Source organism: Pagrus pagrus (genome assembly GCF_965226575.1).
Source record: "Pagrus pagrus genome assembly, chromosome: 16".
Classification (NCBI taxonomy): domain Eukaryota; kingdom Metazoa; phylum Chordata; class Actinopteri; order Spariformes; family Sparidae; genus Pagrus; species Pagrus pagrus.
Window position 1 is genome coordinate 2,036,708 of NC_140200.1, and position 67,486 is coordinate 2,104,193.

At 43.1% G+C, this 67,486-nt stretch overlaps 3 protein-coding genes across 5 annotated transcripts; 2 read left to right on the forward strand and 1 right to left on the reverse strand.

The window, feature by feature from the left end:
- Nucleotides 1-1,417: 1,417 nt before the first annotated feature.
- snap25a (synaptosome associated protein 25a) lies at nt 1,418-36,710 on the forward strand. The gene is made up of 8 exons (XM_084378043.1): nt 1,418-1,561; nt 17,549-17,692; nt 19,510-19,551; nt 23,306-23,354; nt 26,805-26,922; nt 31,466-31,585; nt 33,186-33,330; nt 35,132-36,710. Exons 2-8 carry the CDS (start codon nt 17,621-17,623, stop codon nt 35,198-35,200), a joined length of 615 nt encoding a protein of 204 aa, XP_084234169.1. The 5' UTR covers nt 1,418-1,561; nt 17,549-17,620; the 3' UTR covers nt 35,201-36,710.
- A 2,197-nt stretch (nt 36,711-38,907) lies between these two features.
- On the forward strand, nt 38,908-41,732 carry LOC311272152 (uncharacterized protein). 3 transcript variants are annotated; one of them, XM_084378324.1, is made up of 3 exons: nt 38,908-39,118; nt 39,318-39,370; nt 40,260-41,732. In XM_084378324.1, the coding sequence occupies exon 3, from the start codon at nt 40,269-40,271 to the stop codon at nt 41,151-41,153; it is 885 nt and encodes a 294-aa protein (XP_084234450.1). In that variant the 5' UTR covers nt 38,908-39,118; nt 39,318-39,370; nt 40,260-40,268; the 3' UTR covers nt 41,154-41,732. The 3 variants fall into 3 exon arrangements, with proteins under 3 accessions (XP_084234450.1, XP_084234448.1, XP_084234449.1); XM_084378322.1 differs by lacking the exon at nt 39,318-39,370 and having other exon boundaries at nt 38,908-39,254; XM_084378323.1 differs by lacking the exon at nt 39,318-39,370.
- A 4,146-nt stretch (nt 41,733-45,878) lies between these two features.
- Nucleotides 45,879-55,440, reverse strand: LOC311271642 (saccharopine dehydrogenase-like oxidoreductase). Its single transcript, XM_084377412.1, has 12 exons — nt 55,244-55,440; nt 54,322-54,434; nt 54,083-54,163; nt 52,846-52,975; nt 52,488-52,537; nt 51,810-51,940; nt 51,088-51,205; nt 48,917-49,036; nt 48,503-48,559; nt 47,477-47,588; nt 46,705-46,786; nt 45,879-46,620 (listed from the first exon to the last, which is right to left on the reverse strand). Exons 1-12 carry the CDS (start codon nt 55,437-55,439, stop codon nt 46,521-46,523), a joined length of 1,290 nt encoding a protein of 429 aa, XP_084233538.1. The 5' UTR covers nt 55,440; the 3' UTR covers nt 45,879-46,520.
- Between the last annotated feature and the right edge of the window lie 12,046 nt (nt 55,441-67,486).

The following is a 67,486-nucleotide window of genomic DNA, read 5'->3' on the forward strand; positions in this document are numbered from 1 at the left end:
TTTGATCACACTACCTTGCTCATCATGACCCACCATACTCTGCCTCTGATTGGCTGCATCCTGCCTGTTAAGTAATACACATGTGCAGCTCTCACCAAAGATTGAACAGAGGCGAGATGTCTCACTCTGTAGCTAAAACGGAGCGTTCGAGACACGGTGTGTAAAGAGATGCTGCAGCGATGCACCATATGAGAAAAATAATGTGTTTTTTGAAAATGAAAGTATGTAAACCTGTTCTATGAGGACCCCCAAATAAAAGTATGAACCTCAGAGTTAGCTTACTGTAAAACTGAAAAAGGACAATGACGTCCTTTCTGTGTGGTTACAGAAGATACAGTGATGATGCAGCAAAGCAGCACACAGCTGGACACCCGCAAGCCTTAAAAATGTCCTCAGTGTCAGCAGGACCCGAATGCAATCGCTGCAAAATATGCACGCTGTCTACATTCCTTCAAGTTATGATCTTACCTGAGGAAGCAGGTAATCATTGCCCAGCTTCATGGTTACCCCACGGCAGATACGAGCTTCTGGACCCCTCTTCTCACCCCCAGTCTCTCCCAGCCTCAGTGCAGTGTGTAGTTTCTGTGTTGGACTATCAAACACCTCCATGTTTGCTGTGTGGTAATTAGATGAAACACAAAGGATTAACTGTAGGAAACTGCACAATATAAACAACATCAACTTAAATAACGAAGGCCTTGAAGCTGGTTTTTGACTGAGATCATCTTCAAGACCAGAATCAGGTTTTAAAACAGGACTGCTTCATTACATCAGTGTTTTTTAAATGTTTTGCTGGTGCATACCCTCACAATCCCAAACGAAAACAACACAATGAATCCAACAACCATAAATCAGCTGCCACGTGGGGACGTAACCCCAGACGCCACCACACCGACCAGTGAGATATGATTAGTCATGCTGGCTGTAAACAAGGACGAGTCAGAGCGCTGTGATTTAAACATCATAGTAAAATCCCAGTTCTACTTAATGTGAGACCGACCTTGTGAACCGTGACAGTGCAGGGCTGGTGTTACTGGAGCCTGGCCACAGTTTTGTTCTGCTACCAAAATGAATGAATTAACACTTTTTTCAGTTGCAGAAGCTCAAACAGGAATCCTGTGAAAGTGTCAGCGAGGATCAGGACAGTCCCTGTTAATATATGTAACACTGATACAATCATGGCTGTCACAGGCTGCTGGATCTGTAAGTGTCCTGCATGTGCTGACATACAATAAATCATTTACATTATCAACAGTGATATTTCAAAATATGCAGCTGCCTCTTACAACAAAGACTTTCTGAAGTCTCTCTCCCTCTCTGACAGATATCTATTAAAAGCTGCTGCTGACGTCAAAAGTGTCCGCCATCTTTGACTCGAGCTGCACTGCTTTACCCCCCTCCCTCCCTCCCATTGAAGAAGCAGCGAGGAGGACTCAGCCGACGCGCAGTGCCTTTGCAGCATCCCAGTCATATACAGAGAGAGAGGCTGGTATCGCTTAGCTGTTGGTATACGCAGACATTTCCTCCCATACTGACTGCGGGGCACCGACAACAGGCTCAGGTAAGACCGGAGACTCTCCCCACGACATTTTCTCACCGTTTATTATCCTTGAACAGCCTGAATTTGGTGCGTTTTGACGCGCAAACGTTTGTTTTTTATTCTTGTCGGGATGTTTTCTGCGCGCTTTTTGATTCTCTGCTTTGCTTTTTGGGGGGAATGAAGCGCAGGATTTGCAGCATTGATGGCGGGAGGAGAGAAATAGAGGGTGGGAAGAAGGAGGAAGGCGATGCGTGACCTCCCGGGTGATAAATCTCAAACACGCAGTGGATGGTTGCGGTGCGCTATAATGCGTATGTTCAATGTGGGCGTTTTTTCTTCTTCTTCTAATGTTTCAGTACCTTGGACAGCAGCGCAGGAGGAGAAAACACTGGAGAGGTGGAATGAATGTCTCATGTTGTGTCTTTGTCAGGGAGATGCGGGCTGTTTCATTGTGTTCACATCAGAGCAGGTAGACTGCTGATGTCGCAGCAAGATGGAACCGTGAATCAATGTGTCGCACTCATGTCAGACAGGGAGAGAGAAAACACAGCACCCCGCTGATGTGAGGAGAGGAGTCGGGGTGATGCGGGTGGATGGTGTCATGTGTAGTAAACTGCGCCATGGTGGAGACGCTGGGAGGAGGGTAGCCGATACAAGCGGGAGGGAGGGGATGGTCCAGCTCCATTTTATTTGCGTCTCTATACGCAGTGTCTTCGCCTCACGAGCGGCCAAAATAAATAAATAAATAAATAAAAATCCGTGCCACACTTGCGTGACTGAGGCGTGAAGGGGAGCTCGAAGATACCCCGGTGCTGCTGGAGGGGGGGAGGATGAGGGGGAGGAGGGGAGAGGAGCGCCGGGGAGGACCGTGGTGAAACCCGCACTATGACACCCAGCCTCCCCCCCTCACCCACCCATCCTCCCGTCTCCGAGGCGACGCACATCACTTGTCAATGAGCCTCGCGCACGCTGTCTGCTCGTCACGCGTGGCGCACAGCGCTGGATCGGTACCCGAGCGCTCCACATGCGCAACCAGTCCTGCTGAGCGTCAGGCTGCAGACACACGACGTGTAAAGCTTTTCAGGCTGATGTAAAGCAGTGGAGACTCGTTAGCTGTGTTACACGTGATGATCATGTACAGTGAAGTGTTGAAGTGTCGCTCCGGTGTGGACGTTGTCGTGAGAACATGTCTGGATGTTGCGGTGTATCGACGCCCCTGTGCTGCTCGTCACGCACGGCGCACACTGCTGTGAGAGGACCCCGAGCCTCGTGATGCACAAACACAGACACGGTGGTCGGTTGTCCTGAGCTCTGACGATGCGGCAGATTAGATACTGAAGTCTCATTGATCTCTGGCGCACCTGGAATTATTTTGCAGCGCCACATGGGGCGGTAGGCTGGCTGGCTCGTGTCCAGTGACAGATGCTGTCACATGAGGGGCTGATTGAGTGTTTGTCACATCAGTGGACACCATGCAGTGAGCACTGGGACATGAGGATTACATTCACCAAACACATGCCTTCAAATCAAATTCCTTTAGTGCATTCATGCTGATTTTAATGACCTTTACACTAACTGATCTCACTGTAAAGATGAGAGTTCAGTGGTAAAGCAGAGCAGCCTCCAGGGTTTGGACGCTGACAGCTGTGAATTCATGACAATGGCAGATTATAGCCGGCAGCGCATAGAGAGCCCAGTGAAGCCCCCGAGGATGCTCCAGTTGCCATGACCGCTACATCATATCGCCTTATGCGGCTTGCACTGTTTAGACTGCAGAGAGGGAGGAAGACAGAAGCAGGGAGGGGGTGATGGTGGTGGTGGTGGTGGTGGTGGTGGGAGGGGGTGTCAGGCCTTTACTGCACACACTGCGATGGGGGCTGCTGCTGCTGCTCGCTGGATAAATGGTGACTCACAACACCATCACCATCCGCTGATTGTTTTCTCAGAAACACCCTGGCCGTTGTTCATTTCACTCCCTGCCTGTGTTGTACTCCTGTGAAATGGAGCTAAAGCCTCTGTGATCGATGCTGGTGGATACTGAGCCGGCCCGGCCCGGCTGGCTGGCTGCGCAATGCGTGTTTTGGTGCAGGTACACCTCACATTTGTTCCTATCCAGCAGCTCCCCCCCTTTTTTTTAAGATCCATAACTTAAAGATTCAAGTGTTAATCAAGTTGGGTTATGCAAAGAAGCCAAAGGAATGAAAAGCAGCAGAACTGTTTTCTTGTAGTTTTTTGTGATTTGAAAGGTTCTGAACAGGCCCAAACAAACCACGCACCTGAAGTCCACCCACGCATGAATCCTCTGACAATAGTCACATCTGAGGGACTTAGTGAGACTCTGCCTCTAGATGAATGGTCATCATAGGACAAATCAGACACCTCAGCATTGTTTCATCTGGAAGAAAAGGTTTGATTTCATGTTGTGGAGTAAAAGCAGGAGCAGGACCACAGGAAGCAGTTTATACACGTGTGTGAATGAGACAGAGGACTGTAGAGAAAGCCGACACAGTTCTTTGCTCAAGGGCATTTTTTGAGTGCCCTTGAGCAAAGAACTAGATCACTGCTCCCTCTTTAATAAACTAGTCTGGATTGTGAACCGAACGCCGACTGCGGTAAAGTTCTGCTCCTTCAGTGCAGTTCAGCTTTTAGCTGCATGACAAACAAAATCATCCTCATGGATTCAGCAGAGCTTGTTCTGCTGCTGTCGCATTAGCAACTCCGTCCTGAATAATAACGCCATTGGTTGTCAAGTACGCTGTTACTTCTCTCTCCCTTTTCTTCTGGCCCGTCCTTGGTTCGTAGTCCAGGACCAGAGGAGACATGGCGGTTCTGTCTGAGTGTGGACTGCGTCTTCTTCCTGAAGACATCATTTCTTTTATTTTATCTGTGCAAAGTCACGATGCCCAAAGTCTTTTCTTTAGTCTTTTGAATGTGGTGAGCACAAATTACATCGCAATCGCAAAATAAGCAAAATGGCAATATGAGTAAGTGCAATATCGTTTTAATGAAGTGTTGTAGTGCTGCAGAGGTGTTTGACCTACAAAGCTTCTTCTCAAGATGTGATAAAACATGTTTGTTGGCAGAGACCAGGAGAAACACCACACCATGTTGAGTCTACTAGTTTTACATCGCAATGAAAATGTGATGTAGTAATAATAATAATAATAATAATAATAATAATAATAATAATAATAATCATGAATTATATCACAATCGTAATATCACTTTTTGACCATAACGTGCAGCACAGCACAAGTCTCTCTACATCACAAGGTCTCCGGCATAAAAAGATCTTTTTCAGCTTCAAATATTTTCTCTTCAGCGATGTGATACAATTATTTAACTGCAAAATAAAAGACAGAATCACACAGGGATGATATACATGTACACACACATATATATATATATATATATATATATATATATGTGTGTACTGACAAAGGACTGATGAAGTTAGGACTGCAACTCAAGAGTGCGATGAGACGACTGACCAAAGGAAAAGGCAACACAACCTTGTAACACAGCAGGTGCTGGTAGGTGGATTTTCTACACGTGGACAGACTCAGGCTAGCTGTTTGCCCCCGTTTCCAGTCTTTAAGCTAAGCTAAGCTAAATGGCTGCTGTTGGTTAGCTTCAGACGTGAAATGTTGAAGTATTCCAGTAAGTTAAACAGGAAAGAGGAGCACAAACAGCTTCTAGTCTCAAGTTCTTTGGAGGAAAAAGGCAAAGAGTATTTCTTTCTCCCGAATGACTGTGAGATGTATGAGAGCAGGGTTGAGCCTCTTTTTGTGCCCAGTCAGCCCTCGCGGGACGAACTCTCACTTTCTCATAGACACGAAACAAAACAGAGAAACAAAATGGCTGCTCGTCGAGGCCTCGAAGCTGTGGCGAAGATCACTCACCGAACCACATCGTAAAAATACGGTTCTGTACATCATCTCTCACTGTGACACGGACATAAAGAAACTTGTGTTCATCCTGGATATTTGGGACGTTGTCTTTTAAAAGTTGTCTCATGTGTAACTGTCTCGCTGCATTATGCAGGGCAGCTAAACGAGTATTAATGCAGATGGGTTGTGGATGTCAGCAGCACGGTTGTCAAGACGCCTCTCGCACAAAAGCACAACTTCTCTAAATTTAGCTTCATTCATCTTACCTCAGTTGTGCCCTCTCACAGACGGGATGTGACAACTCTTCTCTCCCTCATGTGTTGCTCCTCCGTTTGAAGCTTTCCTGGAGCTAAAAATAATAAAATAATAAAAACTCTCCAATGTTTTTTACCTTTTTTAAAGCCACATTTGTGAGACGTGTTGTCTGTGAGGCCGACACAGCTCTGTCAGGTGCTGTCATCGCTCTGCCATCTGTCCTCTCTCCCTGCTCTCACAGGGTTCGAATGTATTTCTTTTGATTAACGAAAGGGAATTTAGGCAGAGATACTGAAAGTGATTAGAAAGAGGAGAGAATGAGACGGAGAGTCAGAAAATGGAAGAGAGAAACTGCCAAAGTGAATCGACTGCCAGGTTAAATCACACGAAGAAATGCTGTGAATAATCTCTGAGAGGTTCATGTAACGGGATAAATGTTAAAAATAACTAGAATATATAGATTTTGAAGGTGAATATCAGTACATGTATTCCCCGTAATAATCTTCAGGTCTCAGGTTTTACTACGGCAAGCTGATACAGTCAGTTGTACGTGTGCGTGTGCAGGATACGATGCAGACTGCTGCTTCATCGATCTGCAGCTTCAAACGTATCGCTTTCATCGCAGCATTATCCGCGACTTAAGAGTTATTCTGCTGTAAATCATCCGTACACAACCTCCATTCCCAGAATAAAAGCATGTATAGACTTCTTATCCACGCGCCAGTGAAGCATAAAGTCACCAATTAATCTGCTCGGGTCAACATGAATACGCCCTCCGCCCGCTGCATTACATGGCACTGTGTGCTCAGGTGCAGGGACAATACGACTGTATCAGTCCTCTGCAAACATGTGTGGAGTGTGACGGTTTTTCCAGTGTTATTCAGTGTGTGTGTGGTTTTGGTGATGTTGTTGCTGTGGGTCTGTGTTGGGTTGTGTAATTTATGATGCTGCAGTGCAGCTGACTGAGGTCGTTGGTGCAGGTCGGCCTTAAACAGCAGGACGTGTGCGGGATGGAAGTTACACACAGGATGTCTGACTTATTATAACGTGATGTGAGGCTCGAATTCATTATACAGCACACGCTCACTGTTCGTGCATCACAGCATGAAGACTGCGGGCAGCATGGGACGTGATGACATGTCAGGCGGTGTGATGTGTGATGTATTTTGCATCTGGGTCGACTTTATAATGAATTTGTTTTGAACTTAAACGGCACAAAAAAAAATCTAAATTTGCAATAATCCAAATCAGAGAGGCTAAAATCTTCTGATGTTGTGTGAATGAATTATAATGGTGCTGCAGAGGAGCCCCGGCCTCAAACTCTTGTCCTTCAGATGTTTGTTTTGTACAGACAAACGTCGAATCATCATGATTTTTAGAGTATTTCAGTGAAAATGAAAATTGTGATCTTTCCAACTGGTTGTGAATCATTGTGTGTTTCTCTCACCACATCGTGCGGCCCTGACTCTATTTGTTTTTGTTCTTCTACAAACTGCTGCAAGAACTCATCTATAACAAAGCAGCATTAGCGTCCACACACAGTGTATATGTGTCTTACCGCGCCTCCTGAGCAGCACAGAGTGTCAGTATTATTGATTCTCCTCATCTCACCTCCACACCGGAGGTCAACATCGCCTGCTGCAGCATTCAAACATGACTCCATGCTCTCTCTGCTCCGACTCTCTCTTCTACTATTCAAGTCACTTTCTGGTTTAAATGTGAGTCTCTTCTTCTGTGACGGTGAACATTAAAGGTTCATGGCTTTTGGACCTCATTCCAAAGAAAACGTGACGTTGGACTCAGACGGACCAAACAATTGGAAATGCAGCCGTACAGACAAACAGCAGCTGTTCTTCCAGCACCGATATATTTTCACTGCAGTATTACATTTAAGTTAAATAAACATGTTTATTTATCAGTTTTTTCTCTTCACTTCAGTTCTTCAGTGGCTCAAACTGATATTTTTCTGATGAATGTTTCCTCTCAGAAGGTTTTTACGACGAATCCCTTTTTAATGTCTTTGTTTTTATGACTTCTCAAATATTTATCAGGCTTCTTGTGACACTGAAGTGGCCTGACTACTAAAACCTGGGGCTCATTTTAAAGCATTGGACCGGTCCTGTTGGACTGTGAGTGGACCTCTGGGAATCCCCACCTCACTTCTTCAGTTCTTTTGTCTTGTGTCATTATCCCCAACTGTACAAATACGCTCCGGGCCAACAAGCTGTGACCAAAGGACTAATGAAAGACAACAATATTGATTAGGGCGTAACAGTTGATGGTCTTTTCCTGCAGCGACGCTAAAACATCAGGAATGCTTGAACGTTTCCTGCCTGGGATTCCTTCTAACGTGCAGATATAAAAAGGACATCTGCTGTATTTTTCACCCTGAGAGCCTTCGCATCTCTCCGCCCTGACGTTTATTGCGTCGTAAAACATGAGAGCTTGTGCTTTTAATTCAAAACAGGCTGCAGAGGCCTGTACAGAAATTGCCTGGTTGATTGTCGGTCATATGTTCATCCACGCCGCCTTCCCCTCAAAAGCACCAACCCGTCTGAACCCAATCGCTCTTTTTATCCTTTCAGTTTTACTGCCGACACCAGCCCACGAGCACCCCCGCCCCCGTCATGTTTTTTATGTCAGATGTCCTATCTCCACGGACCTCCAGCGGCCTAAACATCATCTGTAATAAAACGTGGCTCTGGGTGCTTCTGTGGTCGGGCAGATGATGCGGCCTGGACCCACTTTCACCCACCGAGCGCAGGGCTGAAGGGCGTTGGTGGTGTGCTGCGCATACTGATGTGTGCCCTTCTATTATCTTCTGTTTCATCCTCGTGCACATGTACTCTCTGCTCTTGTTTTAAAATACACACCTCAGTCTGCACAGGTGAGATGTTCTCGTCTTGTCTCCTCATCTGTTGTCCCTTCTGCTGTGCTCTGCTTGTTGAAGGATGCTGGCTGATAAAGAGCCGTGCAGCTCAGCACCAGTAATAAGGAGAGGAACGAGGGACAGTCAGCCCTAAATCACCGGCCTCGCCCTTGTCTTCACCCCCCAGTCTGCCTGGCCTCTATTAGCAAATGCAACAGCAACGCCACCTTGGAGAGACAATAAATAGGACGATGACATTGCTTTCACGCCGGCGCTGTACGATAATGGATGAACTGTGGAGCAGTTTTTACATGAACATGCACACAGGTCAGCGTGTGGTTGCTCCTCGAGCTGTTTCGAGGGAGTGGTCACTGTGGAAGAACAGAGTTAATGAGAGGAGGCGTGTGACTGGAGTACCAAGCGAGTTACGACCCATCGGTGACGGCTTCTCTCTTTTGTCCTCAACGTTTCCAGGAGGCAGTAAACCGTCGAGCCGGACATCCCAGAACCATCGTGATGATAAGACTAATTAAACTGTGGACCGATCTGACCTGGACGTGTTTATCTACAGTGCTAACAGTCCTTCCCCACACTCACTGCCTCCTTCTGCTAAACCACAGCCCTGGTAAACTGCCCGAGGCGTGGACAGGACCCGTCTCGTATGATTTACTTCTGTGTTGTATGACACGCCTCGTAGGACACTGTGAGCAGACTGTATGGTCTATCCTCAACTACCCAGTGGTCATAGCGTTCATCATTCAGTTGGGAGTTAATCTGAAAACGCCTCTACATGTATTTTTCTAAAGCTCCACCAGAATCAACAAAACGTCACTTATTAAACATGTTTCAGGCAAATGTTCTTCTGCTTCAGCACCCAAACTGTCAGTACGACATGATGTTGTCACGCCGCAGGCGAGGACTGATGATAATTGCTCAGCCTGTGTGAGCAATAATCATCAGTCTAATACTGTATGTATGGCATCATTTCTAGACAGTATATTTTGAGAATGCATATCGCTGCGAGCGCACAGCGGCCAGTCTCATTTACAACAATTCAAATACGCAGACGGATTCAAGGCTTTTATGCAGATTTCTTTGTGATGTGTTTGTTTTGTCTTTTTTGTGGTTTTTCCAGCAGACTGTGTTTTAGAGATGTTACTGATAATTATTTTCATCATCAACTACTATTATATATATTATATACTATATACTATTTCCCAACAGCCCATAAGTATCGCTCCAATATAGTATAATAATAATAATATTTAGTTTAATGTCAGAAGACAAAGAAAATATGAATGAAGCTGGACGAATTAGCTTGAATTAAACACAGTATATTCAACTAAATGCTAACGTTAGCTTGCTAACATTCTCAGAGTGGCATTATGCTGCATTACATTTACCCTGGAAGTCGGAGGTGAGAGTGACATCACGCCCAGATTGACCTCTTTCCGGTACATTAAGTCAGAACACAGGATAGACGCCTTCAGGAGACCTTTGTTGTGCTTGCTACCAGTTGATAACGATGTATTATGCTGTGTTTTGTGCCTACAAACAGTGTAGCAACATGTACACAGGTAGAAGTTGGACAGTAATGTGTGAACGGGTGATTTAAGGAGACACACATGAGACAGATGTGCTGGTAAACAGTATATCAGCCACCCTGATACCGTGCATGAATTATGTGCACACCTTCTGACGCATCCTGTCACACAAACGTAACCGACCCGTTTCCATGGTAATATTTCCATCATCTAAACCAGCATTTTAGTGTAGCATTGCTAGCAGTGGTTAGCGCTGTTGCCTCACAACAAGGTCCTGGGTCCCGTGTTCTCCCCCGGTGCCTGCGTGGGTTTTCTCCGGGTACTCCAGCTTCCTCCCACAGTCCAAAGACGTGCAGGTTAGGTCAAGCCCAGTACGTCAGCCCTGTGATGAAGTGGTACCCCGCCGTTCGCCCAGTGTCAGCTGGGCTCGGCTCCAGGCCCGGTCATCACCCTCCCTGTCTCTGTGAGCAGCCTCTGAAGTGTTATCCAGTGTCTGAGGCAGGTCGCCTCCACTGTTGTGATCCCTCGCCTCCTGCTCTGTAGCCATGTGTCTCTGAGATGTGTACGTTACAGCGGGGCCGGATGAATAAGTGATGGGGTCTTGGACTTCTCAGGTCAATAATGCATGGCCTTCTCTGTAGAGCGGGCCACTGGGATGTCGCTGCAGCACTTACTGCCAGCTCCTCTGTGGAGAGAGGGCTCCAGCTGTAGTGACACTTGGACTTGTTGTGTAATGTTACGTCACTGTTGTTATTGCTCGGGCTCGCCCTGGTTCCTGGAACGGTAATGTCATCTCATCGTCATGGCTGTGATGTGTTCAAACCGGATGGAGAGAGGAAGCGTTTCAGGGTACAGAGCGATTGTTCCTTTGAACAGCATTACATATCAGTTTACATGACATTTAGTGTCTCATCTATCGCCAAATGACAATTCAGCTATGTTAATTTAAAAAAGGAACGCCCACTCGATCCGTTTCACTTGGCTGCCTTTGTCACTGCGGCCTTCTGTACGGAGCGATAACAGCCCTACCAAATGAAGAGCTGTAGTAACCTTCACCATTAAGGCGTTTTACGTAACAAGATTTATTTTCACAGGAGGAATTCACATCAATCTCTGATCTGTCACTGTGCCACTGATAAACGCCAAACTACCAGGCCGGAAGTTCACCTTTAGATCCAGTTATTGTGATGAAAGCAGTGTTGAAGCATCGTCTGTGTCTGAATCTGTGCACATCATCTCGTCTTGAGCTTCTGCAGCAGAGCAGAAAACGAGCCGCTGTTTCGTCTCCGTCGGCTCGACGGATGCTTTTAAAATCTGTGGCAAACTTTATTAATCACACTCGAGTGAGTGTTTCATGTGATGTGAAACATTCACCCGACTCTCCCGTCAAAGATCGTTCATTTATGAGAGATAAAGGGAGAAATGTTTGATGCAGGGACGGAGAAGGAGCTTCTGAAAGGGAAACTGGAAAGCAAACAAAATGGCAGCCGGCACGCACACACTTCAAGCTGGGGTAGAGAGAGACGCACACATCTATTGTCTGTCTTACCTTCGTGTTACTGTTTCTGTCACATGGTGGTTACAACCTTCAAATATTTACACAGAAAGGCCATAAAAGGACTATTACGTAGCAATAATGGCACAACATTTACAGAAGCAGCCTCGATTTACTCAGATTAGCTATAAAGGGGGAACATCTTCATCACTATATGATATATTTAACAGCCTGAACATGCCGGTGTTATATCGTCTCCTACGGGACAGTACCTGGTGATCTGAATGTGAGATTCAGCCAGGTACATATTGACGTACAGTGCGTGTGAAGTGTGTGTGATGCAGGTGTGGTCTCTCCTGGTCTTTTTTTAATCAAGTAAAAAAGGAAAGAGGAAGGAGGAGATGTAAAGAAGCAAAGACAGGGAGGAACTAAAGGGCAGAGGAGACGAGGGAGAGAAATGAGAGAGCGTCGAGGTGGAGCAGTCAGCGGGAGCTCGTAATCTTCCCCAGGTGGGATGTGATTGGACAGGAGATGAAATATGTGTGGGGAATGGAAATAAGGGCTTCATCTTCATATCTGCTCGTTATTGTTCCCGTGGTGATTACACCGAGCTGTCACTCCACATGATGGATGGATGGATGGAGTTATATCTTCCTACACAGAGTGCTGTTCTGTACATAAATGCAGTTTTTTGTTTTTTATTGCCCATTCAGTGATTTAAAATGCTGTTGATGAACGTCGTGTTCGGCCTCACTCCAATCACTGCCCTGAAGCCTGTGATAACTGCCATGCTCGTCATATTTCAGGTCTTACAGCTTCTTTTCTAGTGCCAAGAGTTGAATCATGCTGCTAATCAGAAAACCTCCCCCCCCCGCCACAGTCCACGGCAACATGGGTGTAATAAAGCGTGCATGTATATGTCGGCATACAGTCCGAGATGAGTTTATGCTTTCAGTGCTCGTGCTGCAGCCGCGCTGTGTAAATGTGATAACTGAGAGGGGATTTTCTTTTTTCTTTCCTGGTCCTGTTCTTTATTGCTTTGGTTCTGACTCGGGGTGAAAGGTCACGGTAGTAACCATTTCCTGTCATAAATGTCAGCAGCAGGCTAACACGTGATGACAAGGTAATAGAAACACAAGGGCAAAGGCTGCGTGGGTGTGTGTCAACACAAAGCGGCAGACACACAAAGATGGATCTGATCAAAGTTAATGACACAGATATGATGGTTGTTGATTCTGCTGCATGTTTACCCACAATCCTGTGTGTCACCACATGGAGAGGACATTTTGAGCCTCCTGTGAGGAAATACATATATTTATATATTTTTATATATATAAATAGAGATCCTGAACAAAGATTTTATTACATATTTTTATTATTTTCAGCAGAAACATCTGGTGGGTCGAATCAAACCTCACTGCTGGCCACCTTTGGCCCACAGGCCCCACTTTCAGGCAACCATTTCTGAAAAAAAGAAAGATTTTAGATATGTTGATTACTTGTTGGATGAGCATAGAGGCCCCAAAAGTCCATTGTAGGAACAGTAAGTCTGATGATGTGATTAATAATCGTAGATGCACTGATAAACAACCAGGTTCAATATTCCTGGTTTGTCTTGTCATTAATTTATCACTTTATCACCCAAACTGCCGACAATCTCTCAGTAATTAGTCAAAAATTAAACGTCTCTCATGCGGGCTGGCCAACATTTAATCAGACAGGAGGCTGCAGGTGATTGAGCGTCCTGTCCTTCGAGAGGGAGCGCGAGCAGCCGGCTGGTTAAAGATACTGTAACTCAAAGGTCATCAGTGTGATCCTTGTAATGCTGTCTCTGTCTCTCAAAGGCATTTAACTCAGTGTCTGAGTACATTGTTACTCATATTGTTGTATTGGACCGGAGACAAACAACATCAGTCAGTCTGGACAGAAAACATAAAACTGGCCTCTCATCTCTTACCTTTTGGGCCGATCAGCCTGAATGGATGAGCTCAGCTGCCATGTTGTTCCTGCACACAGAGCTCCCTGTCAGGACATCAGATGGTTAAACGAACCAATTTTCTACAAGAGAGCACAATTTTACATTTTTACATCCGTGTAGACGTCGCTGTCGGTATCTGGAGCTGACAGAATGGACTTATAGAATAACTTTTGTCTGTTCAGATATTAAAACAAAGACGTATTAGCCATAAAATATGCATATTTTGAAGAAGGCAAGATGGATTTGAAAGATCACATCATCACGTGAAACCAGCTGCCTTTCGAGGCGGAACGAGGCCTCACGTTTTCCAGGGCTTTTGACCGTATTCCCTGGTCTTCTTTTGTGAAGGGAAATTGCTTCGGTACCATCACATGATGAAGGTCATTCAGTGAGTAAGTCCACCAGTACTTTACATCCCTTCCTGAGAAAGCCTGATGATGCAGCGGGCAGTGCTGAGGGCAGCTAAGATGCAAAAAATGTGAAGCTTGTAATTGAGCCGTCATGTAAAAGGCCAGCGTGGCCTGTTAAAACTTAATTGCCTGAAATTTGGTTACGTAAGCGGGCAGAGAGGCGACGATGCCCTCGCTTCCTTCAGCGAGTCGTTCTGAAGATCTGACTCCATTCAGACATCAGGGACTGCGCAGCCCGGTCCGGTTGGAGGTTTATATAACCCAACATGGCCGCTGACGCTGTGAAACGATGCAGGACAGCTAGGGGAAGGGAGAGAGGGAGGCAAATCAGAGACATCAGAGCGAAGGAGAGATGGAATAAACATGATGCATGAATATAACTGGATCTGATTCAACATGCACATTTTTTATCTGCAAGTATGTCGGCAGCTCTCTCAGTTATGTAAACGGGCCTGTGAGTTAATGCCTTAATAAACAGGAGACTGTACACAGTGTCAGGACCTAATCACTACGATGCAGCCGTGGATCTGAGGATGTATTCATGACTGAATCCACCTGTGGAGATGAATGCAGATGAATCTATATATCGCCCCGGGTGGTTTTAATGATTCAGACCAAGACGTGCTGTGATATTATCCTGGCAGCAAAAAAACATGGCTTCATATCTGGTGAATGTGTTTGGGCGCAGGAGTCGGTGAAGCAAACACAGACGCAGATCCAACCAGGCCGCTCGTGTCGTCCAGGTGTCACACCTGATTCAGACGATGTTAATGATCAGCGAGGAAAAGTTCATCTGAAGTTTCATTCCAGTATCTTCTGCTGTTAAGATCAGTGGTCTCATAAATATACTTAATCACTTTAAAACATTGATTCGTTGAAGTAAATCTGCTGGATTCGATCTGTGTGTCATGTGACATGTCATTGAGACGGACGGTGTACAGTGCGTTATGGACAGAGTGGTTTGTTGAGGTGTGTTATTTTAATTTAATTCCTTTATCGTGTTTACCTTTCTACCAATGAGCTCAGTCAGCACACACAGGTGCATTAAGATCCTCGCACAGGTTGTTTAATTGTGAGTTGAGCCTCTTTTGTAACTGCTCCCTTATTTCAGGCTGAGGTGGAAAACACATATAAACTGATTTATCGTCGAAGTTTGATCCGGTAGCCTGAAGGGCTTTTAGAGCTTTTTCATTAAAATTGTAAACTACGTTAATTAAAGCAGTGGGGGGGTGAACCAAAACTGTAAAGATGCTAAAACACTTGAGAGGAACTGAACGCTCAAATGATGAGTTCAGTGAGTTTGTCACAACAAGTGACGCTTTTCACAAATGTATAGTGTTAATATGAAAATATTGATTACAGCCTCTTTAAACTCTCTGAACCCAGTAAAATAGAGAGGAGACATATTGAACAAATTCTTCATTTAAAAACGGTAAATGTAAAGATTCTCTCAGCAACATTAGAGCAATACAGACAAAATGTATCTACCTAATGAATTTTAATCGAGTATTGACCAGGGGTGTAACGATACATTCATCCGGATCGATATATCGCTTCAGTGATCAACGATCCAATAGCATCGATGCAAAGTGAAAACATCACTTCATATCGCCGCCATCGTTAAGATGCACCTTTATTTTGAAGTTCCTACGGCACGTCTGTGTTTCCATCGTCAAATCATATTTTAGTTGCTTTTTGTGAGTTGATATAAATGTAACTAATTAAAATGGACATATGATCATCTCATATCGATCGCAGGCTCCTGCATCAAATCCAATCAACATCATATCGTGGCAGACTTTGTGATATCTGCTATCGTTGTCCAAAGAATCGATATGATATCATATCGTGATGAAACTTGACATTTACACCCCTTGTGTTGACTCTGCACTGACTCCTACAAAAATAATACAACATAATCTGAGTGAAGGGTGCCCTGGCAGCCGCCTGGTAGAGCATGCAGCCCATGCAGAGACCTAAAGCCCCAAAAATTCATCTTAAAAGAATATCTGAGTTATATTATATCTGGGGATAAGAGCCACGACTCGAGCCTGACTGACGTATTGGTCAGCTGTTCCTGGCTTATCGCATATATATATCGGTATTGTCGAATATGTTGTCCAAAATGCACCAACATGTAGTCTGAATATTGGCCAATTAATTTGTATCAAAATGTTTTTGCTCCCCAATATTGTCAGGCTCTAATCCTGAATCCTTTGTGGAGCTGCAGTTTTATATTTCATTTAATTTTGTGTTAATATCAAAAATGTTGCTACACAAATCTTCTTCTGTTTACACGAAGCCTTTTTGTTTCCCTGATGTGCATAGAAATACGATGATTCATCATCACTCCCGTCTGGGCAGTAGAGGCCATTACTGCAGCAGGATGACCACTTAGCCAGATAATTATATTGGATTCTTATTGGTTTAAACAATTTAAATGCTAATTTGTGAGAAATGTCTTGCAGCCACATTCACTGAAAACCATTAACTCATCGGACACATTACAAGTTGTTTGGTGATCATCTTTAGAGGGATCTTAACATGTGGAGATGTTCGACTGTTTCACTTGTGGTGCGTTGCATCTCACGACCTACAGAGGAGGAGGGAGAGTCACAGCTACAGGGCTAACAGGCTGTTTATGTCTGTGTGTGGCTAATCCTCCAAAATCCCAGTCAACCCTGTCTGAGACTGGCATTCCTCTGCAAACATCAGCTCCCGCTCCGCTCCCATTCACTCCCCAGCAAACAAACACTGCTGCTGTGGCGGCAGCAGCTTCTTAATCCTCAATTATACAGCCTGTAACAGCGAACAGAGGCTTTGGAGGCAGACGCTGGCTACCTGTTGGTTTTATCTTTTATATTGTACGACGTATTTTATACGATTTCAATTTTGAAATTTGTTGCGTGCCGTCTGCTCATTTTTCTCCTCAACCCTGTGGAATATATTTAGCATGTTGTACTCCGGGCCGTTAGCTGCTGATGTTATCCAGAGCGACTTGAAGCCGGCGGGTAGGGAGGAGGAGGGTATCACCTTGCTCAAGGGCATCTTGACATGGCACATGCGTGATGATGGATGTATTAACTAACTGATAGATAAACATGAATTACAGGACAAGTTCCCGTTAAGTCATAAGACAATCAGCAAATGTAAGCATGCGTTTCTATAAACGTGCAGAATCTATTTGACTTCGGTAATTAAAGTTTCCAGTGAACGCAGGTCGTCTGAGCCCGACACCCTTCTGCAAACACTGTGTGTCCGCTGCTGCCTTTTCTAATCCTCCATTAAGTGGTAGCAACTGTTGAAGTCTTCTCACTGGTCAGAGGGCTACAGAGAGGAGAACATGAATGCATGAAGCTGTTGGTTTGCGCTCACAGGTGCACGTCAGGTTACGGCTTTGATTTCCAGAATAACTGCGTCTTAGTTTTTCTTAATTTCCTATTTCTGGTTCATTTCTATTTCAATAATCAAGTCATCCATCGCCCTGAGACTGTTTATGCCTCACTGGACTGCTTTGTTCTGCAGCGTCCACCAATCTGTTTTCTTGTGTTTCCTCCTCTCTTCCAGCCCTCCCCGAATTCCCACTAGGATCTTCTCTTCCCTGTTGGAGACCCTCTCCACCCCCCACATCCAGCAGCCATGGCAGATGACGCGGACATGCGCAATGAGCTGTCAGACATGCAGCAGCGCGCCGACCAGCTGGCCGATGAGGTGAGAACGACGCGCTCGCTGCATCAAAGCGGCTCGAGCTGTGATGGCACACACGTATTCACGCTTACATACTCACAGAGACAGGAGCACATCCGATGCATAGAGATGAGATCCTAACATTCTTTAACATGACTGAGGATTTGCAGGATGAATACACAGTAGAGGGTAAATAAGATGTCTTCACATAAAAAGCAACTGGCTTCAGCTGGAAAGCTGTTTTAGTTCAACTGAGGAGAATGTTTCATAACCTCAGAGTCTTTGAATGCATAGGGATAGAAATATCATACAGCACCATGTTAGTGTCTGCCTCGGGCTGTGGCTCTGTGTGTGTGTGTGTGTGTGTGTGTGTGTGTGTGTGTGTGTGTGTGTGTGTGTGTGTGTGTGTGTGTGTGCAGGTGATGGGAGAGTATACCTGCAGCTGACTTTACATAACACTGCATGGTTACATCCTGAGCATGTGCTTGTGTGTGGGAAACACATGTGCACAAACATGAGCGTGAATCTACAAAACTGATGGTGTGTGTGTGTGTGTGTGTGTGTGTGTGTGTGTGTGTGTGTGTGCGTGTGTGCGTGTGTGTGTGTGTGTCGTCAGAGTGAGAGAGAAAGTCTCAGCCTCGGCCCGGAGCAGATAAGCCCACACCCCTCCAGCTTCACATATGACTCACACTGGCACAGCTGAGCAGAATATTAAACACACAAAGACACACACACACACACACACATGCGTGAACATAGGGCATGCACAAAATGGCGGCGTCAGAATAACAGTTGTAGCCTCTGTTGCACTGACTTACATGAGCTCTCATTCACGGAGAGGACAGCGAATCAGAGAGCGTGAACACAAGCGTATATGTTTGCGGTGTTTCAGAGTTGACAGACGTCAGACGAGCGAAAGAAAAGATGAAATAAGTAGAAATGGGGAAAAAGGAAAGATGAAAGAAGGAAAGAGGAGAAAGAAGACTGGCCACATTAAAAATGGCAGCTCAAGCCGAGGCTGCTCCCCATTCGATTTCTTACCCAACCCCCTCTCTTCAGAGCCGGGCGCTCCGGGGGGATCAGCAGCGCTCGCAGCGAGCACAGCGAGGCGAAGCTGTGTCATTGTAATAAGAACGAGATATCACAGAGCGCCGTCCCTGCCGAGTGGCTCCGGCTAGCAAGCTGTGCTCTGAAGCCACGCGCTTCTTAGGGAGGGAATGTGAACGTGCAGCTACATATCTGTCACCACGCAGGCTAATAACACACATCCAACAGTCTGGGAGAAAGAGGAGATAGAGGGGATCAGAGCATGTTTTTATTACAAGAGTGTCGTTATTTTTCTCGGCAGAGCGGCTGTTTTCTTGAATAAACCACTGGTGAGTTACTAGATCTCAAACATTTTTTCCTCTGATCTCAAATCCAAATTTCTGTGAGCATTTCATTGACCGACAGCACGAAAACAAACCTCTCAGGACTCAGTCGCTGTTGCTGCAGTTCCCATCATAAGGTCGTGCGTATCAATACTCAGAGTGCAGACGGTCTATCGCCGTGCGTTCATGTTGAGTTCAAGTCGATTAACGTCAGACATTGATCCCTGTTGTGTCCCGCTGATTGTTCAAATTGACTCCAGTTTGTTGTGATACACGCTCGCTTACGCTCAACTCGATGAACACACAACACACACCGCAGACACATGCTTGTGTTATTTTTCTGTAAACTGAGAAATATTTTATAAATCTGATGTCAAACTTGTACTCCCCCCCCCGATGACGGCTGTAGCTGTTTGAATGTGTCGTATCATCTCAAATGGAAACTAACTGCTATCTTCTGTTCCTCCACAGTCACTGGAGAGCACTCGTCGTATGCTGCAGCTAGTGGAAGAGGTAAGAGAAATATGTAAAATGTTGATTTATGGATAAAATCGGAGACAAAATATGGCGCCGCCAGAATGGGAAATAAATGTAGTCTGTCATGTCTCAGATACACTCTGGGAAAAGTTCTTCTTTATGCAGGCGGATTTATATTTTATCAGAAAAACTGCAGAAATAATTTAAAGCACGTAGTCTTAGAGAAAAAGCAGCACCCTTTCAAATTCTCACAGTTTTAGAAGTTATTACGGCCAAGATGCCTTTTAATTTAGTTCCTGTCTTATAACTCTACTGTTATAAGACGGCAGCGCAGACACACAACACTAGCATAAATTACACAAACGTCCATATTAATAACTTCTGTACGTACATCCTCAACTGAGAAATAATCTCACTTTGATAAAAAGCTTTATATTTGACAAAACAGTGATTCTGTAGTCGTGCAGTGACTGTGAATCTGAGGGAGTTTGTACACAATGTCCCCATTATTCTCACTTCACAACAAAGAACACCAAACACCATTCAAAACCTTTAACAGCTGCAACACACATGAAGACAGACAGACAGTACTGGTACAGGACAGACAGAACTGGTGCAGGACAGACAGTACTGGTGCAGGACAGACAGTACTGGTACAGGACAGACAGTACTGGTACAGGACGGACAGTGAGCGGCTCCTTGCTTTCTTTGGATAAAGATGTAAGCGCTCGGTCAGGTTCAGGGCCACGTGGTGTCCATGGTGCTCAGGAGCACTGGGATGAAGCTCGTCTGCTCTGAGAGAGAAAACGTTGCACATTGGTTTTAATTGACAGCTGCTAACGTTACGGTCACAGAGGGCTGACCACACATGCTAACAACACTCACCAGCAACATTCAGTGGACGGACGATCTGCTCTCACAAATTGACTTATTCGTCTCTGTTATGAGAGTTTCCGTCTGGTAGAGTTCAGGATAGACGGACTCCGTGTTCACACTGAGGGGAGCAGTTTGTTGCTCCCCTTTTTGTTTTATCCATATAAAAACCAAGCTAAGCTAACTGTCTCCAGGCTCGAGCTTTTCCTTTAATGGACAGATACGACGGTGGTATCGGTCTTCTTATCTGACTCTCAGCAAGAAATGTTGATTTGCAGATGACTCTGAAACGACTGAATCCGAGTTAAAGATTTAGATTCTGTTCTTGTGCTTGGGTCCATTGTTCTTGTCAGGGAGGACTGAATAAAACGTGAGTCAACCGAGTGACTGCGTAACGTCAGAGATACACACACACACACACACACACACACAGACGAACACAGTCTGTAGGTTTGTATTTGCTCATACAGGGAGAGAAAAGAAAGCGTTAGGACGCTGTGGGCGGTGGCGTCTGACGGGCTCTCGGTGCAGATCTCAAGGTCATATTTATAATCGGTCGACATATGTCGCCACGCAGCTCCACCCTGCCGCTGTGCTGCAGGCGGAGAGAGAACGAAGGTGAGGCAGGCAAAGGAAAAGTTCACTGCTCCTTCCTGCGGTTTAATAGACGGTCAGGAGGGTTGAAAACGAGACACGGAGCTGCAGAGTCATATACAAGCGTTACATGATATCACTCAGGATTTCTGATATCCAATCAAAACTTCAGAAATGTGTTGTTATGTAATCAGCTAACGAGACGCTGGGCTGGAAAAGGCATCTATAATGAAAACAACGATAAACATTGGATTTTATTTTGAAGAAAACATATTTTCTACATTCAGGCTGGTTGCTTGTTGCAGATATTCAGCACACACTGAACTGAAGCTGTAAAATCAGAGACATCAACTCAAGTTATTTTTACTTCTGTAGCTTAAAATCACCACCGTGACAGTAGAAGGTTTCTTTTTGCGCGAGTAGAAATCATTTATGTTGCAGCGCCAACTATAATCTCTAATCCGTCACCTGACGTACATGAAAGTCTTGCAAATTTTGTAACTCATCCGGCAAAATGTATGAATCTTTTCACCGACCCGCATTGAGCCGGCTCGGCCCTGTGCAGGATCACGGTTGATTATTCCTTTGCGTTTCCTCAGGGGACACATTTGGACTACTTTGGGATTTCTCCTGGACGGAGGCTCGCTGAATCACAGAATAATTTATACACCCCAGCTTCCTTATTGCTCCCCGCTCGCCTCTGAAACATCAATGTGGCTTTCCTCCCAAACTGCTGAGGAGGCGGTGGGGGATGTGTGTGTAATAATCTGTATATGTGTGCATTCAAAAGTGTGTGTGTGCGTGCTGTGACACACCATAATCTTATTTATGCCTATCAGGCCGCACCAGGTGCCACGTCTTGGTGCGGCGGTGCTGTATTTCTAAGAAGCAGAGTTGGGTGTGAGCAAGTATCTCTGCCGTCCGCCTCCTCACACGCTCCTCCAGCAGCATCAGAAACCTGTAGCCAAGCAGCCTCTCAGTGACTAATAGCTTTACTGTTGCAGGCTCAGCTGTTCAGATGGTTCACAGCCACAGGAAGGAATTACAATGAAAACCTGAAGGGCTGAAAGAAGATCAGCAGACGATCTACTTTTTAAATTAGAGGAGGTAGAGAAATGGCCGTCCTTATACTGGAGGTTAGCAGCAATAATAAATCCTGGTCCAAAGGTCTACCAGCTGCTGACTCGGAGACAGAGGGGGGTGTTGGGATCCTGGGTTATTAATTGGGTCATTTGTGCATGGAAATCCGATGACAGGCTCCTCATTTTAATGAGAACGCTCCGTCGCTGTCAGCGTTATTATTGTTAATCTCCTGAGGGCTGATTCCATGTTTCTTGCTCAAGGTGTAACGGTCGAATCAATACCGGCCAACACGCTGACCGTGGGGGTGCAACATCTTCTAATCCAGAGCAGGAACATCAACAAAATGATCCCAGCGTTTTGTGATATTAAATTAATGCAGCTGTCTGGAACACATGGGAGACTTTAATCGTACTGTGAGATACAAACAGTTACATCTATAAAACAGGTGTCGTATCTCTACTTTGATTTTAAGATGCGTCTCCTCAATGTTCTGGGAAGCCATTTTCTTTCTTGCACATTTCTTTCTCGTGGCTCTGTGCTAAATATGAAGCTTAAGTCTTTGCAGGAGGAAACAGCCAGCTCACTTCTGTCCAGAGGTTTAAAGACCAACACTTGTAAAAGGTGCAATATGTGTAGGAACTGGCCACATATCAAGTTCATACTTAAAACACATAGAGGGTATCACACCACCAGCTGCTGCAGCTGTAGCTACTGCAGCTAGTTAGCTCAGTTAGCCATGCAGCTAGCTTGCAGAGGCTTTTGGACCAGGACTGGCCAGGGCTAGCTGGTTAGCATGCTAATTTCAATAGATATCTCTGCAACACAATACATAGACATCACAATGTCGCAACTGCTATTTCTTCACATCCTGTTTTTTAGTTTTATTTAATTTCTGAATGCTTTCAACTTATATTCTTACACATTGCCCCTTTAAAGCAGACTAATTAACATTCAGGTCGAGCCGTAGCTTTCCTCCCTTTGTGCGAGCTTTATTGTCGTCAGTTGTTGTGTTTTGTTGCATCAGAAGAATCAAATATTAAACGATGCAAAAAAAGAAAATGTATAGTTTTTCCCAAACTCTGCACGAAAAGGAGAACGTGAGGGGAAACCGCTGGTGGCAGCTCAGATTTCCCAGCAGCCACTCATTCCCTCAGCGGTTGTAGCCTCGTTACTGACCTCTGTTCTGTTTATTTTTCCTCCCTCACCCCTCCGTTCAACCTGGATGTCTTCGGGGGAATAGAGCAAAGATGCCGGCATCAGGACTTTGGTTATGCTGGACGAGCAGGGAGGTGAGTTACCGAGAGGGGAGATGGCGAGTTTAGTCACAACACACGAGTATTAATAACCGAACTATTCACATCCAACACAGCTGGTTGATTTAACGAGTCTGTATTCTGTTAAAAAGTAATAAATTATGACTCTACTCACATCGTAGCAGCACCACAAGGGGCGTTATCAGTAATGGACAGTAATGTTTGTGTTAAATTGATGGTATCAGAACACTTGTGAATGGATGAATTGTTTCATATGCAGTTGCTTGTTTTCATTTAAATGCATTTTCCAAACTAATTCATTTTTTCCCTGATTTCTTCAGAGTAATATTTCCTGATTTGGGTTTTGATTTGACGCATGGTTTATCTGACTGGTGCTAGTTGTAACTTTGGGGGAATATTGTTCTGTTCATCTTCCTTTAACCTTTTGTTTCCTTTGGCTAACATTTTGTTTCCTTTTCTTTTTTTGGTTTGCTGAACTGCTTTTGATTTGCCAGAAGCTTTTTTTTTTTTTTCTTGTTTTCATTAGCTATCAGAGACGGCGACAAAGAAACGTGCCATAACATTAACAGAAGGATTATTTAATGCCAGCCACTGCAAGTGCCAAAACCCCACAGCTCAACATCGAGATTATTTACTCATCATCCAGAACCCCTGCTGGGTTAACATGCAGCAGCCCAATGGTGGGTTGACTTCTGGGCTGTTCCAGGTTCTGTTTGTGCCGTTATCTTCTCTAGAACGACCGAGGAAAAAACTGTTTGGATGTTAGAATGATTAAGAAGCTGTCATGTTGGTGTGACAGACCTAGAAACCTCAAATTTAATGCCAACAGATTTGACATTTTATAGCAATGCCAAAATAAGAGGCAGCAGAACGCCGCCTCTGTAAATATGGCCTGGTTCTGGTCAAAGGTCACTTCTTAAGTCATTCAAATTGTCTTTAGCTTTTACCTGTAAATACTCTTAGAAGCCAAAATGCCCAAACAGGTCTGACATCAGCCCTGCTAACAGTCCAGAGGTGTAAGAACACAAGAGGTGGAAAGAAAAACGATCGATTTAGCTGGTACTGACAAAATACTCAACCCTCTCTCTCTCAATCCATTTACTGCTTTGTACAATCCCTGGTTAGATGCAGTTTATTAATGAGCGACCCGCATTAAACAACACATGAAGTGTGCAACAGTGAACAGTTAATATGAAGGCAGCTGGGTCCCTGGTGCTTCACAGTGTTGTTCACTTCCCCTCCTCTGACCATCAGCTGATCCCGTCACCCCGTGTGGAGGATCACCACTCCAAAACCAATTGCAATGACTGCCTGGACACACCGGCGGCTGTGAGCCTGAGTTGACCTCTGACCCTGTGTTATTGACTGTGTGCAGGCCTGCAGCCTTCTAGTACTTGATGCTGGAGGTGGTTCTTGAAGGGGGTCAAGGTTTGCTTTTGGTGAGATAAAATAAAATATAATACTTTTAGCCGTCGCCCCACTTCACTCCAATAACACGGATCCGTCTTGGTTGAATATATTTGACATAAACGCATGTCAAACCAGGGATTTTACAAATCTGAAACAAGTCTATTAACTGCTTTTTGAGTCCGCTCCATATTTAACTGTGCCTCACCCCTTCACACTCTGCCTGCACCGTATTTTTCTTTAATCACGATCAGGATGGAAAATTTCTTTGTGCTGTGGAAACTTCACCAACCCACCATCCACCACATCAGCATGACAGAAGGCCCCGACACTCATAAAACCAGAATCCAAATCGTACTCGAACGCGTCCAAAAGCCAGACATGCAACACAGTTTTATTCACTCTATTGTGCCAGTAAGCAGCAAGTCGTTTACTCAGCTTACGTAGTAGCCACTCAAATGTAGGTTTTATTACTATTTAAATAACACCAGTAACTGTTGTGATCCCAGTAGTAGCTGCCGGGGTTTAGTCAGAGCAAAGAACACGTAAAGCCGCTCGTATATCGTCCCAATATTAGCTAACAAGGACACATTATTTTGCCTGTCTGTAAGGAAAAAGCAGCAGCTTTGGCTTCGTGTCCTGCAGAAAAACTCTTAACAAGTAAGGAAATAAAATCTGTCAGTGTTGGCAGCTCGTTAAAAAGCTCCCAAGTGAGATGTGTTTGAAATGTTTGCTCTGAACGCAGCTGCAAAGATTTGGACCACGAGGCAACAATCTCTTCATCCACTCTGACACTTAACATGCGTCAAAAGAAACAATTAAATATACGTTTGGGAGATATGTATGTTGGTGAGTTCGCTCCATCCAAAGGTAAAAAAAAACAGCCTAACTCTATAGTTCACTTATTAACGCAATATATTTAGTTTGTTTATTCTGTACAAACACTTAAATGTAACAACAAGCTGTGTTTCTGTCGATATCACCAACACATGTAGCCACACACTGTGGTCGCAGCTCGCTGGCTAACTACTAGGCCGGTAGCATTAAGGTGCATTATTGCCACCTGCTATGACGGGAGTGATTTAAGAGGTGCTAGTTTATTAACATGGGATTATCACATGTGTGTGATTAACACGGTATCAATACTTCATTTTTCTAAATATCACGATTATTGCCAGTATTGATTGATCGTGACACCCCTGTCTGCACGCTAACCGTGGCTGGAGGGCTGGATTTTGTTACCTTTGGATGGAGCCAAGCTAGCTGTTTCCCACTCTTTCCAGTCTTTATGCTAAGCTAAGCTAACTGACAGCTGGCTGTAGCTTCATATTTAGTATGAAGACATGAGAGTCTTCCAGTTTAGCAGAGTGGATGTCCCAAACGTCTCGTGGTTCCTTTGACATCAACGTTGAACAATTTCAACTTGAAGCTGAAACGATGAGAAATAGTTTCGCTGCCATTATTTGATTTCTATGTGCTTTTTATACCTTTCTTCTGGTCCAGAAATTGCATCAGTGCACATAATTGTTTGCATCCAACCAAATCGATGCATTCAGCTGAAACTTAGCTCGGTCTTAATATAATATGACATCCTGACACACACACACGACTGATTTACTGCTCATCATAACTCATATTTCTGTCAATCAGTCAATGAAATTCATTCCACTGCTGTCATCCCTTTGTCCTGACCAGAGCAACTCGATCGTGTTGAAGATGGCATGAACCATATCAACCAAGACATGAAGGAAGCCGAGAAAAATTTAAAAGATTTAGGGAAATGCTGTGGGCTTTTCATATGTCCATGTAACAAGTAGGTACTGACAACGTGCCCCAAAGGTTCTTTACATATGTGGTGGCGTCCAGTTTTTCCTCTTTTTATTTTCTTTTTTTTGTTTTACTTTTCTTTCGTCACAGTGAGTGTCTGAAGTTGTTGTCTTCTCTCCTTTGTCCTCTCTTTATCTCTCTTCCTCTCCTCTCCTCCTCCTCCCTCTTCCTCTCTCTCTCTCTCTCCTCGTGCTTCGTTCTGTGGGGGATAAATGACTTGTGTTTAATCAGAGCAACTGGAGCGCATCGAGGAGGGAATGGACCAAATCAATAAGGACATGAAGGATGCAGAAAAGAATTTGAACGATCTAGGGAAATTCTGTGGTCTTTGCTCCTGTCCATGTAACAAGTAGGTGCTGCTTGCCTGCCTGCCTGCCTGCTATTCAAAACTAAACAATAAATATCTAAGAAATCAAAGTACAGTCGAGGTAGAAGTGACATCACGGTGGCCAACAGCCAATGGTCCGCTCTGCTCAAGCTCCAGATAAAACTCTGACTCCGCCCCCTTTTCCACATCCACACGAGGTGGACACAGGCCGGAGGCGCACACACACACACACACACACACACACACACACACACACACACACAGTCCACTTAAAGTTGAACTGAAATTAGAATTTAAGGAAGGAAAAATTGATTGATTCGATTTTCAAATTTTTTTCAAAAGCGGATCAAACCTTCGTTGTTTGTAAGTTTCAAGCTTCTGTGTGCGTATTTCTGACTAACATCGAATGTCAGAGCCGCGTTTAGATCCAAAACATGATTAAAGATACAGTATGTATATATTTTCTCTTTCAACGAGACATCTTTACCTTCACTACATCCGACATTTGGGTGGACCCATAATGCTGTTAAGTTTGTATTCCACTCGAAAAGCTAGGCTAACTAGCTTTTTATCCAAAATGGAGGCTAGTTAGCCTAGCTGAGCTACACCCAGTGTTGTGTCTGTTTATCAATAGCCCAAAGAAAGAAGAGGTTTAGTTAACGTTAGCTGCCTCACCAGTAATATTACACTGATTTCTGAGCAAAACCGAATTTTAATCTCAGTTCGACTTTGATGGAAATTGAGACGTTCTGCTGACACATGCAGCAGCCTCGGGTTCTGATTGGGCCACCTCACCAGGATTGGCCTTCAAAACATACAGTGTCTCAGGATTCACACCTCCATGACGGCCAAGCACCCGTAGTTATAAAGTCTGAGCTGTCGATATGTGGTTGGCTTCTGAGAAGTAGCACAGATCCATCCAAATTACAAGGATCCCATCCACGTAAACACCCCATCCGAGCACACTGATCTCTTTGCTGCTGCTTCTGCACAGTCGACAAGACTGGCGAGACTCAAATCCTATAAAGCCAACCTCAAAAAGTCCAGTCCTCCACGTAAGCTCTTCTGCACTCAGCCGAGGCCGGGGGTCATCAATAAGTGCCTCTTAACACCCTTCTACCAAGTGCCCTTCTCATGACGCCCTAATCTCTTCGCCTCCACTTCTCCAAACACCTTTACAACAGGAGTCATCTACATGCAGGTGTAACCACTGCACGAGTCCAACTTTGACATTAACGCTGATTCCCCAGAAGAGGAATATTTCTTTTTAGTTTCAATGCAAAGTGAAGTGAAATGGGGACTTTTACAATGATCTCATTGTAGCTGCTGCCCCTCCCAACTATACAATCACTTAGACCCAACACAAAGAGCAGGGCTGGGGCTCCCGAGGCATCTTGGCACTCAGATCATGTGATGTGTTGACTCTAACTGGAAATTCAGTGATCTTGGTCCCAAAATGCCTTCGGTCAGCCTGGTTCCAGGACTGTTTGACACTTCTCCTCATCTGCATGATCTCTACCACCACCCACACCGCTCTAACATCCAGTAGATCATCACCTCTCTGCAGGCACCAAGATCTTTTTGTTTCCCCCACTGAGCACCCGCCCTTCCCCCCACCACCATTTTTGAACCACAAAAACGCCAATGACATGGAATGACTGGCGAGCATGACCCTCTGAATGCTCATGCATGCATGACAGTGCAACTCATAACAGCAATGCACCCGTGATGATGCTGATATTAACAATGACGGTGATGTTGATGATGTTGATGGTGATGATGAACAACTTTTTTCTGTTTTATTTACCATGAGTGGTACGAAGCCTGGGGGCTTTTTTTATTTTGGTGAACAGGGAACAAACAGCAGAGAGTCATAGACGTTAGTTTTACTTTGAAATGTCAGAACCTTTTGGGAAAAAAATCACGAGAGAAGAAACATTTCCAAAAGGCAGAATAAATGCAAAACTTGATTTTGTACACAGCGATATCATTAGTGTCTAAAACAGTGTGAAAAATCATTGTATATGCTACTTTCAGGGTGATTACAGCCATAATTTTGTGTTTTTATAGACTTGATCAAATCCATAAGAGCAAAAAGGGACAAAATATGTTAATTGACGTCCTTGCATGAAAGAAAAGAAGGAAAAATAGTCAGAAAAGGAAAAGAAAAGAGGAATGCTACATGACAAAATGAACGACGAAGGCAGTGAACACATCAAAGAAGACAAAAAATGACAGCATGACACATTCAGAGTACAGGAGGGAAACAGGAGCTGGAAACTGGGTTAATCCACATGCGCAGTGAGACATTTTCAAGCACGTAGTCACGATGTCTCTGTAACATGGGTACATCATGCCACTGTGCATGTCCTGCGTGTACCCTTGTCTTCACACGGCTCTGCGTGGCGATCGAGCGACGCTGCTGCCTTGTTTTCCCCCTCTGGTTCTGCTGCAGCTTCTCTGCAGTGCCACCTCTCCTGCAGAGCGCTGTGCTAAATTAGCTTTTATCTGGCGCTGGCTGTTCAACATTACTGTTCGCTAAGCTCCCTCTCCCGCGGGGAACTCGCTCACATGTAGGTCAGCCATATCAGATAGTGGCATGATAGCCTGCTGGGAAGTTGACTCAAACTGAGTGCGTGTGTAGACGGATGCTAGAAAGACAAAAGAGACGTATTTTGGTCGGATTTTTCTCGCCACTCAGAGAGCGAGGCTTAATGCCATCATACGTGTCAGGATATCTTTTTTTTTAATCCCTTCAACATGCTGGCTGTCTATCAGAATTAGCTGACTCCTGGTTTTCTGGTGCTTAATGCACTTGGATTCCTGCTGTCTGCATGCCACTGCGCGTGGATTTTGATTGGTGTATAGCTCAACTTTCAGGTCACTCGGGGGAATGAATTAGATAGAACGAGTTCAGTTTTTCCTCGGGATCTGCAATGATCGAATCAGATCCTCTCAATTCAAACGAGCAAAGCTGATTAGAGAAGTGCATTATATCCATTTCTGAGACTCCAGCGAAGTAAAGAACAAACTGGTTGTCAAATGAAAGGAAAGGAGAGGAGAGCGAAGGGAACGTATCACAACATTAGAGGAAGGAACGAGAACAAAAGAGCTGAGATGAAGAACAAAATGGGAACAAAAGGAAAGGACTCAGTCAGACAAGGGTAGCGTGTGTGTTTACCACACTGGTGTGTGTCAGCAGGGACGGGGAGCTAAGCGGAGCCTTGCCTCAGTCCATTTCTATTAATAAAAGCAGTGTAGGAGGCTGAGCCATCGCCATTCCTGATACAGCGAGAATACATGCAGCACTCCAAGGTTACACAGCACCGAGCGACTGACGCTACAACACAAGCAGAGAGGGCAGGATGTTGTTGAATGGATGGATACAAAATAATATGTATAGATTTGAGTTTCACTGCTACATTTCACCAAATGAATCTTAAACTGCTTGAGAGGTTAAAAAGCATTCATCAAAAGTGCCTTAAAGTGTAACTAAAGACAGTAAAGACGAACCTCTTCCACCTCCTCCACAATGTTTGTGCCAAATCAGACGCTGAAGCTGACGGTGTAAAGTCTGACAGGCAGAGTGAGGTGACATTTACAAAGCCGTGCAGCTCAGCTGTGATTGCACATCATGTTAGCACAGCTGTATTTGTCGTACGCTTACTGGTAGAGACAGGGATGTGTTAGCGTCAAAATCCCTATCTCACTCGTCGACGTCCCAGCCTGTCCAGAACTCTGAACCCTGGAAGGAAAAAGCGGTGACATTAAAACAAAACAGAAAAAACACAAATGGAGGGTGGGGGTAGAGGTGGGGGGAGAGTTAGCCATGGTTATTCTCTGATGACTATCTCCACCTTCTTGTTTTGTTTTGTTTTCCTTTTGTCGTTTGGCAGTTTGTTCTCCACGTTACTCGTCGTCCCTCCTAACGATGTGACAGTCTCGTACGCTCTGTGTTGTGTGTCTGCCAGAAGCTTGTCTCTTCTCTGTTCTCTGTCACACTGGGACATCTAACTGTGGGAGTGGGGTGGGGCTTCATCACTGCAACGACATAGAAAGTGTCAGGAGGACAGCAAAAAATAGAGACAGAGGAAGGGAAGGGGTTTTGTCACACACTGAGTCATCTCACATGTTGAAGCTACTAAAAATGCATGCCTAGATTATATCAAACACACAGATGTGACTTGTGCCTGATTCTGGACAGTATGTTATATACCCAGAAGATATAACATCACACACATTACTATTGTGTAACAGAATGAGCCTGCACCAAACCCAGTCTACCAACCAGTCCAGTCCATGCCTGCTATGCTTTGCTTGACTTAGTCTAGTCCCTACCATATATTTATGTGCTGGATGCATGAAACCAAGTAACACCTTTGTGTCAGCTGATCACACTACATACTGACATATATGCCGCTACAGTACCTCGAGTCCGAGGCTCTCTTTGTAGATATTCACTAATGGGAAGCCAGCCTGGTTGAGGTAAATGATGACTCGTCCGGTCGAAGTTTTTTGAGTAATTGTCCCCCCTCGTCCTCCCCCATTCGCTGTCTGCGGCCAGGATGAAGAGCGGAGCCAGCAAGGCCTGGGGGAACAACCAGGACGGCGTGGTGGCCAGCCAGCCCGCCCGTGTGGTGGACGAGCGCGAACAGATGGCCATCAGTGGAGGCTTCATCCGCAGGTGAGAGGGGGGAGTGGAGGTTCACGCAATGAAACACCCAAAGTTTAAAATGGACTGATATGGTCGGAGGGAAAACGGAGATGATGCAAGCGGATGTAAAAGAGGTGCGTTGTGGTGCAGACTCTGCTGAGAGCTGGATCAGAAGACAGACAGCACTCTGTTAGCTGTATGTTAATACGAGGCCACAGCCAGGACGCAGTTAGCGTAGCTTCGGATAAAGACTGTAAACAATCTGTATTCCAGCTTCTCTAAAGATCACTAATCACCATGTTATATCTCGTTTGTTTAATCTGCACAAAAACAGAGGAAGCGTGTGAAGTGACAGTCAGCGCTCCTCCCTGCCGTAAACCCACAGCTCTGGGTCTTTACACAGCGGAGATGGTGAGAGGCGTAGAAGATTAATTAATTCTTCACCACTTATGTCTTTGTCACAACACATCAGTATTCTTCTTCAGAGTCGAGGAGGTGGACAGCCTGATCCAGTCCAACACACTCAGACGAGTTGATGTCACTTGTTGCTTTATATCTCACCACACGAAGGTTAAAGAGGCCATAGAACTAAAGTTTTTCTAGCTCCCTGGTTGATCCGCAAGGAAAGAAGGAAGGGTCATCAAGTCACCAAATCTGTCTTTAGGGCCCGACCGCGGTGCCGGCTGTGTCACAGTCAGCGGGAGATTTATGGAGAAACACACTAAAACCCAACATATCTGCGACGTATGACTGATGATGAAGAAATGCATCCTGAAAATGAAAGACCACATTTCAGAGAGGAAGTTAACCGCAGAGTTTTTAAATCAATATTAATCTTTTAGGTTCTTTGGTAACCCGGTCATCCCCGGTGGCCCCGCCCACCAGTTCCCGCCCGGCCCATGGACTTTAGACTGTGATGCCGTCACTGATTTTTAAATTCCTTTTCTTGGCTTGAGGAAAGTTTTAGAAATGTTTCAGCCGGTTCAGGAGCAGCGTTTTCTGTCAGAGACACTTTAGACGAGACTTGAGCTGCAGCAGAAAGCTCTAAAAACCCAAAAGCACATCATGGCCTTTTTTAAAGATCCTCACACTGGTGTTCATTGTTGTTGTTGAGTAAACATTGAGTTCAGCTAACCACCGTTTAACTCGTGTGGTAGAAACTGTTCACCCACATAGTTTAAGTGTTTGCAGGTTGTATGTCTCTGTGAAGTGAATCGGACCGGCGCTGATATCTTATTTAATACTCGGCTCCAGAATGTGTTGCAGTGTTGTGAATTGGGATGTAGAGCGTTCGAAATAAAACAAGTTAAATTAATAACGTTAAGTAATTAAAACGGACATAATTCAGCATGAAGATAGAAAACAAACTGCCGTGCACGGGATCCTCCTCACGTCCAGATGCCCAGTGTGAGGTCAGACACCGGTCCTCAGAGACAAGAGACGGGTCAGAGGTGAAATCTGGATGAGAGCGTCTTAACGACCTTTACTGAGCCTGGTCAACACACCAACATGTGGAGTGTGTGTGGGCTGGTGTGTGTGCAGATGCCACAGTATTTAAATCTGCCTTTGTGTGTGTGTGTGTGTGTGTGTGTGTGTGTGTGTGTGTGTGTGTGTGTGTGTGTGTGTTTAGGGTAACAGACGATGCCCGAGAAAATGAGATGGACGAGAACCTGGAGCAGGTGGGCGGCATCATCGGCAACCTGCGCCACATGGCCCTGGACATGGGCAACGAGATCGACACCCAGAACCGCCAGATCGACAGGATCATGGAGAAGGTGCGACGCAAGCCAACATCCAGACTCCACAGCATTTTATCTATGATGTTTATTTATCGTACTTTAAGACGACCCGTGTATCGGATTTTATATTTATTATATGAAAAGATAAAAGTCGTACACTTCATGATTTCATTTATTTTACTTTATTACTTTCTTAATAATAATATGATAATCTGGGGGGGTGGCGGCTTTTTGAGGGACACTTTCACACATTCATACAATAATAAACATTTCAACATAAGACCGACCTAAACTGCTGGTAGCTCCTGAAGAATAAGTGCACATCAGTCGTTCATCTCCACCTGTTTGTCATCCCTGATGACTCAGTCACAGGATAACTCCTCAGACTCTCATTGTGGAAGACTTTTTTTGGTTTTGGGCTGAATTTCAAAACCCCTCTGGACTGATTGCGGTGGATTCAGATCACCTGTGTGCAGGTGAGGAGGCTGACTCCTGATTAATGAGTGGAAGCAGCTTGGGTTGTTCCCCTCCCAGCCAATCAGGGTGTGAAGGCTTAATAGAGGTTTGGAACGCCCCCCAGGTGGCTCTCAGTCATTCTGAATCTGTCCCTGACTCACTGCAGACCTCATCCTGATTGACTACAGCCAGAAGCTCTGGTCTCTTTAGGTCCTATTAAGATTTCTTAATAGTTTTGAAACTGCTTCTTTTGTCCAACCAGTAGTTCATTATCCAATTCCTCATTATGTCTTATTATGAATGACAAAGAAAAGCAACGAGTCTTCACATTTAAGAAGCTGAAACCAGCAAACGTTTCACACTTTTTCTTGAAAAATAACTTAAAGGATCAGAATAGTTTGCAGAATCATTTCTTTTCAATCAACCGTTAAATCCACTGATCACTGCAGTTTGTCCTGACCGAGAAGAAAGATTTCCAAACAGGCACTCAGATCAAAACCAGGCCTTTAGTGACGTTCAGCAGCTTCCGTCTGCTGCATCCACACACTCGTGTAGAAAAATGGCGAGAGAATGAAATACTTTTGTCAGTTACAGTATTAAAGGATATAAATCAGATAAGTTTCCCTGGAAATTTTGAAATAACAATATCAGAGCAAGATAACAAACATCTCTCTCAATTGAAACGGAAATACTCTGTTAGAAAGAAAATCTAATTCAAGTCACGTCTCTTCAACTGCATCTCTGGAAACAGCGGTGGAGCGGAGGACTTTAACACATCTGTTCATTCTCACGTGTTTTCTGTTGATACCGTCGACTGTTAGCGACGTGAACATGAAAAACTTCTGCCGTCACGAGCAGTAGAGACACGTAGAGGTGATGATGTTAACAGTTTTCGTAGCGTTCATCAGTTCAACAATAATCCCCGTTCTCTGATACGACCAGGCGTTTTTCATTTGTATTCTTTGTCTACAGCAGTTGTGCACATTTGACATACAGCACAGTGGCCAGACAACATGGCTGCTGCAGCTTACCAGAGCTTTATTGTACTCTTGCTTTGGGTTTAGGAGAAGATTAAAATATGTACCTTCATTTACATTATGCACATGACATCAGTTAACTGTTACTCATTTTCACGTGACAAGTCCTGCGTGTGTCTGAACCATCCATCCACGCCTTCGTCCTCCCTATGCAGACCTTGTTGCTCTTCATACTAAGTCACCTGACTTCCTCCTTTGCTGCCTTTTTTATAATACTACAGTTACGAGAGTTTCCTGCCTAACATGAAATATAAATATGTGTTGTAATAAGCTGCGTACACAGTCAAACTATTTGAGGACAAGCAAACTGATTCCCGTCTTTCTCCCCGTTTCCCTTCGACCAGGCTGATTCCAACAAGACCAGGATTGACGAGGCCAACCAGCGCGCCACAAAGATGCTGGGCAGTGGCTAAACGCCCTGAGCCCAGAGCGTGGGCATCCCGCGCCGCACGTCGACAGGCGCTGACATGCTTTCATCATGGTATTGACCTTCTAGGTTTGCACACATGCACATATCACCTCCCCTCCCCATTGTAAATGTTGTTCTGTGTGTCGTCTGTCGAGCTTTTTCAAGATGATTGTCCTCGTAAAAGATGATTTCTTATACTCCGTATATCATTCTTTCCAAAGGTTGTATATAGTGCTGACTTGATGGCTCTCTAGCTCACCTGTGAAGTTTTTATTCTCTTTGTCAAAATATATATATATCATATATTATTCTATATCATATATAATATATATATATATAAAAGTACACTGCTCTGGATGACAAGTATATAATAGGAATGCTATACAAGCTGTTTGTTTTTATTCCTTTTCCTTTTCAGTATCTCAGTATTGTCTTAGTAAAACTGTGTCATTCCATTTAGGCTACTGTCATGCTCCTTATTTTGGTGTTGTCACGACAAAAGGGGAGATGACGGATGGAAAAACACGAGTAGAGATTTACTGAGCCGGTGGCACAGATGACTGGCATTGCAAAGAGCACTTACAATCAAAAAGGCAGTCGTTGGTACATTTTCCTTCATCGCAATCATACTGAGTTACTGTTTAGACAATGTGCAACTAGACTCTCTGTAGCTGTATTAGACATTGCATTCCAAGTGATGTGAATTGTGCGTTCTCTGCATGACAAATGGTAGATTTTAGTCTTATAAATAAAACCTGTCTGAAAAATATATATAAAAAACGATAACATGGCAGTAGCAAATTGACAAAGCGCATGCTCAGTATTAGGACACAGTTGATCGTTCCATACTCCTGCAAGTTTGCAATAGTGCCACTCTTTTTGTCTCGATATATTTACCGACTGTGACCATCTCGTTGTAAAATAATGCAAAAGGGATCAAAAAAGTGAGATAAAGATGAAAATAATATGAGGACTTGGGGGTTGTATTGCAAAAAAATGACCTGTTTTCTAAATGATTATGCAGTTCAATGATGAAGATGTTGATTATGTGCTGAAAGATGAGGACTGGTTGTGTACTGTAACATAGGTTTTGGATGCTCTGAAAAAAATAAAAATAAACGTTTGCAATGTAAAGCAAAGACGCATATTTCTGAGAGACCTTACTTTTATAAGAAGACTGTATCTGTAAGTTTATTCTCCCTGTGTGGTTTGTTATTGGTAAAAAATAATGATAGTATTGAATAACAATAACTATACTCTGACACAAAAAATACATACAAAAGGGTTTTTTGTTGCTTCTGTACTTTAGAGCTATGCACACCAAATCGCCAAAATGTCGAGTAGTTAGAGTACGGTGATTAAATACCTACAACCTGAATGACACAATAGGTTCAACCGTGAGATTGATGTCCTCAACGCATGTAATATTAAAGACTCCCTCTCTGTATCCTGTCAGTGTGTGAAGTGGTGGACATTTTGTAGCTAGCTGAATTGATTAAAAGTAATAAACCCTAGTCAACACCGTGTCTGTCTTTATTGCTCCTGTGAGTCGAGAGGCTTACGTCTCTCTCGTTAAGGTCCAGGGTGAGATTTACAGAGAAACGCCACTCAGGTCGAACGCAGACAATCACTGATGAGGCAGACGGTCTGATGTGAAGACATCACCTTCAGGCGTAGAGCGGTCCAGGCATGTCACCAAAAACATGATAAACTACAAGATCTAGGATCTATAAGGCTGTGTGCAGCTAGAGTTTTATTTTGAAAGAAATACAAAATAAATCATGAATATTTTGACCCTTCATGTATGAATTATTAAATCAAAAAGTTGTTTTGTCGCTCATAAACGAGTAAAACATGCCAATAAACTTTTTATTTCTTCAATATATTTTATTTTGAAGGAGTTATATAAATTATTCATGATGGTAAACTGTTAGATCCTTTTTATCTTCAGCAAACCAGACAGGCAAAACATATATTTTTCATCTGAAGATGTCATAAATTCTTTTATTCACAGTTCAATATTATTTTTCTACATTTTTTTTGTCTGTGACTGAAAACACATCTGTCCACTCCAGTGAGCGTTACGTACCGAAGGGTATCAGTGTAAATTATATCATAATTTTAAATAAAACAAAAAATCAGACAGATCTCAGACAGATATCTGGAGTCAAAGAAATAAATTAAATAGTAGTTAACCCGTCTGGTTTTCTGAGAGTAAAATGATTCGACAGTTATTCCAGAGGCATCTTCTCTTCCCTCCTCCATTTTGAATTTATGATGCCACATCCCAAAATGACAAAGACAGAAGGACGTCGGTCAGTTAAAGGTATTTGGGATCCTAGTACCATTTATGCATTAACAATACAATGTTTGTTTTTGGCCCTCCAAGGGAAAAAGTTGGAGCTCCTCTGCTCTGTGACAATAAATGTTCATGACTATATTAGCAACAGTCCAAAAACACACTTGAGCAGGTTTTGATGTATGTGGGAGCTGTGGAAGTACTCAACCCAAACATCAGTGGAGGTTTATAACGTATCACCAACAACAAAAACTGACAGTGTCAAATCAAATCAGATCAATTTTATTTATACAGCCCAGAATCACAATCACATCGCCTCGATCACAGACCCTCGAATCAAGAGAGGAAAGACCTTTTTAACAGGGGAACAAGAAGATGGAAGAAACCTCAGGAGGAGCCACAGAGGAGGATCCCTCTCCCAGGACGGACAGACATGCAACAGATGTCACATGTACACGACAGAACAACAAAATCACAGTTTACAAACTGCACTGACAGAATATCTGATACAAGTTATAATATATGTGAAGTGTGTGGATCCAGGAGACGACTGAGCAGGAAGAAGCATCACTAAGTGGTGCCCGAGACACAAGACCAAATAAATGAATCACAGTTTGGACATTATAATGTCTGTGTATTGTGTTCTAGAGATATCTACTGAAGTTAGCATGCTAACCAGCTAGCAGGCCCCTCCTGGTCCCCGAGCTCCCAGTTCGAACCGCTAGCTGCACAGCTAACTGAGTTTTCAATCCTTGACAGTATCTTTACCACCTGATGACATTCATTTAAATGTAACACATGCTGCAGAGCTGGTCAACACTGTACATGGTAGACATCAGAGTCCTGACGTATAACAGTCACCAGAGTTTGTCCTGATGGCGTCCTTGCAGAAAAGTCTTTGCATCTCAGAGTCAATAGCCTTTTTTCCTTTTGGGTATAAATGCATAGATGATATGAGAAGTTTGAGATGCTAACATAAGGTCAATATGTTCAGAAATGTGCTGCTGGTCCAGTTGGTATTTTTTAAGATAACAAACAACACAGACGGACACGGATGGATGGATGGACAGACTGAAGAACAGAAGGATGGATGTTAAAGGTAAACTCAAAATCTTTGCTCCAGGCTGAAGGTACAAATATTTCAAAATAAAAGAAAGTATAAAAACTATAAATCAGCACCTTCTCCAGTTACTTTGTTTCTAAAAGATGTGAGTTGTCTTTGTTTTCTTCATCGAGCTTTACAGGGAACAGAGTCTGGAAGTCATTACAGTGGAGCTGCATTTTATCCACTGAGATGATACAGAGCACTGCACCTTTATAACCTCAACAGGTGAGGACTAAACACAACAGTATGTAGCAAAGAGTGTGTGTGCACATCATCATCATCATCATCATCATCATCATCATCATCATCATCATTCTGAACTTGTCAGAACCGTCAGAACTCTGCAGAGTTGAAGATGGGCCAACACTGAGACCCTCAACACATGTAACAGGGAGGCCTTTAGGACCCAGGGGACCAGTGGAGATCTGTGCACTCTCTTACTTTCACTTTCACTTTTAACACCGGGCAGACGAACAGAGTGCAGCAGTTCGTGTTTTGACAGACGAGCTTTGTTTGAGGTGTGTATTAAGTTAAACATCACTTGAAGTCATGCAGCATGTTGCTCAAAGAGGAAGTAATAGGCCCATTTACTCTCACAGAGCCTAAGATACAGCGGCGGAGGGCAGTTGTGGAGTCAGGAGGCGTATAGGCATGGTAGGCCAATTACACAGTATCTTTAAAACATGTAGTCACCTCATTGTTTTATAAAAAACACAGCCGAACAGATTGATGTGGCCTTCTCTCATATCACAGCCTCCATTCATCTGCGGGTAGGTGAGAGGCATGTGTCTTTGTCACTGTTTTGTCACTGTTTTGTTGATCAACCATGAGAAATGTCTCTATTCAATTTTCTCTTATTGCTTTCCTATTTTAAAGGGTATATTGTGGATTGTATTTTATTTACCCTTTCTTTTTAGGCCTATATATTATTTTAATATGTGGAGTAAGTTACTATTTTTCTATGTAGAGAAATGAGCTTAAATCAAACTGTAGGTTTTCAAGTCAGATTTTTCCAGCACCTCTTTTCTTCCCTGGGTTAAAAAACCACTACATTTAAAATGAATTAGGCTGTTTGCTTGGCTACCCCACAACTAAGCTTAAAACACTTTTTTTTTTTTTAAATAAAATCACCGACTGGGCAGTAGGCCACAGGACATTAGGTAAGCAGTGTTCCTGGATCTCAGTCTGTTTGACAGTGAAGGTGATTTCAATGCAGTAAAAACCTAAACTAACAAAGACTAATGTCATAATATTTCTGACATAACTGCATGGATGCATAGTCTTCAAAATTTTGAGTTGAAGACAACGGGGGGGGGGGGGACTTACTTACTTGAGACTTACTGTATAACGCTGATGTGAGCGGACTAGGTGACACAGTATTATTGAACCATCACGAGACGTGTTGTGTGTTTTGGAGCGCTGCAAAATGGTCATTATTAATAAATAACATGACAGAGAGCAGCGCAACGAGCTGCTGCCGTCACCAGAATCAAGAAGCCCAAATTCAAATGAGAAAACCCTTTTATTGAATGATCAATTAGTCTATATGAATCAGAAGATCAGTAGTTTTTTCCTGTTGTTGTTGTTGTTGTAGTTGTAGTAGTAGTTGTTATTTGTCCACTTATTCTGGAGCCTCACTTTTGTCTTTCTTGTCTGCAGTCACCCACAATGGCCAACCACATCACAGACCTTGGTGTGTCCCTTGATGAGGCTGATGAGCAACATCTCCAGTCACGAGGCTTCAAGAAAGTCAATGTTGATCTAAACAAAGGGGCACGAGGAAACTACATCTATATTTGGTACAGAAGACAATCCGGACAAGCACCAATCACCAAGATTCAGTTTACATTCAACAATGAGATGGCTCGTGGATTGGACAGGGCAGGGTACACAAAGATCAATGAAAACCTCAACGCTGGAGCTAAAGGTGATTACAAATACCTTTGGTACTACAGAGGGTCCGGAGAGTTCAACACTCCTATAGTGGACATTGATGTCACTACAGTTGCAGAAAGTGAGGCCTGCATGTTGCGTCATGGTTGGGAGAGACTGACCTGTGATATGAACCGCATGGCTAAAGGGAACTGGATCCACGTCTGGGTGAAGAGAGAACATCAAACATACATCTGTGATGTTACTGCCACTGATTCCTACGGATCAGACGAGCAGAACTTGAGGGATGGTTACATCCGGATGGATGAAGATACTAACAGGGGTGCAAATGGAAATTATGTCTTCATCTGGTACCGTCAGACCACCGACCCGCAGCGTGCACTCACTGATCTGCGAGTTTCCACCAATGGCAGCGAGCGCCAGGTCCTTGCGCAGCAAAATTACCAGCCAGTGAATGTTGACCTCAACGAGGGGACCGACGGCAACGCAGTGTACCTGTGGTACGAGAAAGGTGATAGCGACAACCCCATGAAGGCCATTACCCTGCTTCTCAACCCAGAAGCTATTGAAGAGTATGAGAGGGCCGGTTTCAATCTTATTAGAAGAAATCTCAACACAGGCAACAAAGGCTGGACTGAATACCTGTGTTATTATCAGTGAGAGCCTGAGAGTTTCTTTATGGCTGCAGAGCTGAGAATATCCAACACTCACTGAAGTGTAAATCACAGTCCAACAGTTGGTTAAATAATTTTGGTGATGGCCTCTCACTTTTTTCTTCAGTATATAAAACAGTGTGATTCGTTGTGACAGTGATGCTCCTGCTGATATCAGAAAGTACCAATGCAATATGTTCTTCTGTCAAACTTCATGTCAATTAAAATTGATCAAACGTGTTCAAACGGCTGTTTGTCACCATGATGTTGATGATTGATTGAATATGAAGCTTCTGTATCACTTTAATCTGCACATTTCCTGCTTTTCAATAAAAACATATTTGCAAGTGTGTTTGCTTCAGACTCCTCGGAAACTTAAGATTAATATAAGAATTTCTTATATTAAAGCTCAGAAAGTCTCAAGTTGGTTAAAAAGTTGATCCGGACTAAGACCTGCTTGTTTCTCAGGCCAAATCCTTTTGTTCAGAACAAATTGGAGTCTCGTTCAAGTTGAAGCAAAGACTTGAGAAACTCCTGAGCAAAGAAAAAGCATCAGTGAAAACAAGCGCTGCGATACTGATAAACTGATCTCTCTTCTCTCTGCCTGTGGTTCATCCATTATTCAGCAGGATAACAAAACTACCCTTGAAAGAGCCCAGCGGACAGCACAGGAACATTATGGATCGTTTTGGAGCGACTGTTACACATTCTGCCTCATCGTCTCACATGCTCTTTGGTTCATCGGTTTCTAATCACTAAAGTTTGTTTGTTTCCAGCCACCTCCTTTCTGTCACGTAGGACAGGGCCCTGAAAGCATGCGAGTTCAGCAGTGTTGGGGGTAACATGTTGGAAAAGACATTTCTTTTAGCGGTAACGGGGTAATACAACGCGCTACTAATAATAATTCAGTAATATATTACTACAGTTATGTCACCTGACGCGTTACAATCTGTAACCGACCGAAGTGAAGCGTTTATTGTTGTTTTTTTAAGAACCCGTTCGCACCAACATGAACATATTAATACCGGCTCTGTGTGTTTAATACAGCCGAGCCTATAAGTTCTGGGTTCAGTCTCTGTGTGACTAAACTGAGCCACTCCAGTTTAAACCTAAAAGTCATCCACCAAGCTTTGCTTCTGGTGTTATAATAAAAGCTGATCTATGGTTGCACGGCCTACACCGCAGCGAGCATCTACACATGGTGTATGAAACAGTTTTCTGTCTGTTCTGTCCTGCAGGTGACTTCTGATCATTAAAACGTTACTGTTGCAGTGGGCGGTTTGTGTACAGGCACATGCAGTATCTTTCTGCAGGCGAACCCTCGAGCTCCTGCAGCTCCTGCTCTGAGTTGTGTCTGCAGCCTCTCTCTCGCTCGGTCTCTCTCTCTGTCTCTCGGTCGCTGACACAGTCTGGTACTCAGTTTTGTCAGAGTCAGCAAATAGAGCCCGCAGAAACAACAACCTCCCTCCAACGACGGCACACAGATTCAGAGACGATGAACAGAAACGCACAAGTTTTGCCGCAGACTTGACACACGCAGGCATTTACATAAGGGACAAAAATGATGTGGGTGTTGATGGGCCTGAGCCTAATGTTTGATATTGTTGTTTTTTACAGGTTAAAGAGTACTAACCGTTACCATTGCATTGAGCTGGATGTGTAAAATTGGTGGCTTACCCCTTTTAAGGGCAGAATTGGGAAATTAGGGTCAGGTGTCTACAGTGGCGAGGGTTAGAGGTCAGGGACTGGAAGCAAACCAATCTGCCATCGCCTGCATTTACAGCGAGGGAGGGAGGAAAGTGATGGAGAGAGGAGGAGGAGGAGGAGGAGGAGGAGGAGGAGGGGAGTCTGATGAAATGCTTCAGTGCGTTGTGTTATGTGAACATGAAGGGAGGGGGGGACGAACACCACATTACACTGGAGAGAGGAAGGAAAAAGAGGCCAAACAGAAACAACGTGAGACGGAGAACGACACAGAAACACAATGAAAGATTCAGAGAGCGAGAAAACAGACCGCCAGCTACTGTAACAGCGAGAGGCAGCCACAAAGCAACACGTCCTGACACGCTGCAGCCTGTACAAAGACAGAAGAAGCTCTGTACCAAAATAAAACTCACTCGCCGTCAATGTGACACTCACAGACCGACACACAACTCAATATTTACCGAGGGGAAAAAGCTGACATAGAAAAGCAACAAAATATTCCAGAGCATGTAACTGAACCGAGCTCATTCAGTTTCTCCATGTCCAATACATTCACATGTTAAACTGCTGTAACACAACAGCTTGTTTATCTATGATTATACTGTACTGCTGCTGTATCACAGTTGTGTAGTGTAATACACTGCATACTGTGTAGTGCTGTAATGTCCAAAACAGGGATGCATCAGCTGCAAAATTCTGGGACGACAACAATGTTTTAAAATCACGATTCGGCTGATAGCCGATGTGTATTTTGTTGTTGTTGTTTATTCTGTTTTATTTACTCCCTCTTTTGTGCCAGAAAAACAAAGAAATGTTCATTATTATAAAATGTACTGAAGCAGTTTGAGGTCAGTGTAATGAAGTCACACCATCTTTGAAAGAGCACAAAGTCATAGATCATACAAATCTATGAAAACAACTTCACAAGAAACACAATTTACTTTTTGAAAAGTAACCGCTTCAGAAGTATTGATTGATACGAGTCAACAGATAAACATGGACTGATGCTATCGGTGAGGACCGTCTCATTCTCAGATCGCACTCAACCAGCCGAGTATCGGTGCCGGTGTCAGAACGATGAATCCCTGCATCACTAGTGAAAAACATTTTCTGTAGTCGTCTGGGATTTTGGATTACAAGTCTTGCATAGTAATCAGCTGTAGTTACTGGATACTTTCAACATTAAGATTTTACACACAGCTCGTGAAACATGGCCAGCTTACAAAATAATAAAACACTGCTATATATTAAACTTCCCCAGAAAAGTGAATGTAAGAGTGTAAAAGTGTTTTCAGATCTTTTTCCTACAAAACAAGCTGAGTAGGACTTCTACACATCTGTACAGGTGTGAAGCCTCTGTTGTTTGTAAGCGCGGTGTAAAACCAATCAAACACTCTTTAATGATTAAACGTTATGGTCGCGTCATTAAAGCAGAACTGAATTGGAGAGTGCAGGCAGAGATCATTAGTTTGACAGATGGATCCAAAGGGAGAGGAGGTGAGGGACATGACATGAATATCTGCACAGCCACGATGGCAGACTGGAGATGTGCAGGGGGAGAGGGGTGGGGCTGCAGCCTGCTACGCAAAGGGAAACCACTGCAATCTCTCCCCCCTCTCCCCCTCTCTCCCTCTCCCTCTCCCCCTCTCCTTCTCATTCTTGTACACTGACACAGGACAAAAATGCCACCCCACCCATCCCTCCTACAGCTGCTCATCACACTGTACTTGGGAGCTATTTAACATACAAACTACCCCACTGACATATCCCGTCAGCAGCCTCTGCTTCCACCGTGCACCCAGAGCTAAAAGCAGCTTTCTGTGCGTGTATTTATGTTTTCATTGGAGTGGTGGTGACAGCTGGGGGAAGGGGGCGCAGACGAGACACAGAGAGGACTCACAGTTGAGTCACAACGAGGACAAAGAGTGAAAACAAAGACATCGCTGCCAGCTCTTTTTAAACTTGACATCCTATTCACAGATCTCAGATATCTGCTACCTCGCAGTAACCCTGTTGCGATCGTGTCCCTGGCTCTCCAGGTTTTAAATGGTGCACACGCAGCCTTTTTAAGTAAGGACACACACCGTCTCTGCATCCTCAAAGGCACCGAATGACCTCTGCTGTCACACTGGGCTGCACCGTGTAAACACTTGTCGGGGCTGATGAGCAGAGGGAACACTGGCACCTGGTGGCAGAAAAGGGTTTTGTTTCATGTGGGAGGAAGACTGCAGCACACACAAGTTGTGGCACAGGATGTTGTATGCACTTCTATGCTTGTATGTGTTACGGCCCTGGTGTTGTGGCGTGTTTGGGTTGTGTTCTCCTTTCCCTCAGGTGCTGCCCTCCTCCTCGCCTGCACACCTGATCCTACTCCCTGCAGTGTGGCGCGACAGTCAGAGTGTGACTGTGTGTTTCTCTTCTTAGCTTCTTCCATCAGCGTCCTCTTCAGTCTCCTCAGCTCTGTCGTGATGCTCGTAGAGGCTGCTGAGCCCGGTTCCACTGCCTACCCGCCCGGTTCTGAGAACCTCCACCTCCCTGCAGTCCAGAGGAGTGTGCAAACAGAACTAACTTATGGTACACAGCTGATCATTAATAGTTGGTGCTGAGCGCGACATGGTGCCATGATTGTGATCCCACCCGTTCACTGAGTTACATGGCGCTGAAACAAGCGATAGGGTCGACACCACTGACCCGACTACAAGTCACTGTAACATTAGAGTCATTTTAAAACTGTGACTTTAAGGTAAAATAGTTGCAAAATGTTGGTTTGAGTCAATAATTATTCATGAGTTTTTATTCTTCTGGGATTTAACTCTGCGTATGAAGTGGCTGTTAGTGCCGTTTCAGCTGACTTCCTGTCTGTTTGCAAATATAAAAAGCCAAAAATATACAGTTTCATTCTCAAAGCACACGGTTTCCCCAAATCTGTAAAACTACAGAAACATTTCAAAGTATGAAATGTATTTTAGTCTTCTCGCTCACTAGAAGTCACAGTGTAGAAGCTAAACAGAAGCTAAAAACAACTGCGCTCTGTATCATCCAGTACTTTATTACATTATTTATTGAAAACTACATTTAAATTATATAACAGCAGTTTCCATTCAATCATAATTCCATAGTTTCTGCTAAAGAGTGTTTTGAATATCAAGTTTAGCGTTTTCTTACATTTCAAGTGCAAATTTGCTGACTGAAGATTCTTAAAATCAAAATTTGATCAAATCCACCTCAATTATTTTCACAAATTCATAGTCAGCAAATGATTGTGCAGGATATGTCTCACTAGATGTAGAGATCCATCAGTGATGCATGATCAGTCCTCAGGGATTAAAGAGGAAACTTTCTACTGAAGACAAAACAGATTTCCACTCAGTGGAAACAGAAAATAATTAGCGAAGGCACAGCTGGCGCTAATGACTGGTAGCCAGTACATACGTGTTTTCTGAAGTGTCCACGAGCAAAACAGTGAACCTCTACCTGCTTTAGTGGTTCTGTTAACACCTGACCTATCTGAGAGTGGTATCACTAAACTAACAGACAATAGATGAGGGGTTATACAGTGGTCATGCTGACTGTATGAAAGGTCAGGCAACATCTCCAGTAGACATCAGTATAAATGCAATATACTGGAACTGGGAGGTGCTGTGACCTTACACCAGTTACTGTTAAAGGGCTACTCGTAGTTTCTGACTGAGAACTTGACGCTGTGGTTGTGGAGGCGGTCGATCAGACTGGTTTTAGAGAAGGCAGCTCCTGGAGTGTATACTCCTCCCCTGTCAATAACAGAGAGAGAAGATGTGTGATAAGAGTGACACAAACTCAACGGAAAGCAAAAGAAATAGGCAGACTGAACTGACCTCCTGGGGAGAGAGTGCAGCTCATCCAGCAAGGTCACAGCTGCTTGTACCAGAGTGGAAACTGTGACTACATAACCAGGCTCTGTGAACAAGCATGTGGAGATAAGGTGTCACAGAAATGATCCAACATATTGTTCACAGCATTAAAAACAGTGGCAGTTTGAGGAACTATTTACAGCATGTGAGTGACGGACGAGTTTCTACACTTTTCTTACTGTCAACAAATCCCATGAAAAGACCGAAAAACAGCAATAAACTGATCCAACTAACCAGCTACTAGTATTGTGTGTGTGCCCAAAGCCTGATGTGATGCAGTTTATTGTGACTCAATCACACATGTTGCTGCTGCTGATGAAATCAATTATTACCTATTTCACTTTACTGTTTGAGTTACTGACAAATGGCAACAAAACCACTAACTAGCTGTAACACAAGCAGCAGCCAAACGTTGTTTAACATCTATTTTATGACGCTAGCTTCTTTTCACAGTGTAACTTATCATACTGGGAGGAGTAAAGGTGTTACTCATAACATTAATGATGGCTCTGTAATGTAAGTGTCCTAGTGTGAACAAAACAAGGAAACCGAGGCCTGGTGCATACGTACACAGGTATTTGTTCAAACAAAGCTCTTTCTATGCATTTTGGCTGTTTTCAGTGTTTATGTGTAGACAGGAAAACCCGGGTTTTTCAGCTTGAATATATTGACGGAGTTACTAAAACCTGAATCCTATTATTGAGGTAGTCAGCTTGTGTTTTTGTGGCAGATTTACCTGCTCCTATGACCTGAGTGCAGATCTTGGCGTTGGGTCGGCCCTGCGTGGGATCTGTACTCTCTGAGTAGCCCTCCCCGAAAAATGTCAGGCTGAAACAGGTGTCTTCTATCTGAGAGATGTAAGAGGAACTGGATGAATAAGCAATTAAACAATACAATAAACAATAAAACACAACTCCAGGAAGAGAAATACTGTATGTAAATATCTGAGGACACCAGATCTGTAATGGTTGTTAGAGGTTCCAACAATGAGAACAAAAATATAAACCCGTGATGTGTAATATCTGCTATAACCAGGGTACAAAATGTGCTACAGAGTAATTAAATAGGAAACTATCATATCTGATTTTATGTAGCACTAATGGAAGTGGATTGCTAACCAAACTAGCTCTACCAGTGCCAAGGCCCAAAAGTCTCCTTTAATTCAATCAAGACTGATCCGATATCAAATAAAACAAATTTAAAATCTGCTTCATCCAGATTTTTATTCAGATCTGCATCAAAGTGTACCGAGTCATAGATACCTGCCACCTAAATGCACCTGATGTTTGGCATTATTCAACGAGAAATTAAGAAAATGTCGTCCCATCTCACAGTGTTAAAGAAAGTAGGAAACAATTCCTGGACTGGTCCGTTTATCTGGATCGGCACCAAAAATGAATGGGGTCTATTCTGGGCTGAGACCCATCCTCTACCTAAGTTCGGTGGAGATCCGATTAGTGTGAAGAGCGGCGACAGAACATGCAAACACAACTTTCTCATGTGAAATAACCACAACTGTTTTATCTTTGGCACATTATTTCCTGTTCACGCAGGACCATATCGCTCACAGTGAGATGAAGCCTCTGAAAACCTGTTTTCTTAATCATCAACAACAGTAACTAACTCACTTAGACCAATGTATTTCCTTTCACTTGGTTTCAAGGCTCTGAACTGACAGCGTACGCTCCTGTGACAGCCATTTCACAAGCTTCCCGAGGAAACGTTCAATTAATGATAAATACAACAACAGTGTTCGTGTTACCTGCTTCATAGTTGGACCGGACTTAGTGAACAAGCCAAAGGAGAAGAAGGATGGAAACTTTGGGAAAGACAAAAAAACAAACAATCCATGATACATACATGTAATGATTTGTATGAAACATGTTTTAAGGAACTGTGACAGAGAAATTACACTCAATATCCATTTCTTCTATAAACCTCTGGATGTAGATTTGAAACATTTTTTGACTTGCGAGCTGTAAACAGTGTCTCAGCTGCTGCAACACTTTGCTGCTGAGTAGCTTTGGCTAAGCCTTCCAGCTAAATATCCACACTGTGACATTCATCCACATTTCAATGCTTGGAATAACCATTTTAAGTCTTACAGACTTGAAACTTCTTAAATCTAATTCATAAATACCAAAAAGATGGTTGTGTTGATGAACAGTGTAGCTACCATGGTGAGGAGTTTCCTGCCCGGGCTGAATTTGACCATGAACCAGAACAGTAGGCCGCCGCAGAAGAGCTTAACTACTGAGAAGAGGCCGCCGACCCCGACGTAGGCGCAGTACTGGACCTGTGGGTGGAGGGAAGAGAGAGCAGCAGAGGCAGAATGTAAAGGATAACAAGGGAAATTAAAGGTGACAAGAGAGGAGGGGGGAAGATAAGGGGATGCAGATAACAGGTGCAGGTGAGGGGAAAATGAGAGATGAAGGGAAACGTAAGTTGAAAGAGAAGAGGGAGGAGGGGATGGACACAGACGAAGGAATCAAAAGATGAAAGTGAGGTGATAAATCAAAAAGGAGGCAGGTGGCAGAAGTGAAGGAGAGGAGCAAGTGAGGAGGATGTAGACTCAGAGGTAAAGAGCAGGATGGGAGAACTGAGGAGGGGAAGAAGGAGGACGATGTATAGCAGAGCGAGATGAGACGTCAAAGGGAGTAATGAGCAGCGGGGAGGAAAGTGATGAACCACTATACTGTAGATGACTCATCATATTTCCCCTTCACTGGTAGATGGTGGTCTAAACAACATAATGAGATAGTTTGATTAGGCCTGCCTCTGGCTGGGATCAAAACAGTGACAGCTGCTGGAGTGGCTGACCTAGTTACAGGTGCAGCAGGGAGGAAGGTTTGGCTTTTCTCTGCCAGGATGCAGAGTCAACATAAGAAGTGTGTGTCCTTAATGCTAAATATTAAACCTCTTTGTGTCATTTAACGCAGCGTATCAAACTTTATTCCTGTGGGTTATGGGTAGTATTGAAATATTAATCTCTCACTGAGGCAGAGCAAAATGCTTTAATGCATGCCTAGGTATTACGCATACAGCGTGGCGAATGATTGATTGCACGGAAATCTACATTTACATTTATTCATTTGGCCGAGACTTTTTTCCGACTACAAACAGGTTCAATTGAAGCGACAGTAAATCACGGAGTGGAGCGTTGCTTTATCATCCCTCAGGGTTAGAAAGCACATTGACCTATTAGATGAGATAAGGGAGACTGTAACCTACTTAAAATGATTGCAGATATAAATTGTGGACGGTGGAGTTGTTTTGTTCAGGTCAACGGGACTTTTTTACAGTACACTTGAACTCAGGCCTGCACAGTATGATGCAAATATTGTTGGACCTGCTGTACAAGAATATTGTGGATCTTGCTATTAACTATTCGATATGACTTTCTGAGGCCGTGTACACACTAATGCAGATTATTTTCCCTCCACATTAAAAAACAAAATAAAAACCCGTCCACACGACCTTCGCTGAGCAAAATATCTCTGTACACACAAGAACCCAAAAACAACTCTAATACAATAGGTGGTGATAAAGTCTACATCGCCGATACGTCAAAAACCAGAGAAGAACGTTCTGAACATGCGCAGTGTGCAGCCAGTCCAGGAAGAATTTCTGAATTTACAAGGTGCACCTGAATGCACCATGAAGCCCCCGTCTGTGTGTGTCACCCTCCAGTACGGAGAGACAGCAGAGGATAGAGGCCGCTCGCTCGTAAATTACACTTTAATAATCTTTATTATTCATATGTTTCATTAAAATAATCAAATTTCATCAAGCAACTATCTTTGTGAACCAACTTGCAGCCAAAACTTGGCAAAAAGGATAAAAACCAGAGAGTTTTTGACCACTAGTGGTGCTGTGAATGCTTTTGATTATCTGATGTTTTACTGGCCTTTGCAGATGAAAGTAAGTAAGATGACATGATACACACTCTCGTTTATTACGGAGTTAACAGAAGTACCTTGATACTTTTTTGACACCGTGTGTTTGAAACAATAAGATTTGAACAACACATTTGTATCATAGTATCGAAACCATAAAAATCTACAATGAGATTTCAACCCAAGGGAACACAAATCACCATCACAGATGTGTTGGTACGTCTTCACCGACAACACTGTGACGGCTGTTAATTTAAAACAAGAGAGAAAAAAAACATCCTTTTCTTGTGTGCCCAGGACTTTTTCTTCTTTTTGCTGTAGTGTCAAACGAGATAACAAGTATGTTTTGTTTATATATACTAGCAATGCATCACAGCTAAAGGTAGCTTTACCTGCTGTCGCTGCAATAAATAACAGGGAACTGTCGCTTCTCGTGTTGATATTATCTTACTGGTGACTGCTGCTTCTCCTCGAAAAGGAAACGCTGGGTTCTCTTGACTACTGAAGGGTCTGAACCCATAAATGGGATGGCATACTGCTCGATCTCCTTGCTGAAAAACATAAAACCCCTGCACACACACAGGCACAAACATACACAGCAAATTACATAGACAGAAAGCAAAGTGGTCCACATTCACCTCATCTATCTCTGCCTGCAGCATCAGCTCAGCAGTATTTGAGCTCATTTCATCCATTGACAGTCTTCTAAATCTGTCTCTCCGTTCCTGCCAGGCCCCACGTTCCAATAAAATCTCCTTACACTGAATATAAGTCAGTCTACCAGACAGTAATAACCTTCAAATCTCAGCTATTTGCAGAAACTTTATACGCTGACTTAAAACTGGCCTTGTGTCTTACCTGTAGAGTTACATGGCCTTGAGGTTAAATCTAACTAACTAACTAACTTTTTTCTGAAATGGCAATATAATGTAAGTATGATTATTAAGAATAATATTCCATCTTTCACTTTGGAAACACACCATTAAAATGTAGGTCAGGTGTAAAAAAAGATGCATCAGTTTCGGTGGGAAAATCCCTTTCTGGCATCCACTGAAAAAAATACACCTTCCCCCTTTCCTGACTAATGGCTGCCAAGCCCCACGATCCAATAAAAATGTTATTTCTCAGAGTGAAGTGTTTAAGCTGACAGTAATGACTCACTTATAGCTTTACCTCTTTTTGACTTTGGCTCCCACCACTGGCAGCGGCTTGTGGCCAAACTTCTTCCTCAGCTGGCGGAGGGATCCGCTGTCTGCGAAGCCGTACACGGCAGACTGCCAAGTGGCGTCATGGCCGGTGAACCCCTGCGAGGGTGGAGATGACTTTAAATTCTGTCACTGTGCAGAACAGCTCTCGGTAAACACCAAAGGTTTCATGTGAATAACTCATTTCTTTTGATTGACATATTGATTGCTTTACTTTTCAAAAATGACACATGTATATGACACATTTGTCAATTCTGAAACTGCAGTCTAATTGCACAAAAGTAGCCAGATAGTAAGTCTATCAACAGCAGGGTGGCACTTCTGCTCCACTCTCTGAAACTGCTCTCTCTATATATATATTCCCTCAATTTCCCTCAAGCTTTTGTTTATATGACCTTTCTGTGTCACAGGAATATTGATTTTGTGCACTAGTGTTTCCCTGGAGTCTGATTTGGAGTCCAGCTCTCTTCTACTGTATACTCAGTAGAAGTGAAGTAAAATGCCATATTTTTCATCATCATCTAAACTTAGTCTTATGTAAACTTACACCAAAACAGCCGTCACTTTACTTTTAAAAAGGCTGGTCATTGTGTATTAGACTACATATCCCATCATGCAGTGCAGCAGCTGTAGTAGTTCAGGCTACCTCAGGCCCACTGCTAATTTTCAGGAAGCTCTCCACAGCTGTCAGTGTTCCTGAAATCAGACCACAGTACACAATTAAGACCAAGTTCCAGTTGTCAGTGGATTGTCAATTAAAGTTGTCAATTAATTATTGATCTACTACTGTATTAAATGTATCGATTTATTATGAAGCACAGATTTTTCTTAACTTAGTGAACTAACAAGGCAAACAAGCACTGCTGTGTTTGCGGTGTCTTGTGTTTACACTTTGACATATTGAGGCCTCATTCAACCTACGAGAATGTTGAACTTAGCTTCTTCATTGACTAAAACAATTCCAGGCTTTTGATTCATGACGTGACCTGTCTTTAGTTTCCTACCTTTGAACTGCCTCTGTGTGTAGAGAACACCCAGGTCTGCCGGTATGGAGTCGAAGCCACAGCTGCCAATCACGTACACTCCTCTGTCCAAGGCCTTAGTGTGGTACTCCAGCTGCATACGCTCCAGAAACTGTGTACAATCAAGACACATGCATACAAATACACACAAAAAAAAATATGCATCTGTGTTGTAAAATGAAAAAAGTTAAGTTACATTTTTCAAGCAGTAAAATCACAATGCTGTGGGGGGCACTTATACATTAGCAACAACCATTATTTTAATCACAAATAATGAAAGGAGTATTCTGTACGTGCTCTGTCTTTAAGTCTCTCTCTCTGGGGTGTGCGCTGTCATACCTTTTTCTTATCTAAATTAAATAACTTGTTGTGTTCTACTTTACACAACTGTTGCAAGACGTGGGCTGCTGTGTGTGTGAGTGAAAGTCATGGTCATGGACCAAGTAATGGCTATACACCAGACTCCGCTACAAATCACGTGATTTTAAGAGTTGTTGCATCAGTGGAAAACAAGTGAGAAAAGTCACCAGATTCCATTAAAAAAATGCTTAATTTTGAGACTTGTTGCGTGAGTAGACTCTGCATAAACTTTGAGAAACCCTGTATACAACTAATCTGGACTATTTAGGCCTTCTTGTTCATTCAGCAAATGATATACATGAAGATATTTCTTTGTGTAAAAATATTTGCATACGACAGCCGGGAAGTGAGATCCGGTCACTTGAGATGCATTTAGGCGTGAATTGACGGACTCTCTCTCAGAACACATCTGTTCGGCTGTTATCCTGTTCGTCTATCTCCACCTGAACGTTAGTTATTTCAGACCCCAACATAGTTCAGATTATAATTGGAGCCCTGCATATATTTACATGTACAAATACAGTCTACACTATGGATCGAGTGGTTCTCGGCCTGATCGATTATTGGATCTGATATTCAGCATTTTTCTGATATTGTTTGTTTTTTTCCTCTTCATTTATTTATTTATTTATATGGCCTTTCCATGGCTTCATTTTGACATGACAGCTTAGAGAGATGACAGGAAATGGGATGAGAGATGGGGCGGTGACATGCAGCAAAGAGCTACGGGTCGGATTCGAACCCTTTGCTGCTGCGTCGAGGACAACCCTCAATCTAATCAGTCTACGTTAATGGCAGTAACAACCAAGCTGAAAAACATAATCTCAATATAGTGATGGATATATATTTATTTTCCAACCTGAGGCTCGCCGCAGATGTCCAAGTAGTGAGCTCCGTTTTCAACGCAAGCTTTGACCACTGGTTCACCATAAAATCTGTACTGAAAGGACAAAGAGACCAGAGACAGAATTATCCAACGCAACACAAGCCACAAGATTACAGTGTTGTGGGTGTGAATCCGATTTAACAACCTGGGTCAGACGTAATCTCAAAGGGCACTTTGTTTCACTCCATGACAAAGTCTGGAAACATACTCACAGGCCCCACACAGTTGAGGATCACCAGGCCCTGTTGGCACATGATGGCCAGCGATTCCTCGATAGACACATCAGCAACAATGACTTCGATGTCTGTCCTCAGCTCTGGCATAGCTGACAGAAGAGAGGAAGAGAGAAAATCTTTCACTGATTACAGTGGATCACTCCTACACCTGATTTACGGCTTTCTCTTTTTGCCTTTCCTTTATCGTATTATGTAGCATTTGTGTGCATGTAAAAACAGACACTGCTGCTGTAGCAGCGTTATTTTAGATCACACTACCTTGCTCGGCATGACCCGCCCTCCTCTGCCTCTGATTGGCTACATCCTGCTGTTAAGTAAATGTGCATCTCTCACCAAAGACTGAACAGAGGCTAGATGTCTCACTCTGTAGCTAAAACGGAGTGTTCGAGACATCCCTGTAAAGGGATGCTGCAGCGATGCACCATATGAGAAAAATAATGGTTTTTTTTTATTAAAGTATGTAAACCTATTCTACTAGGACCCCCCCAAATAAAAGTATGAACCTGAAAATTTGCATTACATGACCTCTTTAATGTTTTTTGCAACACAGCAGTTGTGTGGCAGTGCTCTGGTATTAAAGATGACTGAACTACTGCAGCTACAGCATAAATAAGGTTGTAACATGACACAGTAGTCCAGCTATGTGAGCCACACTGTCCTCTCTTTAAGCTAGCTGACAGTTAGCTGATTTTGGAGCAAAACAGTGAACTGACAGGTGTGTTCAGGGGTCAAGTTTAAAAGTGTTTACTTGTAGCTACACAATTACCAGCAGAGCAACACAACAACAACAACAACAACAACAACACTGCTGCCTCTGTCAGTCAGGCAGAGTATCCTGCTCGTCAGGAGGCTGACAGCAGCTCCTGCCCCTGTTAGCTTCAGTCTGTGGGGCACATACACAGCCTCCCCGCGGCCCGTCTCAATACGTCCTCCAGGCGCTGCCTGCTTCTCCCGGCCACGGCCCATTTCAGGGCGGCGCCGCCGGGACTCTCTGCGGCGGTCCGAGCCACCTCTTCCACCACGAACTGCCCCGTGAACCCGGTGGCACCGAAAATGATAATGTGGTAGGGTCTGCTCGAGGTGACAGCCGCCATTGTTTTGGTGTTCTACTTCAAGGTCCCGCCTTAGTTCCGGTTCCGTGCCGCTGATTGGCTGAGCGGAGAACGTCCTGACGTCATAACTGTGGTGGGCGCTGGTCATTAAAATAAACAATCATAAAAAAGAAGAAGGCAAATGTTAATTAAACTTTAGTTCGTAGTTATTTAACTATTTATGAGCAGCTGTTTGTTGGAAAGTTGCAGTTGATGTTCATAAAACTGCAAATGGTTAATAAATACTGTGCAGTTCATTTATACACATTATTTTGACGCCATTAGAGATTAAACTGATGTTTTTAACCTTTACAATTACTTAATAAATGTTTTATGAACCATTTAATTGTTTCTGAACAGTGAAATTACTTCACTAAATCTAATAAACTATACATTTACCAGTTATTAATGAAGGTTATAATAAAGTGTTACCCATGTCAGTAAAGTTTTCTTCAGCAAAGACACGAGTTTAAATAAGTTTAATACACTTAATAGGACTAATAGGCCGTATTTGTTACTTATCTTCTTCTTTTGTCAGAATTAGTCATCTATTTTCTGTGATTGTGGGAGAGAAACTACTGAACATTGCTTTTACAGATTATTTCCATGCTACTAGGCTACTTTGTCTATGATTTACAGAAATACAAGTCCAGCTTCTCCCCAGATGAAATGTAAATAATTAATTTAATTATTATTTTAGCAGAACATTACATTGACAAAATGAAGTGGCTTGAACGATTGCCCTCCTGTCACACTTTTAAAGTCACAGATTTTAAATCAAATTTGACTTCCAATGAAAATTTAGATCCCAAAACACAGAAACTGGCGAAAACAATTAGACTATTTAGACATTTCAAATTCACTCCTTTTTAATTAGCAGACCACTAAATTCTAATTTGTGTTTTGTTTTGTTTGTTCATGTTTGGTTGTGCTGAGAATGGACTTTAATTTTGAACTTGTGTAAATTGTTTGTATGTGTTTAAAGTTCCTGAATAATAATTTAAAAAAAGGTGAGCTCTGGAGATACAATGGTGGGAGATCCCATGGTGCACAGTGACACCTGGTGGCGAGGTCTAAGTATTACACTTGGTAGAGTAGGTAGTGTGAAGGCCCTCAGGAGTGCAGAGTGGAGGTCTCGTCCTCAGTGTCCCCCAGTGTCGGCTGCAGGAGGACGGTCAGCTGCCTCCCAGACCCTCGCCCTGCGCTGGAGGCTGATTTAGGAACCATCAATAAATTACTCTATTGATGGTTTGATTTACACAAAAACTATGTTTCTTCATGCTGACATCGTGACATCACTGAAAATTATGATTAAAAAATGAATACTAAACTGCTTTCATGTAGCACGCTGATTTTTTTTTTTTTTTCAATAGCCACCAGTGACTCCAAACCACTGCTGGATTGTATTAGTAAATGAGACAAGACACATCTCTTTTAATGACATTTTACTGCTTCGTCTATTTTATATGAATATTAATTATGAAAATTCAGCATTTCTTTTCAGTTGCTGCCATGTCAGTGACATAAAATCAATGCCAATAGAAGAAGCAGTAAAATGAAATAAAAAAGAGATGTTGCCAGTTGTTCCATAAAAAAGATTTTTAAAAAGAAATGCAGATTTTACGACTAAAGTTTGACTATAAAAAACAACTATACAGTGGTTTGTCTCATTCAACCGGTGTAGGAAGACATTTGCTCATTGAATTTGAGTCAATGGGTCAAATGATCTGGAAGCTGTTGAAAAACAAAGTTGATAAGTTCATGAAAACTGCAGATTTTTCTTTAAAATTTTCAGAATAAATTTAAATTCCACTAAAAACAAATATATAGAGGTGCATCTCATTCAAACAGATCAGGAAGAAATGTGTACATTGAATTTGAGTCAATGGGTCAAATGACCTAGAAGCTTTAAGCCGTGTTTTTCAACAGGGTGTTTTTATGCTGCTGGACTGTGGATTTCTGTTTAGCGCAGCTGGTTGTTGGATTATATAACATTTGTTGCTCCCAAAATTCTTCCTTAATGTCCTGCCAAGGAGTCTGCAGGTGTCACACATAACTGAACAGAGCACTTCATGAACACCACACGTTGTTGCTTTTACAGGTCAGTTTATGTACAAGGGTCATGGTTACTTCAAAGATGTCTGTAACAGGACAAGACAAAGCACGACAGATGAAAGTAATGTTAAATGAAAGATGTGTTGAATCACAGAAGCTTGTGGAGCAGAAGCTGGTAAGGATGTGATTTCAGGGCTGCAGCTTTCTATACTCTGTCATGATGACACAATGATGAGGACCCAAATGCAGGTACGGAGACAAGCACATAGAAAACAAGAGTGAGCTTTAATGAGAGCTGACCGTCCAAACACAAGAATCCAGAAGGCAAGCAACAGTGGCAGGCAGAGTAAAGTCCTTTAATGCAAAGGAAGGCAGACTGGGGAAGAGCACACTGGGATCACAGGTGTGCAGGAAGTGGAAAGTGACAACACGACACAAGAGGATACGAACTAACGACCCAATAACCAAAATCATGACATACTGTTGAGTTTTACATATTGCAAATCATCTTCCTGGTCTGAATCATTTCGTTGAGCTTAGTTTAAATATCTGTTGTCAAGTCAGTTCACTTTTCTCTAAGACGAGCGATTGCATCACTTTTCAAACACTCATTCTACCTTGGGCACTAAACACGAAAGCTGTTAGTCCGCTACACATTTGGACCTAGCAGTTGTGTTGGCGAGGCTGAACAGCTAAGGTAATGCAGCTAATTAGCAAGCTAAATAAGCGCAGCACAGGAATAAACTTTCATACAGATGCACAAGTTAGAAAGCCAGCTCTCCTCCTGTTCAACAGAGAAATCTCTAGCTAGAGTCCTGCAAGAATCAGCTCAAGAGTGACTGAACTCCAGAGGTTTGGTGAAGGGCCTCGACCCTGGTACTTCAACACATGCCTCAACATGGGCAGGGGGTAGTAAGACATGCACATTGACTCCCTGATGCTGCCTCCTGCAGCTGCAGTTGTCCCGTCCAGCACCAAACACACACAAACACTATTTCGACATTTTTTTTTCATTGTAGGAGTAGCGGCATATTTTTCAAACATTTCAAACATTCGCTTTTTTTCATGTGATCAACTGACTCAAAATCAGTGTGGGATCATGTAACTACACTGGCTGCATGAGATACACCTCTTGTTTTTACATTTTACATCTCTAAATATCTTTATTAATTTGTATATGCAAATATTAGCATGTCAGCTCAATAGCTTCCAGGTCATGTGATCAATTGATTCAAAATCATGTTGGGATCATGTAACTACACTGGCTGCATGAGATACACCTCTTGTTTTTACATTTTACATCTTTAAATATTTTTATTAATTTTTATCAATTTTTATATGTAAATATTAGCATGTTAGCTCAATAGCTTCCAGGTCATGTGATCAATTGACTCAAAATCAGTGTGGGATCATGTAACTACACTGGCTGCATGAGATACACCTCTTGTTTTTACATTTTAAGTCTTTAAATACTTTTTATAAATTTTTATTATTTTTATTTTTTATCCCACGCCCTCTGAAATTCACTCCCCAAACCCATCAGAGACTGTACAGACCCCCACACCTTCAAATCACTCCTAAAAACACACCTTTGTAAACTGGCTTTTAATCTGTAAATTAAATTAAATATGTCTAATTTTCTGTTCTTTTATCCTCTTCTCATTTTATGTCTTTTTTTAACCTTCTACATTGTTTGTGTATCTTAATTGTGTGTTACTCCACATTGTTCTATATTTTAATTGTGTTGATATTTTTATGGAAGCGTCTTTGAGCACCCGTAAAACGAGTTATACTGTAAATAAAATGTATTATTATTATTATTATATATGACCACATCTCCACATGTAAGGGACCACAGTATGTATGCACACGAGGTAGCTTCATTAATTCATTGTGTTCAAATGCTGCAAACAAATCAACATGTAAACATTATTCTTTGTAAAGTTTCAACATTTTACAAATAAAAACTCTTAACCTTCAGATTTCTTTTAAAGGCATCAGTTTAAATAATGATGCCTGTTTTGTTTTTTTATCAAGTCTTACTTACACAGAACTGAACTTCATGGAAACACCTCAAACATTTGCTTTCAAATGTCACATATTTGTGCAAGCTGAAATCAGGAATCACAGCCAAAATACTTGCTTAACCCTCCTGTTGTCTTTGGGTCAGTTTGACCTGTTTTCAAAAGTTAATATGTCAGAACTTTGGTTTTCTACCATATAAATGCCTTAAAATGACATGGATGTTTCCATACTATGCTCTTTGCAAGTAAATTAATAATGACAATTTTTTTATATTATGTGTTTTTTATAAAAAATGTATAGCATTTGTGGTCTTCCCGGGTCAATTTGACCCGGCCACATTTAGTGGTGCAATGGGTCACAACCCATTGCACCACTAAATGTAGATTTCCAGCACAATGAATACACACACACACACACACACACAATGACCTCTAACACTCTCTCTCTCTCTCTCTCTCTCTCTCTCTCTCTCTCACACACACACTCACACACACACACACACACACACACACACACACACACACACACACACTGATGAGGACCCAAATGTAGGTACGGAGACAAGCACATAGAAAACAAACATTTGTGGTCTTCCCGGGTCAATTTGACCTGGCCACATTTAGTGGTGCAATGGGTCACACTATTGCACTTTCCAGCGCAATGAACATACACACACACACACACACACACACTGTATATAGTACATGTTAGATTGTGTGTTTTCATCTTTGTGTTAAATAAAAGCCTTTTGAACCTTCATACTGTCTATTTAATATTGTATTGTAGAGTGAATGTTGCCAACCTCGACTCTGTCAAGGACTCTGAAATCCTTCGACCATTACAGCTTTGGTTGTAGTTATTAAGTTAATTATTAATCAGAGTTGCAAAATGACAGTTTAGTACCTTTTATGAGACTGATTTGGTGAATTGGTTATCTATTCCCTTCATCAAGGGTGGTGCCCCGAGGTGATCTAATGTCAAATGGATCTTATTATTTATCATAATTAATAATTATCCCTGATAATCATTCATTAGTATTGATAGCCAAATTCAACCCAAAACTCACTATTAATGTTGCATGAAGCACTACAGGCACACAGAACTAGATTCAATAAGTTAAAATGGCCCTCAGAAAATATTTTGAAGAAGGTGTGTGCTCACCTGTGTTACTGTGCTGCAGTCATCTAGGATCTACTTTAACCATCTTGAGAGACCTTCTCCTGAGCTGATAAATATGAAAATCCTCAAAGTGAAGTTTCTACCATGCAGAGTCTGAAGCAAACACACTTCTCATGCAAATATGTTTTTATTGAAAAGCAGGAAATGTGCAGATTAAAGTGATACAGAAGCTTCATATTCAATCAATCATTAACATCATTGTTGACAAACAGCCGTTTGAATACGTTTGATTGATTTTAATTGCCATGAAGTTTGACAGAAGAACATATTGCATTGGTACTTTCTGATATCAGCAGGAGCATCACTGTCACAACGAATCACACTGTTTTATATACTGAAGAAAAGAAGAAAGAAAGCGAGAGGCCATCACCAAAATGATTTAACCAACTGTTGGACTGTGATTTACACTTCAGCGAGTGTTGAGTATTCTCAGCTCTGCTGCTATTAAGAAGCTTTCTCAGGCTTTTACTGATAATAACACAGGTATTCACGGAGGCCATCATTGCCTGTGTTGAGATCTTTTTCAATAACAGTGACACCCTTCCTCTCATACACGCCAGCTTTGTCACATTGCAGAAGCAGGATGATGGCCTTAATGGGGTTGTCACCTTGTACTTTCTTGTACCACAGGTACACCGTGTTACCTCCAGCCCTGTCGTTGAGGTTAACATTCACTAGGTGGTAGTTTTGCACCTGAAGGCGCTGATACTGATAACGATTAGTGGAGACTGCCAGATCAGTGAGTGCACGCTGGGGGTCGGTGGTCTGACGGTACCAGATGAAGACATCAGATCCTCCTGCATTCCTGTTAGTATCTTCATCCAAACGGATGTAACCAGTCTTCAAGTTCTCTGCGTCTAATGCGTAGGAATCAGTGGCAGTAACATCACAGATGTATGTTTGATGTTCTCTCTTCACCCAGGCATGGATCCAGTTCCCTTTAGCCTTGCGGTTCAGATCACAGGTCACTCCCTCCCAACCATGAGAAATCTTGTCAGCATCACTTTCTGCACTTGTAGCTACATCAACATCCACTATAGGAGTGTGGAACTCTCCGGACCCTCTGTAGTACCAAAGGTAGATGTAATCACCTCCTGCTCCAGCATTGAGGTCTTTATCGATCATTGTGTACCCTGCACTGGTCAGTCCATGAGCCATAACATCGTTGTATGTAATCTGAACCCTGGTGATTGGGTTTTGGCTGCCACGTTTGTACCAAAGAAAGATGTCATTTCCTCCTGCCCCTTTGTTCAGATCAACATCGATTTTCTTGTAATCTTGTGATTGGAGATGTTGCTCGTCACATTCATCGATGGACACAGCAAGGTGTGTGATGTATTGGTCCATTGTTGATAACTGCATTAAAGTAAACAGAATAAGACATGAAGTTAACAGCATGACGGTGCCTTTTCAGCTGAGCTCCAATATAATTACAATATCAGTTGTCAAACATGGATCACCATCAAAACATCGAAAATAAATGATATTGTAAATGTGCTCACAAACTGCAGCCATTTGCACAGTTTACACTGAAAATCATTCATTAAGATGTGAAATAGAAAAACAACACTCAAGTTTCTGCTGACAGTGAATATCTGGCAGGAAGAAGTCAACTGATCTGCTGAAGTCTGCTGTACCAACCATCAGTCAGCTGTTTATATAGAGAGAAGAGGTGTGGCTCACTGTGCAACTTGTACTAAATTGCTCATATGTTAGCTAATAGTATGTTGGTGTGTATGTGTGTGTATAATGTGTTTGTGTGTGTTTGGTGGTGGTGAGGTGCTGGACGGGACAACTGCAGCTGCAGGAGGCAGCATCAGGGAGTCAATATGCATGTCTTACTACCACCTGCCCATGTTGAGGCATGTGTTGAAGTACCAGGGTCGAGGCCCTTCACCAAACCTCTGGAGTTCATTTACTCTTGAGCCTGATTCTTTCAGGACTCTAGCTAGAGATTTCTCTGTTGAACAGGAGGAGAGCTGGCTTCCTAACTTGTTCTTCTAACAACAGATGGGGCCAAATACAGCCCAGGGTTGTTATCATGGTATGCAATAAGCGATGTAATCTGCACTTTAACGTGTGTGTCGCCTTGCCAAAATCCCACATTCACCACATCTTTAAGCCTGTAAATGTTTTCTGCAGCGATTATTGGCAGATTGATAATGAAACCTACTTCCCTTTCCTCCAGGTTGACATGTATGGGGAAAGCACTAGTGTGTAAGCTAGGTGAGCCTGAAGTGGTGTGACTACGTCTCTGGTGGTGGTGGACAGAATGTCCTGCACCAGAGACAACGGAATAAGATAAGGAGGAATCTTAGCCATGGCTAAGCTGTCCACTGAGGATCCAATGTCATGTAGCATATCTGTCATTACCAAACTGACCAGAATGGTGCCCTTCAGTGATTGTCCTACGGTTTGTAACTCCTGCTGTTGCTGGTTGATTTGTGCTCTGATGTCTGGGATTTCAGCTTGTAATTCACCTATATGACGTTTTACAGTGGATAAACTGACAGCATTGACTGCAGAGAGTCCAAGATTAAAAAGGGTTCCGACAACAGCAGCTGCCTCCAGGAGTCCCCCAATGAATCGTCTAGGTCTGCACCCGAACCCACTTAGTTCTGATTGAGTGACAGTGAACTTCTGCAACTTCTGCAACATGTGAGTCGTGTCTGCTTCGGCGTGTTCTATGACCTCCCTGTTCAACATTTTGCCTGCCCAGCCGGTAAGTTCGGCTGTGGTTGGTGTGTTTCTTCTACATACCTCCGGGGGATCCAGTCCGATCACAGAGCTTGGTCCTGGTTGTACTATCTCAGGAAGGACAGCAGCTATTACCAAGCCAAGGGTCAGGAGGGTGAGCAGCCACGTCATCCTGATGAGGAGAACGCACATGGTTAGGGACACCATCAATTTACTGTACACTTTAGACCAGAGGTGTTCAACAGGGGGTCCGCAACCCCTAGGGGGTCCGCAGTGTACTGCAGGGGGGGTCATGAATTTTTTGGTTGATTAAACAATTTTTTATATTTTTTTCCCCCCAGTTTTTTTCCCCACGAATTTAAATGTCTTTAAATACACATAAACATGAAGCCAACATATTGTAGCAACTGGATAAATGGAGGTAGGAGATGTTATCTTTCGGTTAGAAATGCACACATTCAGCTACACACAGGAGCTCTCTCAAGCTGCGCACCGGTTCACTCACAGCACGAGGCTAGCGCTAAAACACTGCAGCTCCTATCCACAACAGCCTGGCAGCGAGTCTTTGGTAAGATCCAATAGTACTGAATCTAGATTCTCTAAGGGGTCCCATAAAACTTTTGGGGTTTGAATCATCGGTCTCTTCCATTGTTTTAACTTTTAAAAAAAAAACGTTTTTACTTATTCTGCTTTTATTCATTCATTTATTTGAAATTTGAAATACTTATTGTCTTTCGATTAAAGGTAGAGTTGGCTTGGTTAATTAACTCAAACTTGTGTGAAATTCAAAAACAAGCAGGCATTCGGATTTCGAAGGACTAATAGTCAATGTGTAATTTTGCTACGAAGGTGGAGTTATTTTCTAGCTGTGATAAGCTAGCACTCAAATTCAAATCGGTAATACCCGATATAACTCATCAGCAAGCCACGGCAATGAGTAACTCTAGGATGGTTGGACCTCAAGGCAATGGGATTCAAAGATGGACAGTTTTAACCCACGTTACTGTGTGCGTCAAGATAGGAACTCAAAATTGACCAGTGCCAGGCTTATACTGCCAAAATTGGAACCTCCAATGCAGGGCCACCCTACAGTTATCAAGGCGAAAGCAATGCAAACTGAGAAATACTGAAGTTTACCACCTCACTGTGGCAGTCATCAAAGCAGTTAACCTCTGAATCCACAGTCCCAGCCGTACTGGGAAAGAGAGTTAAAGAAAAACAATTTGGGAGGCTGCACAGTGAACCTTAGTATTTGATAATCAGAATTCACATTTAGTTCAAATACTTTGGCCTTTGTTATTAACACATTAAAAAACATTAACAAACCTTTAACAACTGTGTGAACTCCATGGTTTGTTGGTTCATGGACTTAGCAATAAGTTAACATCCTATGCCCCTGCTAGAGACACGTGTACACGTGGTATAAGTAATCCACCATTTGGTCATCTTTGATTCCCACTTGAAAAGTGTTTGTAGTGTAGTGTACTGAGTCTGTAATGACTAATGTAATGAGTTTACAAATGAAATATGTGCGGATGGTGAAATTACGGGTTGGGTGAAATGATTTTTAATACGAGAATAATTTAATGCTAACAGAGCCCTGACCAAATTTCTCCTAAGCTCAAAGGATCTGAATCAAAGCCAAAGACACCAACTCTTATTTCATAGATGTGAATCCAGCAGGATGAGTGATGGTTAGCCTACTTTATTTGAAGAGTGGTCTTGTGGAGTCAGCAAGCGGGCAGTCTCGGTCCAATAGCCGGTGTGATGGCACAGCTCGTCTGGTACTCAGTGGGTGACGGTCTCAGTCCAATGCCAGTAGTATATAACTGGTGCCTTTGCACATACATGTGAAATAAGAGTGTGTGTATGTGTGCATGTATGTGCTCTGCCCATGCTCAGCACCCTGCATGTGTTCACAAGCCCCTCCCATGCCTCTGTGTAAATAGCTTACTCGTGTGTGTGTGTGTGTGTGTGTGTGTGTGTGTTTGGTTTCTCTGTGTGTGTGTGTGTGTGTGTGTGTGTGTGTGTGTATGTGTGAGTGTGTGTGTGTGTGTGTGTGTGTGTGTGTGTGTTTGGTTTCTCTGTGTGTGTGTGTGTGTGTGTGTGTGTGTGTGTGTGTGTGTGTGTGTGTGTGTTTGGTTTCTGTGTAAGAGGTAAAGGTATATATATACATATATACATAAATTACCTTTACCTTGTATATGTTTATATGTATGCTAAACACTTTTCAAGTGGGAATCAAACATGACCAAATGGTGGATTACTTACACCACGTGTACACGTGTCTCTAGCAGGGGCATAGGACGTTAACTTATAGCTAATCCTGAGCTGGTACCCATGAGAGTCAGGGATAGGCTGTCTTGTGTAATTGATCGTGCATTAGAGGGGGCGCATCCTGGTAGTATTTTAAATGCAGTATTGACAGGTGATGACGAATTGGAATTTATTGTTACGGTGGTACAGAATAGAAGCGGTGTAGTCCGTCTCGGTTTGGGTAAAGTACCTTATGATGAGATTTTGTCAGTGAAAGGGCGATTTCTGTACAACCGATTGGGCAATAACAACAATATCGGAAATAATAATTTGTGTTTCAGTCTCTGTCTTACACATTTTAAACACAAAGACATAAAGACCTTGCATGGAAGAATGGTGTATGCAAAAAACAAACATAGGAAGGTGATGCACGACCTCACTCGTAGTGTATCATTTGATGATGTCACAAAATTCAAGGAAGAGATAAACGCAAAAATCATAATCTTCCACCACGCAGCTGACCGCAGATGATTGCTGTGTTACAAAACACATGACACACCCAACAAAGACACTGTCTGACTTTACCTACATGATAACCATTATTATTTGATAGAAAACCAGACGGGGTTCTGGGTGCTTCATACGTGTGTCATTATTGTCATGAAACAAATGAAACACCCCTGTACCATAATTGCGATCTCAGATGTAACGTCTGTTTCACAACTGAATGACTTGATCAACCGATCAGTACCAAGTGCAGATGCATATGCAATTCCCCATTTTGTTACGAACAACACATACTGGTTGAGAAAGAACACAAACTGATACCTTGTGACGGACTTAACTACTGTGAGGCATGCGGTAGAATCTACACAGTAGGAAAAAATGCTCACAAGTGTCAACCTATCAGGCGTCGACACTGTGGCGAAAATAAATTGGGTGTTAAGGCACCACATCAGTGTTATATCAAACCTATGAAGAAGAAAAAACTGCAGGGAAAATACAAAATGTTTGATTATGAGACACGGTATAATAACGGCAAACATGATACAAATTATGCGCGTGTAAAAGACATTGATGGAGGAAAGTTTTGTTTTGAGGGAACAAATTGTGTTAAAACATTGGTGAACTAAATTTAGGGACTATACATTCATAGCACATAACGCATCAGGGTTTGACAACTACATACTGCTGGAATACTGTGCGTCAAACATATGTCAAACAAGGAATCACCCCACAGCTGACGATAAGAGGCAGCAGGGTCATTCTAATGTATGACAAATCATACCAACAGCAATGGATAGACTCTTTCAGCTTTCTGCCTATGCGCTTATCCAAAATACCAGCAGCCTTAGGGTTTGAGGATGTGACGAAAGGTTATTTCCCTCACAAAGTGATGTGGGAGTGTGAATGGCGCAAACTTAAAAAGACTATATCTAGCCTCCAAACCTTTTTGAAAGGTTACCAAAAACCAGAACACCCGGACCCCCGACAGGCTCTGTTTAGAGGGCGTACAAACGCCATGAAGTTGTACCATAAGGTGTCAGATGGTGAGAAGGTAAGATATTACGATTTCACCAGTTTGTACCCGGCTGTTAACTCGTAAAAACAGTATCCAATAGGTCACCCCAAGATTATCTTTGGGGATTTTGATTCCCTTGATAACTATTTCGGGTTTGTGAAGTGCGATGTGCTCCCACCGAGAGGCTTATGCCGTCCTGTCCTGCCCTGTAGGTGTCACAACAAACTCATGTTCCCGCTGTGCCGGACATGTGCTGAGGCGTTGAACCAGACGAGTGACTGTACACATAGTGTACAGCTTCATCTGTCCACAATTT

What these genes read in the sequence shown, in the direction of transcription:
- LOC311271642 (XM_084377412.1), bottom strand. Translation starts at nt 55,439, where the DNA reads ATGGCGGCTGTCACCTCGAGCAGACCCTACCACATTATCATTTTCGGT. An exon ending in TCCTCAACTGTGTGGGGCCT is followed by an intron (nt 54,164 to 54,321) that starts GTGAGTATGTTT and finishes TTGTCCTTTCAG; the next exon opens with TACAGATTTTATGGTGAACC. An exon ending in CCGGTCCAACTATGAAGCAG is followed by an intron (nt 47,589 to 48,502) that starts GTAACACGAACA and finishes TACATCTCTCAG; the next exon opens with ATAGAAGACACCTGTTTCAG.
- snap25a (XM_084378043.1), top strand. Translation starts at nt 17,621, where the DNA reads ATGGCAGATGACGCGGACATGCGCAATGAGCTGTCAGACATGCAGCAG. An exon ending in CCGACCAGCTGGCCGATGAG is followed by an intron (nt 17,693 to 19,509) that starts GTGAGAACGACG and finishes GTTCCTCCACAG; the next exon opens with TCACTGGAGAGCACTCGTCG. An exon ending in TCGACAGGATCATGGAGAAG is followed by an intron (nt 33,331 to 35,131) that starts GTGCGACGCAAG and finishes CCCTTCGACCAG; the next exon opens with GCTGATTCCAACAAGACCAG.